Source organism: Ceratotherium simum, chromosome X (assembly GCF_057802395.1).
Source record: "Ceratotherium simum simum isolate JZ-2026a chromosome X, ASM5780239v1, whole genome shotgun sequence".
NCBI classification, from domain to species: Eukaryota; Metazoa; Chordata; class Mammalia; order Perissodactyla; family Rhinocerotidae; genus Ceratotherium; species Ceratotherium simum.
The window spans coordinates 71,060,828-71,132,916 of NC_141940.1; the positions used below are offsets into that span (position 1 = coordinate 71,060,828).

Genomic DNA, 72,089 nt, shown 5'->3' on the forward strand with positions numbered 1-72,089 from the left:
GTCAGTAACTGAAAAATTATTGTATTTCTTTGGTGGTGTCATGATTCCTTGATTTTTTGTGTTTCTTGTGGTCTTGCTTTGATGTCTGTGCATTTTATGAAGCAGTTACCTCTTCTAGACTTTACAGACTGGTTTTGTTGGGGAAAGACTTTCACCAGCTGGTGCATGTCAGGCTTGGTGGAGTGTCACAGATCTGGTTCCAGGAAAGGTCCAGAGCCATAGTCTCCATGCAACTTTGTCATCTGAGGCCAGTTTCAGCAAAAATTGCAGGTGTTCTCAATGGCCAAGTTTGCAGGTATCCACAGGTATGGTGAGCACTATTGGGTCCTTGGTATTGAAGTCTGCTGGGGACCTCCTAATCTCTTTTTCTCCCATGGGGAATGTCATGGCCTGGGGAATTCCTCTTGGTGCTGGGTCCAGCTCGTGGGTGCCCTTGTGGTAGTGGTACTGATGTCTGATGTGCAAGTGTCCATGGAGCAACCTTGGAGCAAGAGTCCGGAGTGCAGGCATTCATGGAGAGATAGTGGCTCTGGGGTCCAGGGTGCTGGCTTACTCGCAGCAGAGGTGGCGTCGGTGCCTGAGACATGGGCACATCCTAAATGGCCATGGATCTGGGGTCTGGAGCACAGATGCTTGCAGAGAAACAGAAGCTCTAAGGACACTGACTAGCCCACATTGGTGATACTCTGGTGCCTGAGACATGGGCACACATGGGGCAGCTGCATAGCTGGGGACTGGAGCATAAGTGTGTGTGTAGTAGCCATGGAACAAGGGTCTGAAGTGCAGGTGCAGACAGAGCAGCCATGGCTTGGAGTATGGAGAATGCATGGGGCTGGTGGGGGGTGGCAGACCTGGTCCCAGGACAGCATGACAGCAACTCTTTCTAGGAGGTGTGCAGCAGCATCTCCCTTTCTGGGGAGTCTATGGTGGTGATGGTTGTTGGTTACCTCAGTGGTGAAAGATGCTGGTGTCCTCTGCAGAGCAGGCTGCTAGAATCTGCACTGATGAACACCATAGGGTCCTCCACTGTGAAAGCTTCAGGGAGTCCACAGCTTTCACAGGGGCTGTTGAGGTCCTCAGAGGCCAAGGCTGCCAGGGTCCTCTGCAGAGCAGGCCACCGAAGATCGTGATGGCACTTGCCACGTGACTGATTCTGATAGCCCCCACTCTTTTTCTTTCTTTCTAGCTGTCTCCAGAGATCTCAGCTAAGTTGATTTCCCCAGCAATTCTTTCTGTATGGTTATTCTCCATTGTTTGCTCCTCTGTGTTGGTGTAGGTTCTTAATTGGACTTTTGAGTCCTCTCAGGGCTATTTTCCTTCATGGATGGCTGTCTAATTGTTGTTTATGGGACAACGAAGGCTTGTATCTCCTACTTCACCATCTTGCTGATGTTGCCTCTGCATCCCCTATTTTAAAACCTCTTCGAACCAAAGTTTGCTCTAGCTTACTTGGTGATTTGCAGTGGATATAGTTGATCTTCATTTTTTGACAACATGCTGTGTCACTGCTCATCTCTCTCTACCTTGCTATCTGTTCCCTGACAAAGACATAAAATAGCACTACACTATTTTTGCTGTAGGAGTTTGAGGTACAGGACCTGAAAGAATACCATTGCTTGAAATAAGGAAAACAACTGCCTAGGAACCTTTGCATTTTGCATTAGAAAAATCTTCATGGAGATAAAAGGAAACTATGCTGTTCTCACACTGAACTTACTTGGAAGATAACAGTACCTAGGAATTTTTGTGGGAGAGAGGAAGGCTTCACTGGGCAGGGAGGAAGCACTTTTCTTAGGAAAACCATTTTTGAAGCAACTTTATGTAACCCTTGTTTTCTTTTACACTAAGTTGGCATACGAGCATACAGTACGTTAAATCTCAAAGGGTTGGAGGGTTAAATTAGGATGGCTGTGTCACATGTTACAAAATTTATTAGAGTATGGGAAAATCAGAAATTAACTCTGGTTTGGGCCTCTACAAAAGCATTCTTAGACAAGGTAGGATAGAGTTAGGCTTTAAAAAGATGGATTTGGCAGCTCTGAATTTAAGCTCTTACTTTGCCTTTTTTTCTTCCTGATTTAACATCCACAATAGGGCCTCATATGACAGTTTGGTGTGGTTGACACCCATGAGATAGGATAAATTTTTTAGAGACAATGTAAAGTAGTGCTTATATCATGGACTCTGGCATTAAGACCAGATTCAAATGTCAGTGCTTCCCATTCCTAGCTTTTGGGACCCTGGGATGGTCACCTCACATTCCTGAGATTGAGTTCTGCATCTGTATGATGAAGATGACTTATAATGCCTTTTGTAAGGATCAAATTAAACAAGATATTTAAAGCTTTTGGCATGGAATAAGTGCTCAATATATGGTGGTAGTCATTATCATTGCAGAGAAAAGAAGGCAACACAATCAAACAACTTGAAGTGATTCTGATGCTGCTGGTTTGCTGGACCCATCACTCTTTGAGAACCACTGACCTAGGAAAGCTCATTAGATTGGTAGCTATCAACCAGAAAAATAACTCTATGTGAAACAGTCAAATATCCCAATTTGAATAGGATTAATCTGAGAGGTGATGAGAAAGAAATATGGCTCTGAGTGGCAAGTATGGCTATTTTTTTTTTTTTTTTTTTTTACCCTCAATTGCCTATGGTACTTAGAATTGGGACCAGGTCAATTTCTGGTGGATTATCTTATTCAAGGTTTAGCTTATTTGTTGAATTCCTTTCTAAGAGGTGAGCTGCAGTCTCTTCTTATCTCATCCTTTTTGAAAGACCAAACTTTGATGTACTGCAGAATCACCTGGGTCTATACTTAGGTTCCTATTTTTTGGCTTAAAACATCGATAATTTATTATTTCTCATGATTCTGTAGGTTGGATGAGCTCAACCGGGCAGTTTTGATTTATATGGCATTGTCTGAGTCTCTCATGTAGCTTCTTTCAACTGGGAGCTTGACTAGGGCTGGAAAATCCAAGATAGCTTTAGTCACTGGTTTGGTAACTTAGCTGGGGTAGCTGGAATGGCTGGAAGCTGCTGGGCCTCTCTCTCTATCAAGGTAGTTAGACTTTTTATATGGTGGCTCAGGGTTCCAATTCCTCCATGACCTTCCTTATTGTTTCTCCAAAATTTTCTTTTCAAAAATTGTGATAAAATACACATAATGTGAAATTTACTATTTTAACCATTTTAAAGTGTGCAATTCAGTGACAGTACATTCAAAAATGTTGTGCAATTATCTCCACTGTCTAGTTCCAGAACAGTTTCAAGAACCCAAAATAAAACCTCTCCCATTAAGCAGCCACTCCCCATTCCCCCCTCCCTCCAGCCCCTGGTAACCACTAATCTCCCTTTGGATTCTATGGATTTGCTTTGTCTGGATATTTCATATAAATAGAATCATGCACTATGTGGCCTTTTTGTTTGTGGCTTCTTTGAATTAGCATAATGTTTTTGAGGTTCATCTACCTTGTAGCATGTTTTAGTACTTCATGTTTTATTATCAAATAATATTTCATTGTATGGCTATATCTCATTTTGTTTATCCATTCATCAGTTGATGGACATTCAGGCTGTTTCCACCTTGTGGCTATTGTGAATAATATTCCCAATTTCCTTTTCAAATTGTTCATTGCTAGTGTATAGAAATACAACTAATTTTGTGTTCTGCACTATTGCTGAATTCATTTACTAGCACTAATAGCATTTTTCTGAATGCTTTAAGAAAGCTTTTATATATATAAGATAATGTCATCTATGAATAGAAATAGATTTATGTCTACTCTTCCAATTTGGGTACCTTTTATATCTTTTTCTTGCCTAATTCCTCTAGTTAGAACTTCCAGAACAATGTTGAATAACAGTGGTAAAAGCAGGCATCCTTGTCTTGTTCTTGATCTTAGGGGGAAAGCTTTCAGAATTTCACCATTCAGTGTAATAATAACTGTGGGTTTTTTTTTTTTAATAAATGCCCTTTATCATCTTGAGGAAGTTCCTTTCTATTCCTAGTTTGCTGACTGTTTTTATGATGCTAACTTGTTGGATTTTATCAAATGCTGTTTCTGCATCAATTAAGATGATCATGTTGTTTCTTTCAGTCTATCAATGTGGTGTATTACATTGATTGATATTTAATATTTTGAAACACTCTTGCATTCCTGGGATAAATTCCAATTGGTCATGGTGTATAACCCTTTTAATATGCTGCTGGATTAAGTTTGCTAGTATGTTGTTGAGAATTTTTGCATCTATGTACATAAGGAATATTGGTCTCTAGCTTTCTTTTTGTGTGTGGTGTCTTTGTCTGGCTTTGGTGTTAGGGAATAAGTTAGGAGGTGTTTCCTACTCTATTAGTTTTTGAAAGAGTTTGAGAATAATTGGTATTAATTCTTCTTCAAACTTTTGGTAGATTTCTCTAGCGAAGCTATCTGGTCCTGGATTTTTCTTTGTTTAGAAGTTTTACGTTACTGATTTAATTTCCTTACTTGGTATAATTTTGTTCAGGTTTTCTATTTCTTCTTGAGCCAGATTTGGTAGTTTACGTGTTTCTTGGAATTTGTCTATTTCATCTAAGTTATCTAAGTTTCTGGCCTTCAAATGTTCATAATAATAACTTATTACTATGTGATAATAGTAATCACATTACTATGTGATAATAGTAATCACTTACTACAACCTTACAAAAATAAAAAAGGTAAGGTCCTTTTACTTCTGTAGGGTTGTAGTGCAGGCTGCCATTCCCACTGCAGCTGCCCAGCCGGGAAACAGAGAGAAGTAGTTGGGTGTATAAAAATGCCACAATGCTCTCTCACTGTATTTTAGCAGTCTTTTTTTTTTTTTTTCATTAAGCACTCCTCTGGTTGCTCTAAGTTGTTTTATGTTAGACTCAAGCATTCTGAAAAAGTTGATTCTGACAGTTTTTCCCAGCTTAGTGGTTGCTTCAGTGGATGGATATATCCTTGGAGCTCCCTCCTCCTTCATTCTCAGTGATGTCACCCACCACCCATATTTCATTTTGAATGTGAAAATTTTCAATCACGCAGCAAAGATGAAAGAATAGTACAGTGAAGCCTCACCACATAGGTTCTACCATTAAAATGCTGTTATACTTGTTTTCAATCATATAACTATTTGTCTACCAATCCCTTTATCAATCCATTAACTCATCTTATGCTTTGATACATTTCAAAATAAATTGCAGACTTCCATATACCCTCTGTCACTTCCACATGTATATCACTAACAGAATTCAATATTCCTTTATAGTATTGTAAATTCTGATATAAAGAATATATACAACGAAATACACAATTATTAAGTATACACTGACTGAGCTTTGACATGTGTAACTCCATATTCTTTTTTGATAAACATAAAAACCTATCCCAACATCCTGATATACCCTTGAAAGACACCATAAATGGTGTGTGTGTGCGGTGGGGCAGGATGAGAGAAATGCCCCAAATAGTCTGATGAAGTTCACAGGATTTTGAGTTAGTTAGAAGATCCTTACAAGGCATGTGGCCCAACTTTTCTTTCTGATGATTCTCTCCATAGCATCCCCACGAAATCCAGCATTGGCTTGCATACCTTCAGGGATTGACGTTTCACTAGTTCTGGAGGTATTCTGTTCCATCTTTGGAGCTCAGATTATTCAGACATCCTTATTTATATAGAGCTACAGACAACAAGGCCAATCTTTTCTTTCTCGCACTGCAGACAGTCCTTATGAGTTGTAAACAGCCCTTCCCCAAGTATTCTCGTCCCATAATATGTCCTAGTTCCTTTAGCTGCTTTGCAGTGATGATGGAGTTGAGGGCCCTCACCAGCCTAATTCCATTCTGACTGCTTCATCAAAGTGGCAGTTTGTCCTTGGCTTCGATGGCACTGCATCGAAGCCAAGGACAAACTCCCACTAAGGAGGACTTTTCAAATTAGAAGAAGTTAAGTACTTTTCTTGCACTCTTTCTTCTGATACTGAGCCTGTATGAATAAGACATTTTCCCCTTCAACTCAGACCTTAGTTGGGCTTGGTATAAGACCTTGGCTTCTTTCCAGCAGTCTGGCTCAGTGTTTCTTTGATAATTTCATGCTGCCATCTGGTGGCTAAATCAGGTAATTCCTACCTTTTTCTGAGCTAGTCAAGTAGGGGAGAGGAAGTATGTAGGTCAACAGAGTGATTAGCCTAGAAGCAGAATAACGGGAATCTTAAAAAGAGGACTTGATTCCTTCCCTCCATATAATTCCTGTTGTATGCCATGCATTTGGGAGCCCAAAGTAGAAGATGTGGACACAACGAGGGTATAGCCACAGGCAATATGCCTGAAACATCCCCATTTTGGTCCAACTCTGACTAGCTAATTGACTTTGAGCAAGTCATTTTTCCTTCTAGTGTCTCAGTTTCCACACCTGTAACCCCAACAGGTTTATAAAATGAAGCCAAGCAGTAGTGAAGGCAAAGCCAGGCTGTGAGGGGAAGAAAGTGAAGTGGAGGACTGAGGGTTGCTGGGGGTGGGGGGGAGGGTGGTAGGGTAGGGATAAGTCAAGCCTGAAGATGATAAATGGCAGAAGAGAGCAGGAATGCTCCAGGGCATGCAGGGCCCTAGGCAAATATTTTTGGGGAGTCCATTTCTATATAAGTGATCTGAGTAAAATACATTATAAAGTTCATGGGCTCATGTGAGGAGTAGTAATTTAGCAATGAAGATTTAGAATAATGAGTAGAGAATATATATTTGTTTATTGAACACACATATATTTGTTTATTGAACAGTTCATGTGAAAATTCTTCATAATGTCCATGTACCATCTCTTCCTTTTCAGGTCCAGAAACCAGATCTTCATGATCTTTGTTGTCAAATGCACCATACCTGGCTGATTTCATATCTCTCATTACGAGAGAAAGGTAGCAGCACTCACACTACTTCCAATGCGATGGCTCTCTGGAACCTGTTTACATTGAAATAATATAGATTTCTTGCCTTTGCAGTTCTTTTAGCCAAAGTGTCAGCAGTGGGCCTTGGTAATCTAGAGCCTGAAAATGTCTTGCGTCTGACGTGAGTGAGAGTCACCCAAAATCAGCATGTTATCACCATTTTGGTGGCCTAATCTCACCCGATCCCATGAAAGAAATTACTATGACAGCCAATGGGAGTGATTTGCTAGCCTGGCCACCCTCTTGGAACCATGGCCTGACTGCAGATCCCCGGCACAATCAGTTTATAACTTATCTTTTTACCTTTTAAGGTGTTTTTGTGAAACAAAAGTTTTTAATTTCAAAAAGTTAAATTTATCGATCTTTTTTTTTTTTTTTTTAAAGATTTTATTTATTTATTTTTCCCCCAAAGCCCCAGTACATAGTTGTCTGTCATAGCTGCACATCCTTCTAGTTGCTGTATGTGGGATGCGGCCTCAGCATGGCTGGAGGAGTGGTGCCTCGGTGCGCACCCGGGATCCGAACCCGGGCCGCCGGCAGCGGAGAGCACACACTTAACCGCTAAGCCACGGGGCCGGCCCCAAATTTATCGATCTTTTGTAGTCAATGATCTTTGAGTTTTGTTTAAGAAAATTTTCCCTAACTCAAAGTTTAAAAAGTATAGAACATCTCTACAATTGTAGAAAATTCTATTGGACAGAGCTGCATTGGACAGGCCTAGGTACCCTAATAATTGGTAGCCTGTGCTAAAGACACAATAATAGGTTAAATTCTATAGTGGAATCAGATTCCTATTAGTTCATGGCCTATAGGGAAGGAGTTTAAGACTGGTCCAGGTAGCCTGACAGCGTTGCTGTTGGTGATAGTTGGCTTGCTTTTTAGGTCCTGCTGGCTAGTCCAGGCTGATTCCAGGGTTAACAGAATACTACTTATAATCATTTTTTTTCTGATGACTGTGTGATATCAAAGTGGTTGTAGCTACTGCCTTTTACAGGAATGGTTGTTATTTTTCAAATATACCATGATCATTACAGTGATTTTAAACTCCACACAAATTCCACAATTCTCACTAGAGAGATCTGACATGCAAGGCAGTCTTGTTAACAGAGTTATTTCACTAAAGTGCAACCAAAGTTATCTGAGTCCAAGGACCTCTACTCTGGGATCCTCATGCTGTCACTAGCTTTTAAACTAAAAGCAAAGGAATCAACATCCCTCAATCTCAATTTACCAATCTATACAATGAAAGACTCCTTTTCCCCTATTTGTTTCACTAGAAACTTGTGAAAGCTTAAATTAGCGTAAAAACTTAAAGACATTCAGAATTACATATACATATATACATATATAAAATCAATCCCATTTCCTGCCCCAAAACTGGAGAGCATAGCAGGTCTTGTTTATAGGCTTTTGCTCCATAGTTTAATTTTTGGGTGTTCAGGAAGGCTCCTGTGGCAAATTATCTTCCAGACTGAAGTTCTATTATTAGATTCTTTTTGCATTAAGCACCGTCTTCTCAAGGGTACCACTTTTACAACACAATGTCTCTCATTTGGAATGACAAGGCAGATTACTTTTTTGTGGGAACCAAGAGCACTTAGAAGATGGAGTATGTCCTTTAAGGAAGAAAATTTTGCATACTTTATTATTTATCTAGAGACTGGAGGGCATGCTTACCTGATAGTATTTGGGTTAATAGTTATACCTTCCAGTTCAGTCAGTGGGAGGGCAATGTGTCCTTTGACTTTCTAGTAGTCATTGTGTGATACGTAAGTTTCTATTGTCTCCCCGGGAGGGGTTGTCTATTGTCATTCTGATAAACAATATAGGACAGTTTACGAGTTTAATTGCTTCTCATTGAAATAGCCAGGTTTCTGGGGGCAGCTATGGCTTTTATATGAGCTTTTTCCTACCAGTTACTGCCAGTGGGTGAACTTCACTACTGTGCTCTTATGATTGGTTCAATGTTGGGGTCATCAGATTCATGGAGAAAGTAAGAAAATACTAAAGATTAAGGATTCACAGTTTAAAAATTACAAACGGGTCACAAACAGTACTCCTTCTTGATTACTTAGGGCCCAAGTCAGCATTCTGTGAAATGCCTTCCTTTCCTTCCTCTCTTGCTCACCAATTGACTCATAAGCACTTCCAGTCTCCTATGATCAGGGGCCATACAAAGACAGAATACTGGAGTAGAAAATATACCGACTCAGAATCATGGTGTGTGACCTCATGCCCTTCATGTAACCTTTATGGGCGTCTCTTTCACAATCTACAAAACAAAGGACTAAATCTTAACTACCACATTAGATAATGAAAGGGAAAGTCCCTTGAAGAGGGTTCTAACCTTAATGTATTGCTGCTTCCTAGCTTCTTTGGTTCAAAAGTTTGGTAGGGGGGTTATACATTCTGGCAGAATGAGGTACTTGCATACTTTATCAACATATCAAAGCTGTACCATCCCATTCTTTCTATTTCAAAACCAAACTAAACTAAAACCTTTTTATTTGGTATGCTGTTTATGCAGGATTTTAGTATTAGTTACCTAATTGGATTCACTCAACGTCCCTATTCCATAGATGAGAACCCATTGAAAACTCATTGAAGTTGTAGCTCCTGGACTAAAAATGAAGACTATTTCCAGTCTAGTGTTCTTTCTAACATGTTGTTTTCTTGAAATCTCCCTTTTTCTTATTACTGAGTAAATTTTGAGCTGGGTAAACCACAAAGATGTCTGGCTTTCAATCTTCTAGGCCACTCCTCTTCTACTTCTCCGCCCCCAGTCCCCTCCCCCTCACTTCTTAAAGCGCTGCAATTTGCTGCTGCCGCCATATTTCTTCTTTTCCTGGGGCGGAAGCTTGCAAACACTTGATCTCTTTGTCCGTGTGGTTCTTTCTGGAACATTTTCTAGCCCCCGACCACTCCTTATGGCATATTTCTTTAAAAAAAAATGCACCAAAATTCCATAACACGTTTTTAAAGTTCTGAACTTTCTCCTAGTATTTTCTTGACACCTCCTCCCTGTTTTTCAGGTATTTGGGATATTTTTAGGCAATTTTCCATTTTAAAGGAATTTTTCTTTGGAATGATTTTTGGTTGACACCTCTGTTTTTTGTGGTTTAGTGTTCTTTTTTCTCCCTTTTTCTGTATTTTGCCCATCGGGGCTGTGGATACCTGGTTTTATTATTAATTTTTTTGCCCAACGGGGCCGTGGATACCTGTCTTTTAATTCTTTTCTTTTTTTGCCCATCGGGCCTGCGGATACCTGCTTTTAATTTTTTTCCCCTTAGCCCATCGGGGCCTCGGATACCTGCTTTTTTTCTTAAATTTATTTTTTGGCCCATCGGGGCCTCGGATACCTGCTTTTATTTATTTTTTTTCCCTTGCCCATCGGGGCCTCGGATACCTGCTTTTATTTATTTTTTTTCCCTTGTCCATCGGGGCCACGGATACCTGCTTAGATTTTTGTTTTTAATTGCCCATCGGGGCTTTTTATGGATGGAAAAGTGTTGGTTTTTGTGGTTCCTTGTACTATCTGGAATGTCTACAAATTTTTGCTGCTAATCATTTGGTGGTGTGTGAGTGAACCTGCAGCTTTAGCTGGGAGATGACTTGGCAGTTAGGCTAGGAGGTTCGTTGGGCTGGGGAGGAAAGATGGCGGCCACTTGAGATTTGCCGCCCAGCTCCGCTGACTGTTAGTTGTTTGTTCTAAGAATAAACTAGGGAGACAAGATGGATAGCGGGACAGGCAGAGGCAATTATATGCGTTGTATGAGCTAAATGTTTTGAATGAGCTTATTTGGGGCTTGTTAGGAGCTTCGCATGAATTATGGCATCGTGAGGTGGAAAAACAGGATGGTCCTGTGTCATATTACAAGGGGCTAGTCGAAAATGGGAGGGAGAAAACTTAGGCACAGGGTTCAAAATGGCGGTTTTGACTTTGTGGCATTGCTTAGCATGACTGTCGGCTTTGTTAGCGTGTCCAAAATGGCGGATCCAATTTTGCCGCAGTGTTCAAGTGGCGGGAAGGCCACATCATGGTGGTGTTTGTTCTAGTGCGCAGCATGGTGGTGGAAATATTCTGTTACATAGCAAAATATGGCGGCTGAAGTACTTGCCGCAGTGTAACATATAGCGGGCTTTTGTCTTTGCCGTGTGCATTTCCTGACAGGTTTTGCCGCAGGGACAATATGGCAGACCTTGTCATGCGCATATCATGGCAGTTTGTCATGTGGACGTCATGGCTGGGGGTTTTTGCCCGGGACATTCTTGGCGGGCTTTGCACCAGGTGGGCCTGCCGCATTGTTAAAGATGGCGGGTTTTGCAGTGTTTGCCGCAAAAAGTGGCAGAAAGGTGGCAAGGGCAGTGTTGGATTGCCGCATGACCCACCCAATCAGAAAGGGTGGTAGAATTGGGAACAACTAATTAGTGGATGATGGAATTAGGCTGTGAGTTAGTGTAGCACCTCAGTGTGGTCTTTATTCAGCCAGCCAACAGGAAGTAGAGAAGCCACGTTTCTAAGTCTGCTCCCAGTGGGTGGTACCCAAGGTCTTTCCAAGGACATTTACCCTTTCCATCTCCCTCCCCTCTCACTTGCTCCCTCCCCTCCAGCATTGACTCTTGCAGTGCTGGATATTTGGCTGTGTGGGCTGAACCTCACCCCATACTTCCGCGTTGCTGCCTTGGCCTGAGGCTAGTCTACTCCCCCCTGGCCTCTGCTCTTCTGCACTGTGGCCAGGGGCAATGCTCCATGCCTGCCAAGTGTGAATATGGCGGTGAGTCGTGGCAAAGACCAGAATGGATCGCAGATGATCGTTGGCCAACAGGTGGCAGAAGAGGAATCCCTGACTTCCTCAAGAGGAACACCTACCCCGTGGCTAATGCTGGGGTCGGATTTTGATTTCTATTTCTTGGATGTCAGTCATATATAGTTTGATTATGTGGTTTGCTAGTGTTCAACTTAAGCCTTAAGTGACTATTATGGAAATATATTTACAGGCTTTGTTTATTTGTAGAATTTTTTTCAATTACATTTAGTGAGTTTTCATTTTGGGATTCCTTAAAATTCCTTAAAGTTTTCAATTTCTTTTTTATAAATTGCTTCAACATTTTTTTGGCTTTAGATATTCAAAGTAAAATAATTTGGCATTTAAAACATTTTTACTAATTTGTTCACTTTGAAATTGACTTAATAAACTCCTTTTCTTTGGATTTTTGAAGTCTTATAGCACAGAAATAGTTAATTGAAAATTCAACTTTATGACCCTATGTAAATAGGAATATTTGAAGGTCCACTCTAGTCCAGGCCTTGCTTTGTTCCCATCCTTAATGCTGCACTAATTGACTTAATGACTTTCGTATCAGGCAAGAAACCTGAATTGCTGTGGACTTGTTTCCTCTATTCAAACTCACTATATTGGAGTATTAATGCCCACAATTTCAATTTTCTATGGTGCCCTGCCTCCAAGGCCCCCAGCCCTTTCTCCACCCCTCCCCCAGCCCTGCCCTAGCCACAGCCTCCCAGCCCCTGCCCCTGCCCCTGCCCCAGTCCTGCCCCTGCCCCTGCCCCGCCCCGGCCCCAGCCCCAGCCCCAGCCCCAGCCCCTGCCCCAGCCCCAGCCCCAGCCCCAGCTCCCCCTAGCCTTGCTTCTTCCTAAAGCCGCTACAATTTGCATTGATTCAGTGCTAAAAATAAGTTGGCTATTGCTCATCCATGAGACTGGGATACCCTATCTGCCTCTAGCATTGCTGATCTTCAGTGCTGACTACCTGAGTCATCATTTTCAATGAATGTACACAATCCCCTTTGTCCATTGTCCCATGTTAGAACAAAGAATCCATACACCCTTTGTGTTAATGTTAGGAAGTGTTAATTAATCGAGTTTCATATCAAGCAATTATTGTCCATAATTCAAGTTCATCATCATCTCAATCCTCTGCCCTTAAGAAAGGAGAAACCATTCCTCTGTCATTGCTGCAGTAGTCACAGTCCCAATTTTCTGGGCAGTGCTCATATACTGTGCTGACCACCTAAACTCTGCACTGAGTGAAATTCTAATTGTCCATAATTCTGCCCATTGGATTAAATCTCAGTCCAAAACCCTTTTGCATTCAGCAAGGGGCATAGAAAACCCAAGTCTTGTTCAACAGTAAACGTGCTCAGTCCCAATTGTCATAACCTTGTCCATTAAACAAAGGCACCCTACTTTTTTGCCCTGCTTCTGGAGAGTCCTGCTGTTCTTGGACAATTAAAATATCAAATTGTTGTTGTACGTTGTCTCGCTCATTAATCAACGATCCTCCATCCCCTTTGCATTGCTGCTAGGTAGTGCTGACTACCTGAGACCATGTTCCTTGAATTATTAATGAGTATAATCCCAATTGTCTATATCCCTGTTCATTACACAAGTCCTTGACAACTTCTTTGCACAATAGCAGAAGTGCTCATTCTCAAAGCCCTTTACTTTGGAATGTTAATGGATACAATCATTATTGTTCATGGACCTGCCTAACAGATGAGACCCACCCATGCTCTTTTCATTGCTCCTAGGTAGTACCTACCAACTTGCATAGTATATAAAATCCTCCTTGCCCATGGTCCCACCCATTAGGATATTCCTTACCTCTATGCCATTGCTTCTAAGGAGTTCTGATTACCCAAGGTCCCTTCTCTTAAAGTTGATGTGCATAAATGCATATATTCATGGTCCTGTGCAATAAAAAATGGAATCTCACCCCATGCCACCCTCTGTGGGATATTGCTCGAAAGTGCAGATTATTCAAGAACTCAGCTCTTGGACAGTTAATTTGCAGTTGCAGTTGTCCAGAAAGAGCCACTGTATCCCATTTGCATGCTATAATGTGGGCCCATCACTCAAGGACCCTTCTCTTGAATTGAAAATGTCCATAATTGCATTTGTCCCTGTCCTGTGAAGTAGCCACACCCACTCCCTTTGTATTCCAGCCAGGGACCTTTACTACTCAAGAACTCTGTACTAGGACAGTTTACATGCACAATCCTAATTGGTTAAAACTGAACCTTTGGTATGAAGAACCCTGCACCATCTTTACTTTACATCTGAAAGGTGCTAATTACCTAAGGCCCTTCTTCTGAAATTGTTCATGCGCAAAATTGATATCCCCAATGTCTCTTTTGTTAAACTGGATCCCATCCCCACTTAACTCCCTTTGCATTACTACAGAGGGCACTTGGAACAGTTAACGTGCTCAATTACAGCTGTGGTCCCTTCTGTTAGTCTAGGAGCCCATCCCCTCCACTTGCTTTGCATTATTGAGAGGGTACCTGGGACTGTTAATGGGCTTAATTGCAGCTAAAGTCCCTTCCCTTAGTCTAGGATCCCATCCACTCCTAAGCACTTTACATTACAACAGAGGATACAAGGGACTGCTAATGTGCTTAAATGCAGCTACAGTACCTTATGTTAATCCAGGATCTCATTCCCACCTAACTCCATTTGCATTACTGCAGAGGGTACTTGGGACTGTTAATGTGCTTCATTTGCATCTACAGTCCCTTTTGTTAGTCTAGGATCCCATTCCCACCTACTACCCTCACATTACCACAGAGAGTACAAAGGGCTGTTAAGTGCTTAAATGCAGATACTGTCCCTTATGTTAGTGTAGTGTTCCATCCTTTCCAACTCTCTTTGCATTACTACAGAGAGTACATGAGACAGTTAACTACTTAAATGCAGATACTGTCCCTTATGTTAGTGTAGGGTTCATCCTCTCCAACTATTTGCATTACAAGAGAGGGTACTTAGGACCTTTAAGGTGCTTAATTGCAGATATGGTCCTTTCCGTTTGTCTAGGATCTCATCCCCTCCAACCCCCTTGCATTACTGCAGAGGACACTTGGGATTGTTAGGGGCTTAATTGCAGCTACCGTCCCTTCTGTTGTCTAGGATCGCATGCCCTCCAACTCCCTTTGTATTACACAGGAGATACTTGGGACTGTTAATGGGCTTAATTGCACCTACAGTCCTTTCTGTTACTAGGATCTCATGCCTTCCAACTCCCTTTGTATACACAGAGGGGACTTGGGACTGTTAATGTGCTTAACTGCAACTACAGTCCCTTCTGTTAGTCTAAGATCCCATGACCTCCAGTTGCCTTGCATTACTGGGTGGTATTTATGACAGAAAAGTACTTAATTGCCACTGCTCCCTTCTGTTGTCTAGAGTCCCCTGCCCTCCAACTCCCTTTACATTACACAGGGGGTATTTGGAACAGAAAGGTGCTTAATTGCAGCTGTGGTCCCTTCTGTGAGTCTGGGATCCCGTGCCCTCCAATGCTCTTTGCATTACACCCAGAGTACTTGGGACTGTTAATGGGCTTAATTGCACCTACAGTCCCTTTCCCTTCTGTGAGTCTGGGATCCCATGCCCTTCAATGCTCTTTGCATTACACACGGGGTACTTGGGACTGTTAATGGGCTTAATTACACGTACAGTCCCTTCTGTTAGTCTAATATCCCATGTCCTCCAACTCCCTTTGCGTACAGCAGAGGGTACTTGGGATTGTAATTGTGCTTAATTGCATCTGTGGTCCTTTCTGTTAGTCTGGGGTCCCATGCCCTCCAATTCTCTTTGTATTACACACGGTATACTTGGACTGTTAATGGGCTTAATTGGCAGCTACAGTCCCTTCTTTTTGTCTAGGATTCCATCCCCTCCAACTCTTTTTGCATTACACAGGGGGTATTTGGGACTGTTAAAGTTCTCAATTGCAGCTACAGTTCCTTCTGTGCTTCTAGTGTCCAATGCTCTCCAACTCCCTTTGCATTACATAGGGGGTATTTGGGACAGAAAGGTGCTTAATTGCATCTGTGGTCCCTTCTGTTAGTCTGGGACCCCATGGCCTCCAACTTCCTTTGCATCACACAGGGGGTACTTGGGACTGTTAATGGGCTTAATAGCAGCCACAGTTCCTTCTGTTAGTTTAGGATCCCATGCCTTGCAACTCCCTTTGCATAAGCGGAGGGTACCTGGGACTCTTAATGTGCTTAATGACAGCTGTGGTCCCTTCTGTTTGTCTGGGATCCCATGCCCTCCAATGCCCTTTGCATTACACAGGTGGTTCTTGGGACTGTTAAAGTGCTCAATTGCAGCTACAGTTCCTTTGTTTCTAGGGTCCCATGGCATCCAACTCTCTTTGCATTACACAGTGGGTACTTGGGACTGTTCATGGGCTTAATTGCAGCCACAGTCCCTTTTGTTAGTCTAGGATCCCCTGCCTTCCAACTAACTCCCTTTGCATACAGTGGAGGGTACCTGGGATGGTTAATGTACCTAATTGCAGCTGTGGTCCCGTCTGTTTGTCTGGGATCCCATGCCCTCCAGTTCCCTCTGGGTTAGGCACAGGGTACTTGGGACTGTTAATGGGCTTAATTGCAGCCACAGTCCCTTCTGTTAGTAAGATCCCATGCCCCCCAACTCCTTTTGCATACAGCAGAGGGTACCTGGGAGTCCTAATGTGCTTAATTACAGTGTGGTCCGTTCTGTTTGTCTAGGATCCCATACCTTCCAACTCCCTTTGCATTACACATGGGGTATGTGGGACTGTTAATGTTATGGGACAGTTGCTGCTACAGTGCCTTCTGTTTGTCTGGGATCCTATGCCCTCTAACTCCCTTAGCATACAGCAGAGGGTACCTGGGACTTTTAATGTGTTTAACTGCAGATACAGTCCCTTCTGTTAGTCTAAGATCCCATACCCTTCAACTGCCTTGCATTACCAGGTGGTATTTATGACAGAAAAGAGCTTAATTGGATCTGTGGTCCCTTTTCTTAGTTTAGGATCCCATGTCCTCCAACTCCCTTTACATTACACCGGGGGTTCTTGGGACTATTAAAGTGCTCCATTGCAGCTATAGTTTCTTCTGTGCTTCTGGGATCCCATGCCCTCCAACTCCCTTTGCTTTACACGTGGAGTACTTGCGACTTTTAATGTCCTTGATTGTGGCCACAGTCCCTTCTGTTAGTACATTCTCATGCCCTCCAATCCCCTTTGCATACAGCAGAGGTTACCTGGGAGTCTTAATGGGCTTAATTGGATCTGTGGTCCCTTCTGTTACTCTAGGATCCCAGGCCCTCCAACTCCCTTTGCATTACACACTGGGTACATTGGAGTGTCAGTGGGCTTATTTGCCACTCTGGTCCCTTTTGTTAGCCTGGGATCCCATGCCCTCCAACTACCTTTGCATAAGCGGAGTGTACCTGGGACAGTTAATGTGCTTAACTGCAGCTACAGTCCCTTCTGTTAGTCTACGATCCCATGCTCTCCAACTCGCTTGCATTACCAGGTGGTATTTATGACAGAAAAGAGCTTAGTTACATCTGTGGTCCCTTCTGTTGTTCCAGGATCCCATGCCCTCCAACTCCCTTTGCATTACACAGGGGCTTCTTGGGACTGTTAAGTGCTCAATTGCAGCTACAGTTCCTTCTGTGTTTCTAGGGTCCCACGCCCTCCAACTCCATTTGCATTACACGGTGGGTATTTGGGACAAAAAGGTGCTTAATTGCATCTGTGGTCCCTTCTGTTAGTCTAGGATCTCAGGTGCTCCGATTCCCTTTGCATTACACACAGTGTAATAGGGACTGTTAATGGGCTTAATTGCAGCCACAGTTCCTTCTCTTAGTCTAGGATCCCATACCTTCCAACTCCCTTTGCATACAGCAGAGGGTACCTGGGACTTTTAATGTGCTTAATTATAGCTATGGTCCCTTCTATTTTTCTGGGATCCCATGCCCTCCAGCTCCCTTTGCGTTAGGCACAGGGTACTTGGGACTGTTAATGGGCTTAATCGCAGCCACAGTCCCTTCTGTTAGTAGGATCCCATGCCCTCCAACTCCCTTTGCATAAGCGGAGGGTACCTGGGACTCTTAATGTGCTTAATGACAGCTGTGGTCCCTTCTGTTTGTCTGGGATCCCATGCCCTCCAGCTCCCTTTGCGTTAGGCACAGGGTACGTGGGACTGTTAATGGGCTTAATTGTGCCACAGTCCCTTCTGTTAGTAAGATCCCATGCCCTCCAACTCCCTTTGCATAAGCGGAGTGTACCTGGGACTCCTAATGTGCTTAATTACAACTGAGGTCTCTCTGTCTGGGATCCCATGCCCTCCAACTCCCTTTCTCTTACACACGGGGTACTTGCGACTTTTAATGTGCTTAATTGTGGCCACAGTCCCTTCTGTTAGTAGGATCCCATGCCCTCCAACCCCCTTTGCATACAGCAGAGGGTACCTGGGGCTCTTAAAGGGCTTAATTGCATCTGTGGTCCCTTCTGTTAGTCTAGGATCCCAGGCCCTCCAACTCCCTTTGCATTACACAGTGGGTACATTGGAGTGTCAGTGGGCTTATTTGCCACTCCGGTCCCTTTTGTTAGCCTGGGATCCCATGCCCTCCAACTACCTTTGCATTACATATGGGGTACTTGGGACTGTTAATGTGCTTAACTGCAGCTACAGTCCCTTCTGTTAGTCTACGATCCCATGCTCTCCAACTCGCTTGCATTACCAGGTGGTATTTATGACAGAAAAAGAGCTTAGTTACATCTGTGGTCCCTTCTGTTGTTCTAGAATCCTATGCCCTCCAACTCCCTTTGCGTTACACAAGGGCTTCTTGGGACTGTTAAGTGCTCAATTGCAGCTACAGTTCCTTCTGTGTTTCTAGGGTTCCACGCCCTCCAACTCCATTTGCATTACACAGTGGGTATTTGGGACAAAAAGGTGCTTAATTGCATCTGTGGTCCCTTCTGTTAGTCTAGGATCTCAGGTGCTCCGATTCCCTTTGCATTACACACAGTGTAATTGGGACTGTTAATGGGCTTAATTGCAGCCACAGTTCCTTCTCTTAGTCTAGGATCCCATACCTTCCAACTCCCTTCCCATACAGCAGAGGGTATCTGGGACTCTTAATGTGCTTAATTATAGCTATGGTCCCTTCTGTTTTTCTGGGATCCCATGCCCTCCAGCTCCCTTTGCGTTAGGCACAGGGTACTTGGGACTGTTAATGGGCTTAATTGTGCCACAGTCCCTGCTGTTAGTAAGATCGCATGCCCTCCACTCCCTTTGCATAAGCGGAGTGTACCTGGGACTCTTAATGTGCTTAATTACAACTGAGGTCTCTCTGTCTGGAATCCCATGCCCTCCAACTCCCTTTCTCTTACACACGGGGTACTTGGGACTTTTAATGTGCTTAATTGTGGCCACAGTCCCTTCTGTTAGTAGGATCCCATGCCCTCCAACCCCCTTTGCATACAGCAGAGGGTACCTGGGGCTCTTAAAGGGCTTAATTGCATCTGTGGTCCCTTCTGTTAGTCTAGGATCCCAGGCCCTCCAACTCCCTTTGCATTACACAGTGGGTACATTGGAGTGTCAGTGGGCTTATTTGCCACTCCGGTCCCTTTTGTTAGCCTGGGATCCCATGCCCTCCAACTACCTTTGCATTACATATGGGGTACTTGGGACTGTTAATGTGCTTAACTGCAGCTACAGTCCCTTCTGTTAGTCTACGATCCCATGCTCTCCAACTCGCTTGCATTACCAGGTGGTATTTATGACAGAAAAGAGCTTAGTTACATCTGTGGTCCCTTCTGTTGTTCTAGGATCCCATGCCCTCCAACTCCCTTTGCATTACACAAGGGCTTCTTGGGACTGTTAAAGTGCTCAATTGCAGCTACAGTTCCTTCTGTGTTTCTAGGGTCCCATGCCCTCCAATTCCATTTGCATTACACAGTGGGTATTTGGGACAAAAAGGTGCTTAATTGCATTTGTGGTCCCTTCTGTTAGTCTAGGATCTCAGGTGCTCCGATTCCCTTTGCATTACACACAGTGTAATTGGGACTGTTAATGGGCTTAATTGCAGCCACAGTTCCTTCTCTTAGTCTAGGATCCCATACCTTCCAACTCCCTTTGCATACAGCAGAGGGTACCTGGGACTCTTAATGTGCTTAATTATAGCTATGGTCCCTTCTGTTTTTCTGGGATCCCATGCCCTCCAGCTCCCTTTGCGTTAGGCACAGGATACTTGGCACTCTTAATGGGCTTAATCGCAGCCACAGTCCCTTCTGTTAGTAGGATCCCATGCCCTCCAACTCCCTTTGCATAAGCGGAGGGTACCTGGGACTCTTAATGTGCTTAATGACAGCTGTGGTCCCTTCTGTTTGTCTGGGATCCCATGCCCTCCAACTCCCTTTGCATTACACACGGGGTACTTGGGACTGTTAATGGTCTTAATTGCAGCTACAGTCCCTTCTGTTAGTCTAGGATCCCATGTGCTCCAACTCTGTTTGCGTTACTGGGTGGTATTTGGGACAGAGAGGTGCTTAATTGCATCTATTGTCCCCTCTGTTAGCCTAGGAGCCCATGGCCTCCAACTTCCTTTGCATTACACACAGCATACTTGGAACTGTTAATGGGCTTAATTGCAGCCGCAGTCCCTTCTGTTAGTCGGATCCCGTGCCCTCCAACTCCCTTTGCATACACCGAAGGGTACCTGGGACTCTTAATGTGCTTAATTACAGCTGTGGTCCCTTCTGTTTGTCTAGGATCCCATGCCCTCCAACTCCTTTGCATTACACAGTGGGTATTTGGGACAGGAAGGTGCTTAATTGCGTCTGTGGTCCCTTCTGTTAGTCTGGGATCCCGTGGCCTCCAACTCTCTTTGCATTACACAGGGCATATTTAGGACTGTTAATGGGCTTAATTGTGCCACAGTCCCTTCTGTTAACCTAGGATCCCATGCCCTCCAAGTCCCTTTGTATTACTTGAGACTGTTAACTTGCTGTATTGGAGCCACAGTCCCTTCTGGGTGTTTGGTTTCCCATGTCCTCCTACTCTCTTTGGATTACAGCAGAAGGTACCTGAGACTGTTAATGGGCTTAATTGCAGCTGTGGTCTTTTCCATTACTCTAGTTTCCCATCCTCTCTTATTCCTTTTGCATTACCTGGGAGCACTTTTGGGACAGAAAGGTGCTTAATTGCATCTGTGGTCCCTTCTGTTAGTCTAGGATTCTATACCCTCCAACTCCCTTTGCATTACACACGGGGTACTTGCCACTTTTAATGTGCTTAATTATGGCCACAGTCTCTTCTGTTTGTAGAATCCCATGCCCTCCAACTCCCTTTGCATACAGCAGAGGGTACCTGGGACTCTTAATGTGCTTAATTGCATCTGTAGTCCCTTCTGTTAGTCTAGGATCCCATGCTGTCCAACTCCTTTGCATTACACACGGGGTAGTTGGGACTGTTAAAGTGCAGCTACAGTGCCTTCTTTGTGTCATTTTCCATGCCCTCCTACTCTGTTTAGATTACAGCAGAGGGTATTTTGGACTGTTAACCTGCTTAATTGCAGGTATAGTCACTTTTGTTGGTTTAGGGTTCCCGTGACCTTTGCTCCTTTTACATTACCTGGGCAGGTACTTGGACTGTAAAGGTCCTTAATTGCAGCTGTGATCCCTTCTGTTACTCTAGGATCCTATTCACTCCCTCTACATTACTTGGGAGGGTTTTGGGGACTCTTAAAGAGCTCAATTGCAGCTCTGGTCCCTTGTGTTACTCTGGGATCCCATGTTCTCCAACTCTTTTCACATTACCACAGATGGTACTTGCGACTATTAATGGGCTTAATTGCAGCTGTGGTCCTTTCTGATGGTCTGGGATCCCACACTCTCTAACTCCCTTTGTATTACAGCAGGGGGTACCTAGGATTGTTATGGGCTAGATTGCAGCTGTTGTCCCTTTTTAGTTTAGGATTCTTCACCGTCCTACTCCCTTTGCATTACAGTAGAGGGTATTGGAACTGTTAAATGCTCAATTGCAGCTGTTGTCCCTTCTGTGTGTCTAGTTTCCTATGACCTCCTACTACCTTTACATTACCTGGGAGTGTATTTGGGACTGCTAAAGTGCTTAACTGCAGTATGGTCCCTTCTGTTAATCTAGTTTCCCATCCCCTCCTATTTGCGTTATAGCAGAGGATACTTGGGACTGTTAAGGTGCTTTATTGCACCTGTGGTCCCTTCTGTTGGTCCAGGATCCCATCCCCTCCTACTCTCTTTGCATTACTATAGGGGGTACTTGTGACTGTTAATGTGCATCTCATCCTGTCACACCCTGTTAGTGTTACAGCAGAGGGTGCTGAACCCCAAGGCTCTTCTTTTGCACTGTTAATGTGCGTAATTGCATTTGTCCCTCTTCCTCTGCAGTAAAGACCTCACTCATTTCCCTTGTATTCATCAGCGGATGCCCTTTCCTTAAGACCTTTGTACTAGGATAGTTAAAATGAACCATGATAATTGACTAAAACTATGTCTTTCATTTAAGTCCCCTGTACTCTCTGTTTTACAAGAAGGTGTATTAATTACCTCAGTTACTTTTTTCTGGGGCTATTTATGTGCAAAATTCCAATGTTCATGGGCCCTCCCTTTAAACTAATATCCCACCCTATTACATTACAGTGGGGGATGCTAGGGACCCAAAGTCCTTCTCTTGGGACTCTTAAGGTGCCTGTGCCCTCCTGGTAAGCTAATATCCTGACTTCTTAGTATTATAGCAGGGGTACCGACCACCTCAAGCCTTTCTTTTGGACAGTTAATGTGCAAAATTGCACTAGGATTCCATCCCTGTCAAACCTCCTTTGCATCAGGGGTGCTGACCAACTATGGCTGCTTCTCCTGTACAGTTAAAAATATGCATAATTACAGTAATCCCTGCTCCCTTATATTAGAATAGGATCCCATTTCCTTGCCCCATTTACATTACTGCAGGAGCTTCTGACTAGCCAAGATTCATTTTCTTGGACTGTTAATGTGCATACTTAATTTGCTTCTCTACTTGTACATCAGGTAAGGACCCTCCTCATTCTATTTATATTCCAGCAGGAGGTGCCTACTACTCAAGACCTTACACACTACTGCAGTTAATGTGAACAATCTTAGTTGTTTTGTACACAGTCTCAGTTGTCCACAACTGTGCCTTTTAGATCAGGACACCTGCACTTATCGAAGCAGAGGTTACTGACTACCTTAAAACCCTGCTCTTGGGAATGTGGATATGTGTGATTACAGTCATGCATGGTCCTTTGAGTTAACTGGGGTCCTTGACTCTTTTCACACCCTCTTTGCTTTACTGCATGAGGTACTGTCCACTTCAGGCCCCTTTCTCAAACTGTTAATGTGCATAATGACAATTACATTAGGATCCTTCCCCTTCACACTCCTTTGAAGTACCACAGGAATTCTGACCTAAGGTCCAATTTCTTCGCCTGTTAATATTCATGATTATATTTATCTGGGTTCCTGTGCACTAGACAAGGACACCTCCTCTCCCCACTTTCTTTTTCTTCCAGCAGGGAGTGCCCCCTCCACAAGACCATTACACTTGGACAGTCAAGGTGCACAATTGTAATTGACCACAACCATGCACCTTAGACATTAATGAGCGTAATTGCACATGGCTCATCCTATTTGAATAAGATCCTACCCTCTCAGACCCCTTTTGCAGTTTAGCAAGGGTGCTGACCCCTAAGGCCTTTTTTCTTGGCCTGTTAATGTATGTTTGATTATATTTGTCTGAATTCCTGTACACTAGACAAGTGCACCCCACTGCTATCTTCCTTTCCCTTCCAGCAGGGAATGCCTCCTCCTTAAGACCGTTACATTTCGACAGTCAAGGTGCACAATTGTAATTGACCACAACCATGCACCTTAGATGTTAATGTGCATAACTGCACATGGCTCATCCCATTTGAATAAGATCCTACCCTTTCAGACCCCTTTTGTAGTACAGCAGGGACACTGATCACTAAGGCCTCTTTTAATGGCTTGTTATTGTGCATAATTGCATTTGTACACATTCCTGTACGCTAGATAAGGACACCCCTCTCCCCATTCCCTTTGCCTTTTAGCAGGGAGTGCACAATACTTTAAGATCCTTATATTTGTACAAGGTACACGGTTTTAATTGATTACACCATGTCTCTTGGGCATTAATGTATATAATTGCAATTTAGTTCAACCTACTCTGTTGCCCTTCATTTGCATTATACCAGGGTTGTTGACCCCTAAATCCCCCTCTCTTGATCTGTTAATGCGCATAATTGCATTTGTCCAGGTTCTTGTGCACTGGACAAGGACACGTCCCCCCACTTCCTATGCCTTCCAGTAGGTGGTGCCCACTGCTAAGACCTTTACATTTGAACAGTTAATGTGCAGAATTGTGGTTTTCTACAACTCTATCACTTCCAGGACTATTGTACCTCCTTTGTACTACTGCAGGGGATACTGTTTTCCCCCAAGGCCCCTTCTAGTGGACAGCTTATATACATCATTGAAACTGTCTGTTGTCTTCATCAGTAGGCTAAGATCATACCCCATCAGCTTCCCTTTGCAGTACAGCAGAGTGTGCTGATTAACCAAGGCCCTCTTCTTTTGGACTGTTAATATGTACAATTGCATTTTCTCCTGTTCTTTGCACTAGGTAAGGACCCCACCTACTTCCTTAGCATTTTCAGCAGGCAGTGCCCACTACTTAATGACTCTTTCACTTGGAAAGTTCATGTGCACAAATGCAGTTTTCTAAGCATGTCTTATACCAGAATCCCTGTACCCTCTTTGCTTTAGAGCAAGGAGATGCTATTCACCTAAGGCCCTTTCTTTTGGACTTTAATGTGCATAATTGCAGTTATCTATCTCTTCTGTTGGACTAAGATTGCATCCTTTCATACCCCCTTTGCATCAGGGTCATGTTAACCATCAATGAGCTCTTCTCTTGAGGTTATTAATGTCCATAATTGTATTTGTCTGTGGACCTGTGCAGTAGGAAAGGATGCTCTATGCCCCTAGCACTGCCTTTGGACTGCTGCTGAGGAGTGCTGACTATCATGACCTCAGCTCTTGGATGCTTGATGCACCAATAACAATTATCAGAAGTACTGATCATTAGATATGACCCCTGTACCCTCTTTGTATACATCAAGGGTACTGACTAAGGCCCATTTCTTAGACTGTTAATGTGAACTTTTGCACTTATCTATACCCCCTTCTGTTAGAGTAGGAGACCATACCCTTACACCCCCTTTACATTAATGCAGGGGCTGCTGACCACACAAAACTTTTGGGACTGTTAATGGGCACGTGGCAATAAGCACTGGAATTTTCCTTCCTGGCCTTGTTAGACAAGCACTCCCAGCCCCAATTTCCCATGGCATAATAAAGTATAAACATTGCAGTATGCCATGAACTTGTCCATCAAACAGCGACCTATACTCCCACTCCTTTTGCATTGCACCAGTGTATAAAATTCCGAGTAATCATGGTCTTACCCTTATCTTCCCTTGCCCCACCCCTTGCCTGCCCTTGGACCCTTCTTATGAACTATTAATGCTCACAATTTCAGCTGTCCATGTATCCAGCCATTAGATAAGACTGTACTCCCTCGCCCCTTCCATCCCACCCTGCCCTTTTTGCATTGTTGCTGGGGAATGTTGACTGGGCTAGGCCCTTTCTCTTGAATTTAAAACGTTAACAACCCCAGATCTCATTGGTTTACCCACTTTGTATTGCTGTAATGCCTCAGTTGCACTTTCCTTGGTCCCGCCCATAAGACATGGACCCCTCTACTTCCTTCTTTGCATTGCTTCTGAGTAGTGCTGACTTCCCAAAGCCCCTTCTGTGTTATTAATGAACACAGTACTCATTGTCCCATTTTTTAGCCCATCAGCCCAAGATCTCCCTACCACTTTGATGTTGTGTGTTTGTGCAGTGTTGACTACCAAAAGCAGGCTTGAACTAGGTGGATGGGCCTTCACTCCTTTTCCTGCATTTGTTAATGATCCCAGTTCCAATTATTGTCACATTCTGGGGACAGGAGCCATCTCTGCCCAGCTCTGTTACTGCTTTACTGGGCAAAATGCTCAAGGCAAGTCAGGCCCAAGGAGCTGGATTGCCACCCCTTTATTTTGGATTTTCTATATATATAAGTATCAGTTGAAAATTGTCTCCCCAGGAAGGAAGGTTAACACTCTCTCTGCATTCTTCCTTCCAGAGCAGATTGCCTGGCTAAGAATCTCTCCTCTTGTATATTGCTATTGTACAGTGTCAATTGCCAGGATGCAGCCAAAAATTTGCTGTTAATTTTTTATTTTTTAAGAAAGACATCTGGCTTACAAGGTGGAATTGATAACCTGGTCATTAAATTTTTGACGTCTAAAAACCCATTTATACCATGTACCTGATGACCAGTGTCTCTCATTTTACTAAGGGTGGTGGGTGTGTGGATGGACCACTGTGACTCTTGCTATTTTGGTATTACCAAAGGAGTTTTAGAGTAGAGCTCTTAAGACCAGTATCTTTGGGCTCTACCACCATTTTAAAACCATTTCTTGTTCGGGCTTTACCACCACTCGCTTTTAGAAAAACTACCTAAACTTTCTAATCCTTAAATTTCTTCATCTGGAGCACCAACCATCCCCTACTTATTTCAAGAAGATTGCTGTAAAAGGATGAAATGAGAGAACATATGCTGAGGTGCTTTTGAAAACCATAGATCACCTTATTTGATTAATCTATTATATAAAATGCACCTTGCTTAATTCTGCTAATTTAAAGTAGCCTGAAGCACCACACTGAAGTGAGGACTTAGAATGATGGGACCAGTTTCCCTGTTTTATATTAAAAGAAAAATAAGACAAGATCTAATTATTCTTCTGGACACAAATTTCAACAGTGAGATAGCTGCCTGGTAAAACTGAATAATATCCCAGCTTCTAGTGTACAGGGTGTTTCGTGGCAGAGAACTATTTAATATGGAACTGCTGAAGCAAATAACTAGTCATCACAACAGCAGTTCTTTGTAATCACTGAAAAAGGATGCTATTCCTCTGAGAAGGATGTCAAAAGATCGGCCCAGCTCAGGGTACAGTTTGTACTTCTAGCTCCTTGGACAGCTGTAAGAAGAGTCTCTGGCTCTTTAGAATACTGTAAGTACTACTTTGTAGCTATTAAGTAATTTTTTCCCTGTTCTATTTTCTTTCTTTTAGATGCTACCCATAGAACAGTCAGAGGGTCCTGTAAGTCTCCTTTCCTGTTCCCACCTCATCTGCAATTTATATATATATATCATCATATGAGTTAACCAACAGAATTATAGAATTAATGTATACCTGGCTCCATGCTAGGTTATACTGAAGTGAGGGGTGGAAATGATATAGTCCTATATAATCTCATCCCTGAGATGGTTGTATTGTTGAGGAGCTACTATAAGCACACTTTAAATAACTAAATGATAATCAAGTGCTGTCTTGTGTGTATTATAAGTTATAGAGTTTTAAAAAGGGAGCCCACTTGGGTTTGAAGTTGATAGGATAAGCTTAAAGAAGGAGATGGGTTTACTTTTTCTCTTTGGTTCAGGATATGATTAATATTGCAGCCATCTGCAGTAGTCCAGTTGGTTTATTTTAAATGTCATTTGATTTTTACCTCTTTTGGAGGCATGGCAAGAGATAAGGCTTAGCCATTGTGTTTGGCTGTATGCCAAGGCTGGCAAATCGTCGATTGTTAAATCTCATTATAAACTTGAGCTTTTCAAAGTTCAAGTATGGGGGGTATAAAGATGATTCGGTTGTTCATTGTACCTTTTTATTCTGTCTCTGCCCAAGAACAGATGAGAGTAGTGATGCCTTTTTAGTTTGAGATATTTGTGGAACCTGTTTGGCAAGAGGGCAATGGAGAAGTATAAGTTTTATAAGAAAACCCATGACCTTGCCTACTTTATGATGAAGTTGAAATACTTTCTTCCCCTTTGTCTTTTTCAACAGGTACCTTGGTAAGCTAAAAAGCTTAGCCTCCCTGATGTAAAACAAACACAAAGGTCCAGCTTAAAAAATATTAACATCAAATTTGAAACATTTTTTGTGCACATCCATGTATCCTAGCAGGAGCAAGAAGAACCATATTAATGAGCTGGACTTTTCTCTTACTGCCCATTTTAATTAAATCCATATTTTCTCACAGCCTGTTCCCTCCCCACTGGCCCCCATGCCTAAAGACATTATTTGTCTGACTAACTGGGGGTAATATACAAATGGTCCTGAGCCTTCTTGGAAACGTGGTCTATGCCACTGTTTCTCAAACTGAAGTAATTTGTCAGGATGAAACACCTTTTAAAGGAACAAAATTTTTTGAGATCCTAAAGAATATGTGTTTTGAGGAACACTGACTTAAGAAAGTTATTTGAAATGTAAACATGATTTCTAATTCAAGATATCTTTGTCAAAGATATATAATGTTTTATATAATATATGTAGGACTTGGGGATCCATGAGAATATATCCACAAACCCCCAGGGTTCTTATCACCCCAATTTGAGAAACACTGGTCTACACTTATGAAATCTTTTATTGCTACTAATCAAATCATCATTCAATATTAACATACAACCATAACTATCTACTGGAATTTTTTTTAAAGGGATGAATTCTCAGCCGGTTCTATACTCCCACTCAAGAGGAAGGATGGATCAATTTTAGGTGGATTGAAGCCTGCACTAGACAGCATCCAAAGGTGAATCTTGGAGTTGTATTTCAATTCATTGCTTGAAATAAATTCTCTAGCAATTGTAAAAAGGGATGCTCTGGAAATGTGGGCCACTTCAAAATTGAGATAATCCTTGTGTTAATATATATTTATTGGACCAGGCACTGGAATAAATAGCAAAACCAAAGACATGATTTCTGTCAAGGAATTTGCTATGTGATGGAAGATGCAGAAATGAACAAGTCATTATGGTGTTGGGCAATTTGATGAGTATCATAAAAATGCTGAGAAGTTCTGTGGGGCATAGAGGAAGAAGAGTGGGGGGGTACATTCTTACTGAGCAAAGTGATGGCAAGGGGAAAATGCAAGGTGTGCCTAGGGAGTACCTTGGTCAGTTGGCTCAGGGGATGTATAAGCTGGGGGCTTACAGGCACTACTGCACTATTCCTTGCTTTTTGCAAGGGCATTTTAATGAAGCTCATGTTCTCTTAGATGGAGTGAATCACTGTTCTTTTTCATGGGTTTGGGGGCAGAAGGAGATGCTGGCAAAATTATGAAAAAGTTCTGAAATGGGAATAGGAACACCTAGCCTGGCTCTAACCTTGGATCAAATCACTATGCATCTAAACTTCACTGTCTAAGAACTGCTGATGAATTAAGACAAGGACTTGAATTAAATACCTCAATTCCTAAAAATGACATTTTGTCATTTGGAAAATTTTCAAGGGGTTGAAAAAGAAAGCACTTAAATTTTTTTGGCATTTCTCTAAATGGTTATTGTGATTTCTGACTTTCCTCCTTATAGAACCTTAATATATAGGTTGGAGGAAGTTTTCTGACCCCGGTTTTGTGTATCTTTTCCCATATCCCCCTTCAGCTTTTCTACCTATCTTTCTGTAACCCATCTACACATTTCTCTAGCCACCTCTCTAAATTATACAAGATCATAGGACTCATGGCTGCTATGATTAAGCATTCATAATTTCTTTTCAGGGTTTCTGGGCCCTGGATATCAAATGTATACCTGGATGGGAGTTTGTGACTTGAAGTAAAGAATTAAAAGTTGATCTGTGGTGGCTGCTAAATTATTCTTATTTGTGAAAGTGTCCTGGGAAAATTTTCACCAGCTTAAAGAGAAGGCAACTGATTATCTGAACTGAGCTGTTCCCCCAAACTTTATATCTTGGATGGCAAAGAGTACTGATGTGTATGGTTAAACAGAGCGAATACCTTCCTCTGCCTCAAGTCTTACAAACTGGATTGGAAAAAAACTTGATTTTCCCACTACCATATTTTTGCCTACAGACAAGTAGCATTTAATACTAGTCTCCTTCAAAATCCAACTCAAGTTGGCTCTTAAGTATTTGTTTGAGACTTAGCTGATCTGCTGAATTTAACAAGTTAAACTTCAATGGCCATGCACATTTATACATCGCTGTATTGGTGCCATTGTGTTGGCTATGTTTTTATTGATGATTTAGACTTTACTAGATTGCTCTTCCTTGACCTCTCCAAGTTAGAGCCCTGAGACATGTTATGTTAGGCTCCTTGTGTATCCTGTATAAATGAGTTTAATAAAGAACTCTTTCTTTACTGTTTGATGCCTACATTGGAAATGAGCTCTTGATTTCTTCATGTTAAGATGAGAGATTGAAACAAAATTTAAATTTGACTAGTGCTAGATTTCTTAGATGATAGATATTATTTTGTTTGACCAATTAGAATGCTCTTCTTCTAGTTTTCCTGGAAATAGTAGAGGCTATGCAACAGACCTAAGTATTACCCTCTTATTGCATAAAATATATAATCAAATGCTTGTAACAATTTCAAAATAGGGATATGTCTGGGAAATCAGTGTACCTGAGTCCTGTTATAAAATGTCTGAGTTACTTAATCCATAGCTTTGAAAACTTTTGGCATACTATATTTTATGCTATGTTTGTTGATGTGATGGCCATTGTGCAGTGTTGGTGTGCAATTACTCTACAATCTATATATCATTAAAGTTTTCCAGCCTTTCATACCTCCCTTGACTGAAAACTAGCTATTAATTCACTGCCTTCTCTTTATAATGGATTGACTAGGTCCTTCCAGGAAATCTGTTGATGAACAAGAACAAGAGTTTAATTGCTAATGTTTTTTTTTTAATGACTTTTTGATATTATGGATACTTGAATATTTGGGCCTTATATATTTCAGCTTTAAAACTGACTGCAATTAAAACCCTATAAACAGAAAACAGAGCAAGTCTTTGGGCCAGATTTGCAAACAATGATGGTAGCAAAATCCGGAACATATAATTACCAGTTCTCAGGTTCCATTTTGCTTGCTTTTTTAAAACTCTGCATTTTATAAGCCTTCAGCATCTGGTTGGGAGATTTTTAAAAAAATATTATTTTAGAACAGTTTTATAGATTTACAGAGTGATTCTAAAGATAGTACAGAGAGAGTTACTGTATACTCCACAACCAATTTTCCATATTATTAACATCTTATAGTACTATAGTACATTTGTTACAATTAGTGAACCAATATTGATACATTATTATTAACTAAAGACCATACTTTATTCACATTTCCTCAGTTTTTCCCTAATGTTCTTTTTATGTTCCAGGATCCCATCTAGGATACCACATTGCATCTAGTGGTCATGTCCTCCTTAGGATCCTCTTGGTTACGACAGTTTCTCAGACTTTCCTTGTTTTTGATTGCCTTAACAGTTTTGAGGACTAATGGTCAAGTATTCTGTAGAATGTCCCTCTATTGGGATTTGTCTGATGTTCTTCTCATGACTAGACTGGGTTTATAAATTTTGGGGAGGAAGACCACAGAAGTAGACTGCAATTCTTATTTCTCCAGAGTACGTACTATCAACCTGACATAACCACTGTTGATGTTGACAGTGATCACCTGGCTAAACGTACAGTTTGTCAGGCTTCTCCACTACTTGTAAAATTATTATTTTTTTCCCTTTTCATACTGTAGTCTTTGGAAGGAAGCCACTAAGTGCAGCCAACACTTAAGGAATGGCAAGTTATGCTCCATTTCTTAGATGGTTTACTATCTACATAAATTATTTGGAATTCTTCTACACAGGAAATGTCTTTTGTCCCCAATTTACATATTTATTCAGTCATTCATTTATATCAGTATGGACTCATGGATATTTATTTTACACTCTGGGTTATAGTCCAATACTGTATTTTGTTCAGATTGTTCCAGCTTTGGCCAATATGAGTTCTTTCAGTTGGCTCCTTTGACATAACCTCATCATTGTGAGTTCTTTCTTTTGTGTTTGAGCACTTTCTTACTTTTTGGCACTACAAGATGTTCCAGGCTCATTTGTATATCTCCTATCCCAGTCCTAGAATCTGCAGTTTCTCCAAGGAGCCCTGATTCTTTTTATTGGAGAAGAGTATTAGAAATCAAGATCTGGGTGCTATGTGTGCTCATTGCTACTGGGGTGTCATTGCTTCAAAACCCTCTCAGTTGATAAGAGCGAGGAGATATATGCATGCATATTAACTCGTATATGTACCTATCTATAAATATTTATATATATAACCATCTGTATCTATTTTAAGCTAAGCATGGGTTCATTCAGATGTCTCCAACACTAATCTGTTACCACATGAATCGTTATAGTCTTCTCTCCTTGCTTATCTGTTATCTCCGACTTGACTTGGTTGGGAGATTTTTTTTTATGTTCATATTAGGGTAGATGAGTGTTTGACAGTTGCCTCTATAGTTAAGTTTAGGAAGAGTTTAGCTGTAGGTTGATTAAAAGTTCTTGAAACTAAAAATGACTGTTCTTCCCTAAATGTTTCTGCTAGTTTTGAAACTTATAATAGGTTGCAGAAAAAAACTTGATCTTAAGAACCAGGATCTATCCCAGTTTCTGCATTTTGCCCCTCATTTTCAGATTCAGTTACTCTGGTGCAGCCAGGTCAGCTGTTCCTTGGGTATGCATTTCTTCTTCCAGTTTTTTTCTGAGAGCTAAAGTACCGTGAGACCACTGGAGGTGGGGAGGGAGGGGAAAGGCATGTTCATAAGTAGGGCAGGGAAGATCCATTTAGTGACCTCCTGCTAGTCTTTCAAAGTGCCTATTTAAGACCCAAGGAGTAGGTTCATTCCTTGGCAATATGTTACCGAAATGCCATTTTCAGTGTTTTAATTTTATTCAAGCTAATTGGTGTGCTTATTTTAAAACGTGCTCTGAGTAATATGATTGTCACATGTATTGCATCTGGATTAGTAACGACATAAGTTTGTATTGGGCATAATTTTAATATTTTATGTTAGATGTTGAGACACTGTTTCTGAAATCTGTGTAACAAAGTTTGACAGTAGAGAGCTCTTATCTCAAATTTTTCCTTTATTTCTTCCAACATTTTATTATGAACATTTTCAGAAAAGTTGAAAGGTTTATATAGTGAACACTGGCATACTCACCATTTAGATTCTATAATTAATATTTTGCTATATTAGATTAAACTTTTCCTTTAAAAATAAAAAAAAAATTCTTATGCACCCTTTAAGTTCATGGAAATAACTTTTAAGCTAAAGGGTATGAACAAAATAGGAATAAAATCATTTTGCTTAGATCTATAGTACAACCATAAAACACAGCGAGTGTACAAAAATAGTAGTAAATAAATGGCTACTAAAATGTGAAAATGGTACTATTATGGTATTGCTTCTTTGCAGTGTAACATGTATCTGCTGTCACGTGCTGTGACACTGGTTGGTTAATGCACTTAACCAAATTGCTCTTTTCAAATTGCTGCAAAATCTTGTTATTATAGCACATAGCAGTGCTATTTGTCTTTCATTTGGCACAAGACACATTTATATATTGTTTTCCTCAGTTCTTAAGCTCCAGGCAACAAAACTATTACCATTTACCACCAATCTGGGAATGCAATCCTCCATTATGAGGTAGTCATCTAGCTGATCCAGACTATTTTTATGGTAAAATATAAATATGGTAAAAATTTTATGGAAAGCTCCTGTACCCCCTGAGAATCCTTGCGCAGACCCCAGAGTTAGAAGACATCTGAATTGAGAGAAGACCTGGGTTTAAGTACCACTCGGCCACCTACTAGTAGTGTAACATTGAGGGAGTCTCATCTTCTGGGCTCCCGGTTTCTTTATCTAGAGCATGAAAATGTTGGATAACATGATCATTGATATCCTTTCTAGCTGTGATGGTTCTCCAGCTGGAGTATTTGAACCAGCTGGCTGGCTATGCTACTTGGTTTTTATGTCTAAAGTACCTTGACATTTTGTTGGGCTACAAGATGACAGATAAAGAGTCTCAAAATTCTTCTCAATGAATATTGAACCCTAATGAAATGTATGGTTCTGTACCAGTTCCAAAATGTAATGACTTTCTCTAGCCTTAGATTCCCTTTAAGGGAAAGGGAATGCTCCTTGAATATGTCAGCACTATAATGACAAAACTAGAGGGCTTTGATGCTAAAGCAGCCATACTCAGTAAATATGGTTCAGAGTGGCTCAGAAGATCTAGTTCTTTCCTTTTAAATACCTTAACAAGGAGTGTGTAAATGAATTTGAGCTTTGATCCATCAATTTAAGAATTCGAGTAAATTTACTTGCACATGGAGTGTACATTTATCATCATTAATGGGGTTTCAGGAAGGAGCGGAGTAAATACGTATAAATATGTATGAACTGCCATGTTTAACTGGAAGCCTATATTTGGGGATGAAGTATCTAATCTTAGGTTAAACAAGGATGGGGAAGGATGTTGCCAAGGGATTTTGAAGCCTGTTCTGCTCATATTGAGAACATCATAGAATATCACTTTGGCTTTACTGGACATCTTATCTGGAGAATAGAGTTGAATAAGTGATCTTCCACATACTACTGTTAGAATTTGTTTGATACTGGCATAAAGGTCCTTATGGTAATTCCTGATCAGGAATCTGGAAACCATACCTGGTGCTTTCTACACCATACTATAACATATAAAGTGTTTTCAAGATTGCAAACTTGGCTTAGACCTGCTTCAGTGAGCTCCTATCCTACAGTAAAGGCAGCTAGCCAATTATTAAAAATGGTCAAGGCAATTGTACCTCCTTGCCAGTAGTAGCAGTTGCTCTGCTACCCTGTATCTTGCAGTATTTTCAGCAAGATGATGACCTTTAGGCCACAAATTTAGTCAGCCTTTAATAAGGTGGGTATTGGTTTGACCCATATTTCCATTTAGTTCTTTTTCTACACTTGCCTAATCCTTCTTTTATACTGCCAGTGCTCGCCATTACAGGACCTTAGGGAGACCAAACAGGCTAGAGAGGAGAGACAGGAGACATCTATATCTAATGTTTCAGGTTAATGCTTCCTAGTGTTTTTTGTTGAGGTTTTCTCAACAGTTTTGTATCCTCCTGAGCCCTGTCTTTCTTCTTAAGGACATTTGAGCACGTGAGACCTGAGGACTGCAGGCAGCTCTAAGAAGCTCTACATTGATCAGATCTTTCCTTTTGAGAATCTGGATAAGCTCCAACTAGTCAAAGAGGATGGCTTGCAGGCCACCTGGAGAAAAAGGTAGTTTGGGGAGCTCATGCTTGTGGGAACTCTGTCTTTGGCTTTAAGGGCTTTTAACTTCCTGCCACTCTCCTTTTTAAAACAGAATATGAGCTAGTTCTTATCAATTCCTACAATTTTTTTTTGGCTTATACACATACATTTTAACTTTCCAGAATGAGTTTCATCTATTATTTCATTTATCCTTCAGAGCTAGGCTCCTTTGAAGTCTGTAAGGACAAGCATCTTGATCTCCATTTCATAAATGAAGATTGAGAGATGCAAAACAATAAATTACTTCCTTTCACATCTCGTAGCTACTTAGCAGGAGAGAGAGAGAATGAGCCTATGCCTTATGTTTAGTAGGCCTTGAAATTATTTCCACCTTCCTTTGGCAGACTAGTGGTAAGTGCTGAGGGTTTGTTGATGACTAGTACCAACTTGATCTGTGTCATAGCCGTTTTGGCAGGCCTAATTCCATTGTCACTGTCATTCTCTTGTTTTAAGAAGTTGAGGGTTTGTTAAATTTGAAAAACCATGAAATTGCTAAAAGGTAGAATAACAGACCCAAGGGCCTGTGTAAGCTACTTACTGGATCCCTAGCCTTCTGTACCTTTTTTTCCTTTTGTGTAGATTTGCTTAGCTATTGTGATACCTGGGGTTTTATATGCCTATAACAATTCTTGATTTCTCTGAATATCCTGGGACTCTGGTGGTGCCATATTTATATAAAGCTGTTCAAGAAATGTACCATGTGGATTGAGTAGAAAACAATTCTGTTTACCTTGGCAATGCTCCAGCATCTTGCTACTTAACTTACAAATTAAAAGAGGGGAATGATGCAAAACTAGGTGAGAGAGAGGCACTTTGAAGTACATTGCTCAGTTCTTAAAATAGTGCTTTATAAAAGAAGCCCGAGGCACTGTGAAGAATTCTTACAGAACTCAGAGAGTCAGACCACATTGTAGCTTTTCTAAGTGGCTTGATGGCTCTCTTGGTTGAGAAAGCTTTAGCTTCTTCTGTTATTTTCAACTGCTTGATTTCTTGACCTTCACTATATTTTATGATGAGAACACCAGGACATTAATAATCCACAGTCTAGAGGATTGCTCATCAGTGGACACTGGAGAATAAAGCACAGTATGGGAATTTTGGTAATTATTCAGCTCTTAATTGCTCTTGGAAATGAGGGAAAATATAAGGAAAGGAGCTGGAATGAATAGAAGAATTTGCATGTTGCTAGGCTGGTAGCTAGAATATAGAGTTCTACACAGTTCTAACTCTCCATCCCTCAATCCATCTGAAGAAAAGGGTAGACAAAGTTTAATTTAACCACTAGTTGCTCATTGGGACAGACTTTCCTAGTGTATTGCATTTCAATAATTTATTTTTCTTTTGTCTCTTCTCCAGATCTTCCTCAGAAGAATAGGCTTGTTGCTTTACGGTGTTAGTGACCCATTCCCCTTGACGATCCCTAGGTGGAGATGGGGCGTGAGGATCCTCCAGGGGAAAAGCTCACTACCACTGGGCAACAACCCTAGGCCAGGAGGTTCCATCAAGATTCTTTCCTGGGCCCAGGTAGGAAGATGAAGTCTCAAGACAACTACCACACATCAGAGGTGGGTAACGTGTCCCTAAAAACATAATAAGTAGTCTTTAATTTTGATCTTGTTTTGCAGTATACATTGCACTTAGCTTTCCACTGAGATTGTTTTCATCATTATCAACTGTGTTTGCTTTGGTAAAAACAGCTCCCTAACTAACCTGGGAAACAACTGGGTGTGAGATGGGTGAGAGTGATGATGTGAAGAGAGTAGCAGGCTGCATGAGTTAGGGTTTTAGGGTGGGACTATAGTATTTGGGAGAGGCTTACAGCTAAATTGTTCTTTCTTTTAGGAGAATGTGGACAACAACTGCCACATCTGTGACTTTGATCATGGGCAAATCATCATTCTGGACCTTCTCATCCCCAAAATCTCCCTTGAGGCCCTGTTGGAGAACTTTGCTAGTCATTTACGTACTTCAAGATGCCTTGAGATATCTGTGGGATGAAATACAAAACAAGCTCTTTGATAAGATAAATAATTATATCTTTTTATGCCATGCTTGCTGATTGATGGAAGGCTCACAACTACAAATGGGAACCTGACCAGAAATGGCACAAAATTATCTATTGTCAGGGAGGATCTAAAGAACCACAACCCTGCATACTCTAGGTCAGTGATGAGAGAAGCTGATTAAGGGGAGGTAGATTGGGAGATAGAGGTAACTATTCCGTGTAGTAAGTCCTGATTGTACAGGCTTTGTACAGATTAGTATTCCTGTAAAGGAATAAGGCTATGATTGATGGTGATGTTTCCAATGGCTCACCAAGTGTTATTAGGCAGGACATTTTCCTATTTATGCCGTAGTTTCCTATTCTGTTGAATCAGGAAGTTATATTTTATCTCTAAGGACCTAAAGCTTCAATTTATATCTATAGCTCATGAATTTGAATCTTCCCATAACTCTAGTGCAATACTCAGTTAGTACTTCTTTATGGCATTTATATGGTTTCCCTCTTGTTTTTTGTAGCTCCTGATTGTTCCCTTCATATCTGCCAAATCATTGTCCTTCCCAAAAGCAGTACAGGGAACAAGAAATCTGAACACACCAAAAGAAGATCAACATGCCTGGCACCCTAGCATTTAAAAATAGCAGAATGAAGTAAGTTGTTGGTGTTGTAATCCCGTGAGGATCACTTTAGAACTAATAGCTGTTTGTTGGGGGTTCGTGTGGGATGGGGTATGGTGGCCTAATGTGTAATGTGGGGCAAATGTGAGATGGGAGAATGATCAAATCTGTATCACCAGCTGGGTGCACTGAAGCAACTCAAAAGACATGACAGTCTGCGTACCAGTTTTGTCACAGAGTAATTTAGTTTCACCTAGTCTGTTCTTTATCTTTTCTGCATAGATCCCTTGCCAGTCTTAGAGGCCTAAACATATAGAAACCTAAGACAAAGACTTTTTGTTTTTTGCTGAGAGGATGGCCCTTTCTCACCTTCTATCGTGAGAGAATCTATCTGCAATTAGATTTGGTGTTAAAGGAAACCCAGTCCCTGAAGCTGCCATTGTAATTGTGAAGGGTGTGCAAATCAAGTCAGTTTTCTAAAGAGATGGGGAAAGGTGAAGCTATAAAATGAGGAGATTGACTAGGTGCTCTCTAAGGGCCCTTTATTATGATATTCACTCATCTGTGGCATCTTGTTTGGCTCTCTGGAAATCCTTCTAAACAGTTGTAGCAGAATGTTAAGAGGCACACATTCTGTGTTTAAATCCTCTGCCACTCATTAGGTGATGGCCTTTGGTAATTTAGAATCTCTGATTAGACTTGTCTGTGAAGGTTAAATGAAATCATGTATGTAAAGTGGTTAGTATACTGTCTGGCACATGGTAAGTATAAAGGCAACCCAAGAACTTTCATAAGTTCATTTGACACAATACAAGTGACCACTAAGACTGTCTATTTTAGTGGCGGGCAGAATTAGCATGTTTTGGCTCTATGTAAGAAATTCCTAAGGTAAAAGTTTGTAAGTAGAAGAGCGTCTATGTTGGTGGTGGTGGTTGTTAATTATTATTATTGGTAGTAATATAAGTGGTATTGGTATAATGATAGTTTATTGTAATTATTAATGCACTTTTGGTTTTCTTGTCTTCTCTTTGTGATGTTTCTTGTGCCTGTTGTGCCCCTCACTGTATCTTGTTTCTTCTACTTCTTACCCTCTTCCTCTGAATGTCTGCCTTTGCTTATGTCTTTCATTCATAAGTGTGTATTTCTTTGCTTGTCTATTTCTTCCTTGAATGTCTTTGCTCTTTCTTCTCTATCTAAAGGGTGTCTTACCTATTTCCATGATTCTCTTGCTAGTTTCTTCTCTGTGTATCTTTGTCTCAGTGTCTTTTTTCTTCCTAAGAGTGGTCTGTGCCTTGTCTTAGATGTGTCTCTCTTTTCATTTTGTTACTGATTCTCTTTGCTCTCCTAGATCTGGCTCTTTTTTCACTGTTCTTCCCTTTGTGTCTCTGAGTCACATACTGTGTGCTTTTTGCTCACATCTTATTCTGTCTCTCTCTCTTCTTTTTCTCTTTGTGAATTCTGATTGTTTGTCACCTCCTCCCTTTCTTGTTGGTTTGACATTTTATGTTTGTCTGATTCTGGCCTTCCTTCTGCTGTTTCTACTCCTTATCTCACATTTCTCTTCTCTACATATCCTTTCTGCCTCTCTTGGGCCGTTTTCTCTTTTTTTCCTGCTTTGTGTGCCTCAGTGTCTCTTTGCTCTTTGTGATTTTCCATTTGAGCATTCATCTCTCCGTTTTTCGTTTCTTCTCTGCTTTTTCCCTTCTACTCACCTTTGAGTATTTCAGCCTCCTCATGAGTCTGTGTCTGCCCCTCTTTGATTTCATGCAGTCCTCTCTCCTTGCATATTTATTGTGCATGTGTATGTTTGTGCTCATGTGTGTGTGTTTGTTTGTGCTTGTGACAAAGGGGCTTCCTAACCCCTTCCCAGTAGATGCAGAGTGTCAGCTATCAAAATAAACATTGCAGAGCTGTTCCTTATGCCAGGCTTCCCTGTGAGATGATCCAAGACCAGTAGAAGGCCAAGAGTCAAAACTGAAGTAAAACCCAAGACCTAAGATGGACAGAAGGTGGAAGGTCCATAATGGATAGAAGGCCCAAAGTAGAAGACAGATGGTTTGAGACTTGAGTCCTGAAGACTAAAATGGAATACCCATGTCCCAGGATAGATGGAATCCTCAGGCCTGAGACCATCAGAAGCCGTGAGAGCCACAATGTACAGAAGGTGGCCCTTATTGTATAGAAGACCTGACTCAGTTGGATGGGAGGCTCAAGTCTTGTATTAGACAGAAGGCCGAAGACCCAGGATATGGGAGACTGAAGGCCGAAGAGCAGAGATCCATGGAAGGCCTGAGACCTAAGACACAAGGCCTAAGACCTAAGATAAAAAGCCTTAGCTTAGACACCTAAGACCCAGGGTTGGAAGGCCTCAGACACATGTAAAGACCTAGGACTCAAGCCTCTCTAGATGGACAGAAGGCCCAAGAGAGACATATATATCTGAAGACTAAATTAGGCAGGAAGCTGGAGGCCCATGACCTAAAATCCAGGAAGAATAGAAGCCCCAAGACCAGAGGAAATTCAAAGAGGAGAACCCTAAACCTCAGCTCTTTTCTATTGCTATTCTCCCTACTCTTGGACATTTTCAGTTCTCCCTTTCCAGTTCTCATATCTCCATTTAATCGCACTTCTTTTGAGATATCTTTTTTGATGTTGCTATTACTTTAAGGAAACATATCTTTAGATCAGCAGTATTATGCCTGGGCCGGTCTTAAGCCAGTTTTTATCAGTTTTGAGCTATATAGCAAGTTTTTGGTATTTTTTTTAAACTTACATTTCTCTTCATCTCCACTCTACATGAAAAGAGACATATATAGATGACATTGTATTTCAGTCCTCCCTTTTCCTCAGAAGCTCTAGGCTGATGAGAAGAGGAAAGCATCAGGCTGTTGGGGAAAATATAGTGCCAGGCTATCTAGAGAAAATGTGAAGAGATGCTCCTGGCCAATGAGAAGAATTAGACAAGAAATATGAGAAATGCCAGCCTGCTAAGAAGCACCAACCAGCAGCACCTTACTTCTTTGAGCTTGGGTGAGCAGGATTCCTGGGGTTTTGGATTCCTAGTGATGGTTACAAAAAAGATGATTGGGCCTGGGACAGAGTGAGGCCCCAAGGAGACAGCCTGAACTCCCTGCTCATAGTAGTGGCCTAGTAATTTGGTAGACTTTGCCAACCTGCCCCTGGGTTTAATACCCACCTCTAGGCTTAAAGGTGAGAGAACTTGGGAATATTTAGCAGATTTAATCCTTTCCTTTTTTTCCCCCTTACCATGAGGGAAAATAATTTAAATGATTGAGAATATATATGAAAGCACTGTAAGACACACAAGAAAACAAGGTGTTCTCATTAATAGTATATTGGCAGCCATGCACAGCTAACATTTGAAAGTGTACTGTCACTTGTGAAGCATTATGTAAATCAGGGGTCATCATACCCTTTCTGTAAAGCGTAAATGTCAGATGGTAAACATTTTAGTTCTTTGTGGGCCATATAGTCTCTTGCATTTTTTTACAACCCTTTAAAAAGGAAAAACTATTTTTAGCTTGTGAACGAAGTGGATTTGGTCTGTGGGCCATAGTTTATCACTGCTGATGTAAATGCCAGAGATTAATAATATTAATTTTCTTCTGTGCACCTGTTCCTGTGATCACATCCAGGTTACCTGAAGAAAAATATGTGGATGTGCTTTGTAAACTATAAAGCACATAAAAACTTACAAGTTTCAGAGTTGATGAATGAATATTGATTACTAGTATATACATTCTACTGTGCTATGCACTGTGGATACAAAGATTTAAAAAAGCATGAATAAAGTGCTTTATCAAAAGTATGTAATACCATGCAGATATTAGGAATTAAGTGCTTGATAAATGATTAATTTGTATATATGTGGCCATTGTGTTTCTGCTGCTATGGTGATTTTGAGTAAAAATACAGTATTTCAGGAAGCAGAAAAGAAAACACATAGAAACTGCTTTTAAACTATAAAATATACTGCAGACACAGAATTAAGCTATTTTGATCACTTATAATGTGCCAGATACCATGCTAGGCACTACAGATGTCCAAAGGAAAAAAAGTCTTCTCATTATCGAATTAAAAATTTCAGATAAGAAGTGCATGTTAAAGTGCTTTGTAAACTAAAGCACTATATAAATACCAATGGGCTACATGTTTATGAATGAATGAATAAATATTAATTGCCTTTTATGTGCCAGTTATTGTTTTGGGTACTGTGAAATCCAGGATAATGCTCCCAAGTAAGAAGAAGGAGGTTTATGCCCTATATTATTTAGATGTAAGGAATTAGATATTGCTTATTTTAATTAATCAAGACTTTACTGGTGATGTCAAATTAAATCATTATATTATTATAATAAATATATTATTATATATTTTCCTATGTTACAGGAAAATGTAATTGAGATTATGCTTTCTAAACTATAAAGAGCTATATAAATATAAGACATTAGTTTTCTGTGTGAATAAAACTTTCTGTGAGATAGACATTATCTCTACAAAATTCTCATTGTGTGGTTGACCCATTATGAGAAAGGTAACATAAATAGTTATACAAACTGAAGGTTTAAGTACCTGTTAAATGAATGAATTGATATCAGTTGCCTACTATGTGTACTCACTATTACAGGCACTAAAGAGATACACAAATTTATTATTTCATTGGGCCTACAGCTGAGAATAAAGCAGTATATATGTTAGCATTTTGTGAACTTAAAAGCACCATATAAATGTAACTATTGACTTTCTCATGTGGTGTGGAGTACTAGGCTTATAAAATTTTATCACAGATATCATTATACTATGAAAAAAAGTTCTAAAAAACTTGAGGAAGGATTGTTAACTGTTGAACACTCTGATTATATGTGTAAAGGATTAAATGGCTGAAGAATGCAAGACTGGATAATTATTGTCTACTATGTGCCAGTCTCCTTGCTAGGCATCAAGGTACAAAGATAAACCATCATTATTGTGTCCTGGGTAGCAGACAATAATGTATAAAATTAATTTATAAGTCTGAAACTACCATACATATATAAGCAATATGTGCTGAATGAACATTGATTATTTACTCTCTCATCCCTAGAGATAGCAACTGGGGATACAAAAATTGATTATCATTATTATAGAACTTACAACAGAGATCTGTGTGTAAATTTACAAAATCTACTATTCTATATAGATATAAGGAGTTAACTGTTCGCTTAATGAATGATTACTGATTACTTTCTATAGGAGGCTCAGAACTGCACATGCCCTAGGATATAAAAATGATTTTATCCTTATGGGGTGCTCACAGGAGGAAATGAGGTTATTAGCTGTGAGATCCAAACTAAAAGTAAAAGTGACTTAACCACTGCTAAGCTTATTCAGTGATGAAAACATGGGAAAAATGGAATTGTGCAAGGCAGTATGCTAAATGCTGAGCTAGGCTGAAAGATAAAATCCAGACCAGAAGGCTACTTGCTCCTTGGCCTGACTGAATAGATGGGAATTTTTTTTTTAAAAGCAAGACGTTGTGGTTCTCCATCAGTTTTTTAAATGCTGAATGCTGAAGATGGAGGTGAATTAGATCCACCTTGGCCTGGTTTAGAGACATTAAAGGCATAAAAATAAATGGCTCAGGTTTGCTTTTAGACTCATTAATAAACAGAGCATCTTTTATATAGAATACATCATTCTAGGTCCTGAGCATAAGAGAAGTGAACTGGGTGCAGTCTAAAGAGCATTAGATCACAGACCACTGCTGAAGATATGAAAACATCTTTGATTTTTTGAGTAAATATTTGAATGCCTGTTCTCTGGAAGGTACTATGCTAGATGAATTAGTTGAACAGGTCCAGAAAACCCATTGATTTGCCTTGGAGATTAAAAAAGAGAAAAAAAAAGGCATAGTTCATTCATTATAAAATGAAGGCGTTTTTCGTAGTTCTAGAAAGTCCTTAACATCATTTGCTCATTGACCTAGTTTGAAGCTAGAAGACTGATAAAAGGGCTGAAGGTTTGTCCTTTAATTCATTAATTTAACATTCTGCTTTTATTATAGTTAAATGGTTTAAGATGAGAATTAAGATGAAACAACTGGTTTTAAAAGTATTTGCTCATTGGTTTGGTTTAGAGTCAAGAGGCCCCTTGAGCAATAAAAAAGATTCTTTTTAGATTTTCCATATTTTGTAAAAATTTATTCACTCTGAATAAAGTACTGTTCTTATGTGCTGAGGAGAATGAAGAGATTTAAAAGACCTAGACCAAAATGCACTTTAATCTCACTAGCTTATGGTGGAAACAGAAGAACGAATTTAATAAGAGACGGCTGTTCTTTCATTAGTTGAAAAAACTTCCTTGAGTAGCTGTGATATTAAGACACTGAAAAGGAATGATTAAATAGATCATCTTCTCTTTGGCATGTTTTGTAGAGTGGGAATAACAGAACTTTTTATTTATTCATTCATACAAACATTGAAGAAAGTGATGCTAAATGAAATAGATCTAGTACAAAAGGCACTTTGTCTTGGAGATGCAATAAAAAAATAAGAAATGGGAAATGGAATGAAACTCTTCATTAAGCAGAAGTGTCTATTTCAAGGCATTGTGTTAATTCCCAGATAGAAAACAAAAAAGATCTTGACTGAAAGACACTTGCTTTTTAATTGGCTTGGAGACTAAAATATAAGAGAGATGTTATTGTCCATTCATTTTTTCATTTAGTCATTCACTCTACAAGTGTATTTGAGTGCCTATTGTGTATAAAGTCCTTTGCTAGGTTTTCACTTGGCCCCAGAGACATGAAAAAATGAATGCCTTCTCAGAGAACTTTTAAAACTTTCCTTTTGGTCTGTTTTCTGGTTAGGGGCATGGCTTAGTCCCTGAATTACATTGTGTTGCTTGATTCCTACTCCATATTTCTGCTACCACTCTGGCCACTACAATAAGCAGGGTTTTCTACTGAACTTCCTCCTTAAGTTGCAGGAACCCTCCTTATAATAGATACTTCATTTTTCCTAGCCCATCCCTCATGAAAAATGGCTGTGACCACTGCTGGGCAGAAGGAGGGATGGCAAACAACTAATTCCCAAACCCCAGTTTCTTTGGTACCAGCCTTGGGGAACCACTCAAACTCGAGCCACAATTGGTTTTGAAACACATTTACCAGTTTTGTCTGTTTTCAATTCTTTACCTTTTACATTCTGACAAATATACACTGCCTAAATAGATCTCTTTGAAGAACAAACCTCGGATAGTACATAGCAAGATTGGAGATGGAGACATGATTTCTCTTTTGTAACAGCTGCCCAATTTACATCTTAGAAATCTCCTTCTCACCATCAAACCTGCTCAAGAAAGGACTTATTATAGTAGAATAATCTCAGTGGATGAAAATAGCTTAACAATTTTATCATGCTTACTTTTTAAGAATAATAAAAATTGGAAGTAATTGGCAAAAATTGGAGGGAAAAAATACAAAAAAACACACCTAAATCCAGGCCTAACTGGGCTTTGACTTTTTCTATTTTTAAATCACTCACAGAGGGTGGGATAGGAGGAAGAGTGAAAGAAAAGGTCAAACCTGTTTCCAAGAGCAGCCTGCCTTTGTTCTGAATTGGTCTTAAGAGGCTTACTACCTCCAGGTCTAACTTGGGGATTGCTTTTTCTAGTTGAATGCAATTCCAGTAACTGGTCATTGTTGAGGTGAGGACAAACTCCTTTGTCCTAACTCATTTCTAAAGTTTTTGAGAAACAATTTTTGGCTGAATAGTTATCAACTAAGCCTTGGGTTAGATAATTATGGGGTTTATTTATTAAATCAATGTGACCTGTCCATCATAAGGTTGTCTTAAAGCTAAAGTCAAAATTCACTGCAAAGGAAGAAGACCTTATTGTTCACTGTAATTCATACATACTTTCAAAGCATCTAAACTTTAGTTTATGTGGCAAGCCAACAATAACATCCATAAATGGAGAAGGAAATAGATGAATGGCAAAGGATAATTGGCAGAGAGATCAAAGTTGAAGAGGATTTGGGTGTAATGTTTCTAGTTTTCACTTTGTACATTTTTATTTATGCATCACATACATCCGAAATATTAATAGTGTTTGGCTTTTAATACGTGGTATCAGCTGGACTCAGTAATACCCCTTTCTTGAGATGGGGATGGGGGCTGCATTACTGGGAAATGGAAAGGAGAAAGTAACTAAAAGCCTTCCTTTCACAGTTTCTGGCATCGTTAAGACTACCACTACTGGTAAAACAAGAATAAGAGAACATTCCATCATCATCTGATTTTTGTGGCATAAATGAAGTTGTGAACCAATCCGTTTTTAAAGGAAATGGCTTTGTCTCTACCCTTCAACCTCAAAGGGAACCTATTCCAAAATGCTCCGATAAATAGAAGACACACTTTGACTTGTGAACTGATGTGAAATGCAGAATCTTTGCGCCTTGAATGTTTTGAAGATTGAAAAATCTTGCTCAGCATGAGTGAACACCCAAAAGCAGCTGAGATGAATTGGGGAGTATGTTGTCTGATGTCAAATAAAATGTACTGTTTTGAAAACTTTGTATTTTGATGTGATAAGTTCATTTGTTTTTTTTTACTACCTTAATCACCTAGCTTGGGTAAATGATTTGAGGTCTCATTTCTTTCTAGCTTCATTTGCTTTGGTTAGGGATTACCAATAAGCACAAACCCAATAAATAAATGTGAGAAGCAAAAAAAGTATTGAGCAACAGGGGTGGGATAGAAGTAGGGCATAAGAAAACTATAAAGTTGTGAGAAGTAGGATGTATTCAGGAAGGAAATCACTGTAATAAAAGAAGTTAACAAGCCCAATCCCTGAGTAGGTGAAGGGATCTTTGGTGTTCCTAGAATTTTGCATGATTAAATAACCAAATGTTAGATTGGTGACTTCATAGGCATTTGACCTAGTGCGGTGTGTATAGGCAAGAGTTTCTATTCCTTTGTGAGCAATTAAGGTGGCAAGTACTGTCTTTGGAAGAAAGCCTTAAGCTATTATGTGCTAAGTGACTATTCAGTACATGTGCTTTTAATATCGATGCCTAAAGAACTCCTGCTTTACCTGTTACAGTCAAATCTTGTTATTATTAATGAGTAGGGTGTGAGGTGATAAAATTGACCTATATCCTGGTGTGTTGCTTCTGAAAAGGAATGAGCCTAGGTAGCCTTTGCTGCTTATTTCTATTTCCCTGCAAGGCTAGGTGTGTGGGACAGGGGCAAAGTCAGTGAGAAAACCCAGTGGAGAGTTTAGCACAGTTCCTTGTGAAATTATTCTTGGGTGTAATCTGTGGCTCTGACCCCTTTGGCAGCTCTGATTCCCAGGGGCTGGCTTCACCACTCCCCTTGTCATGTTTGCTGTGCTTACTCTTAGGTTTGTGGCACCTTTGGTCCTCAAAATTCTCATTCTGTGTTGTAATCTTCTACTGGAGAGGAAATGAAAAGCACCATGTCTTCTGGTTAATGGAGAAAGGTCAGACATGGCAGTTTTAAAGGAGCAGCAGGAATATTTAGAAAATGTCAAAGCATTTGATAGTTCTTTTCAGCTTTTGTTCTTTTTATGGGGTAAAGATGGGGTGACCACTATGTGCCCCTAGTTACATTTGTTTTGTTCTAGGCCAAGCCACACCCACAGATTAATTTATGTCTCTTGTCAGGTTACTCTCTACCCTTGGTCATGAGAAGTTTCCCTCCCTTGTGTTCCTTTGGAAAAGGTAGTGTTACTGGGACTAGTAGACTTAGGCAAGCTTCTACTATTTCCATTTGAAAGTTGTATAATTTAAGTTGGGTCTAAAATTGAGCCAGCCATTCTTTTTACTGTGAATGAATGGGCAGGAAAACTGCTAGTTATAGGTGCAACTTCTAAAAAAAGATGGAGGGGGCCAGGACAACCAATAGAAGGACCTTGAGACAGTTCCTAGGAATTCTACCAAATGATGGATCACCAAGACAGTTACATGGTGGCCAGGCAACCATATGAATAGGTCTCATACATTTAACCTCTCAGCTGTATTGCTTCCCTGGGCTTAGTAAAGGTGACGTTTTGAGGGGTTCTTTACTGCCAGTAGTTCCTGCGTTTGCCAGAGCCTTTCTCCCAGTACCAGCATTCCTAATGGTGATCTTCCATTTACGCACTCTGGTTTATTTTCCATGTTTACTCTGGAGCAAAATCATAGCTCTTCTTTAGAGTGCTAGAGTGAAAGCCCTCATCACTTGAATGCATAAAGAAAGATCAAAGGAATAAGGGAATGTAAAGTAGGATGGGAAAAAGTTGGATTTGAGCAGCCTTGCAGATAGCTAACTAAGGTACAACCTGTCACTTTTTGGGAACTCAGTGGTGAGGAAGCAGAATTTGCAGGTAGGATGAAAAATCTTTGTTTCTCTGGAAGAAAAATATGTAGAAGAAGAATATTAAAGGTAGGATGGGTTGTTAGGACCTCACTCTTATAATCTATAAGAAACAATTAGATGTATCCTCCAAACCTAGGATAAACCCCCACCCCTTTTCTTTTCAGAATTGTTTTAACAGTCAATCATTTCTGAAAATATCCCAGGAAGGCCAACTGCATTATAGTGAGAATAGAGGAAGAGATGTGGGATCTATCTATGGCAGTGAGCTATTGTGCCCTCCTCCCACTCCCAGGGGACATTTGGCAATAGTGCTGGAGATTAAGAAACTGCTCTTCTATTACTATGCAGATAGTCTCATCTGCATAATGTGGTAGTTTTACTCCCTCACTCCAATTAAATTCCATTGGATTTTATTTTGTTTTGGTGCACAAGGGAGTTAGCCATGTAATTCTCATTAGAGTAATTAGAATTGCATATATAAATGCACACAGTAAAGATGAAGCATCTGAAGTCCAGAGAACATGACTTGCTCAATGTCACAACGCAAACATAGCTGAGATGACTCTAGATCTAAGGTCACTTGATTTCTAAACTAGTGCTTTTCTCACTGTATATTCTGTATAACCACTTTTATGAGAAGGAGTACATTCTTACCAGGAAAGAGTTTGGGTTATGAGTAGTTTATAGTTGGGAATAATTCTCTCTAATCATAGCTAACCTCCAGCAGACTACTTCATGTCAGTATGCTTATGGGGAGATAAAGTCTTGGGGAATATCCAAAGTCATGGTTATAGTAACTGAGAGCAGGCTTGGGAATCATATTGCCTGAATTTATATGTTGCTGTTGCCACTTACTAATATGAAGTCATTAAATCTCTTAGCTTTTGTTTCCTCATCAGTAAAATGTGGATGATGGTAGTACCTGTCTCATAGAGTTGTAGTGGGTTTTAAATTAGAAAATGCATTTAAGCACAACAGTGTTTGTCACATAGCAAATGAATGCTAGATATTATAATAATTTTAGCAATATGGTTGAAGTGGGTATGACCACTTTTGGTGATTCACCCTGGCTCATTGTAAATTACTTCCTACTGGCAATGGGAGTTGGAAGACATGTGAGCATTTTCCTAAAGAATGGGCCAGAAAGCCTTGGAGAAGCCACAGTTTGCCCATGATCTTAAGGCTATTTTTATGTGTGTGCTCATCTTGGACCTGTAGGGAAGAACTTGCCATTTTTCCTGTTTGTAACTACATGGTTCCAAGGGCACAGATTCTATGCAAGTGAGAGAAGTGTGAAAAATATGTGAACCTTCCTATTGGAGGAAGGGAATTCCGTTACCTACTCTAGATCCTTCCCGCTGGGCTACAAATTAAATTGACATGAGACAGAATAACAGGAGAAAATCAAACAAAGCTTTACAACATGTATACATGGGAGGAACCCAGGAAAACCAGGTAACTCGCCAGAATGGCTGAGCTGCCAGGTTAAGTAGCATCTTCAGCTAAAGACAAAGGAGGACGTTTGGGTAGTGGTTTGGGACTTCAAAGGGGAGGAAGGCAATTCACATGGAAATGGAAAAGCAAATGTTTGGTAGATAAGAATGGGCTTAGCAAGGACCCTCACCGTCTACCTATACCCAGAGTTATCTACGGTGATGGCCTGTCCTGGAGACAAGCCTTTTATCTTAAATTCTTTTAGGCAGTTATGGGGGAGGTCAAAGTCTCTTTCAGAGTCTTTTGTTCTATCAAAGCAAAGAGACACATTTTGGGGTGGCCAATTTTGATCCCCCACACTATCAAGGAGAGGATTTGAAGCTTGGAGTTTTTTTATACCTCTTCTCCATGTGTGAATCACATTTTCTCTCAAAGCAGATGCAGGGAACTACCTAGCAAATCTTGTTATAGATGAACTGGAAAACAAATGCAGTGCTCTTCAAATCATTATGAGAATGAAGCACCTCTAGTTAAGATGAATCTTTCAATCTTAGAATGGGATTGAACCTAGAGTTGAAAGTGAAGGAGTTGTGAGGGATTTCCTTTTGGCACTGATAATAAATTTCTAGCCCTGAAGACATGAACAAAAATGGATAGTTAAGGATCCGCTTACAGAGAGTCATAATCTTTGCTCCTCCAGACACTAGAGGATCTTGCAAATGATGCCTCCCGCCCCACTGAGTGGGGGTGGTTGTGGCTCAAATCTGGTTCCAAAAACAGCAATCTGAACAGCTTGAAGGAAGATAGGAAAATATTTCATCCATCTCCCTTCTCCCCACCCTGGCCCCATGCCTCCTCTAGCTCAGAGAGGTAGGGTCTGAAGCAAGCAAAAATTAATTTTTCTTCTAATACTACTAGCCTGCTGAAACTACCAAAGTACTCTTTGCCCCCTCCACTTTCTCATTGTTACGTCTCTTTTTATATCCATTTTTTGACTGTTACTGTATCACTACAAAATGACAAGAAGTGGCTGGGGGTAGGCAAGGATTGAAATGTGGAGCTGACAATCTGAGGTCAACCCTTACTTGTACCTGCTCATGGCTGGAATCTAGTCATTGTGCTGCTCCAATCATGACCTAGAGTACTCCCAGGTGCTACTGCCTGAAGAACTGGAGGCCTTGTCTGGCATAGTAACATGGTATTTGGCGTGTGGACATAGGAGGATAGTTGAAACCTGAGTCTGCAGGGAGACAGTAAGACCATGAGGGAGAGGCAGTTGTCAGAGCACCTTAGAAGATACCATTTTATAATCCCAAATCTATCTTCTCACTGTCACCCCTTTCTTGCTTGAATAATCATTGGAAAGAATGGATCTTAGCCGGGGAGTAAGTTACTCTTGAGCTACAAGAAGTGGTGAAAAGATAACAGAAGTGGATTCTAGCTCTCCTCCCAATACTAAACTCTTGCCTCCAAAGGGAAGGGAATGAAGAAGAATATAGCTGGCACTGACTAATTTTGCTTCACTCACACTCCAACAAAAGAGACTTTCTGTAAAAGCTATTACCTGTTTTTTGATAGAGCAACTAGACATATATTTTTGGGTTCTAGGACAAGGGCTCTGGCCATGGGTAGCTAAGGGTTGAGAAGCAGGACATGAGATATGGGACTTAACTGAACTATAGCCAAATAGAAAAGACCACTGATTACTACAGATGGCAGGTTGGCTTTGGAGAGAACCCAGAATAAATAGTAAATCCCACCATTTTCAGCAGAAGAGAGTCTTCTGGAATTCAACAAGGTTCACAAAGAATAGCTCTAGTAGCAATAGCCACATTAGGCACTAGATTGGTTACCAATTGGTTAGATTGGTTACCAGTTTCCAAAAGTAAAACAGTCATACCATTAGCTCTTCTGAAAAGGTTAAGCCAAAACCAAAGGGGGAAAAAAAGCCCCAACCAACTATGACTTCCAAATCTAGTCTGGAATCAGAAGTACCTTTATTTCTTCCCTTCTATCTCTTGCCCTTTCCCTACACTGCTAAGAGAGTGCAGTGGCCAGAAGAAAGTCTGAATATCTATAAACAGCCCCTAGATTACGTAGTGAGCAAATACACCGTATGGAAAACAAAAAAAATAGAATAGCCCCTTCTAGTCAATATCACGATTATGCTAAGTCAGGCGTTTTTCCCATTTTATGCCATTCGTAATTGAGCAAGAGACAGGGCTCAATCCCCTCTTTCCAATGCCAATCTTTGCACACTTTTTCCTCTATCAAAGTTTTTTTTTACCTGTCCACCTTTGGAATAAGACATGCTGGAGGAATGACCAGTGTTAGAGGAAATAAGCCTGTAAGGGAAGGCATGGAAGAGGCAGCAGGACTTAGGATAGCAAGGAAAAGAAGGACCCCGTTATCAAGCAAGGGTTCCCATGTCCTGGAGGCCCAAAACAGATGTTAATTTGGTGAGGAGGAGAGTTTGCACATTACCTGATAGGCTGACTAACCAGATACCAATGCCATTTAGTTGCCTCTAGAACCCTTGCCCATATTCTGATCCTTTCTCACCTTAGTGTTTGTAGCTTTTACCCTGCCAAGTGCTGTCTCTGTCCATTTCCTGATAATATCTCTGAAACCCCACAATCTCACTTTTATAGAGCTAGAATTATATATAGGTAGAGCTGTATAGTGCCTGTGTGATGTGATTTCCAAGGTACAAGAAGGCCTTATTTCTCAAGCTTGTATCGCCCCTTCTTGGTAGCTAATGTCTGAAATTCGACTATCTAGAAATCAGTCTTTGATTCTTTAATATGTGATAAAGCAGGGACTATGTTTATTTTATTTTTGTACTTGCACAGAACCTAACAGCAGTGCCTTGCCCATAGGAGATGCTCAACAAATATCTGTTGAATTAGACCTAAAACTTCAGAACCCTCTAGGAGAAAACACGACTTTCACTCCACACATAAGGCAAGACCAGCTCATACATCACAGTTTTTCTCCCAAACCATGGCAGATACTATTAAACAATCCTGGCACATATTCCTGCTAAGCCTAGTCCCTAGAGACTGCTAGTTGCCCACCAAACTATGATCTCTCCTTTTTGCTTAACATGTGGCTGCCCAGCTAGAATACATTTCGCAGCCTCCTCCTTTGCAGTTATGTGTATTCAGATGATTGTTATAACCAATGAAATGTGAGTGGAAGTGATGTGTGCCACATCTGGGCCTGGGTCTTAAGACTTAGGGTATGATTGCCTCTCCACTCTCTTACCCCTTCCCACCAGCTGCAACCTAGACATAATGGCTATCCACCTTCAACCACACAGATGACGATCATTCCCTATGAGATGGAAATACAATGACTTGGAAAGAAACCAAGTCCCTGAATGACTCTGAGAAACAGAGTTGTCCTTCTGACCTGAACTTTTTACATTGGGACTGTCATGTAAGAAAGAAATAATATTTCTCTAAGCCATTGATTTGTTGATTCTCATTCTTATAGTAGCCCATTCTTCTTCTCATAACTAAAAACAACTGGATGCAGCTCCACAATCTTTCTTTACATAGCATTTCAGGTAGCTGCTACTAATAATTTAGAGTTGGCATGCAAGATAAAATTTATTTACCATCCTAGCACTACGGAATAAATTATCAAGAGCAGATCCTATTTTGAAAGCAGACTGTGAAGAAGCTGGAGAACAAAAGGCCCTCAGTCTCTGAGAAGAAGGGAAAAGAGATTAAAAGAGATTGGGATGATACAGACCAACCTTACCTTCTTTATAACCTTCCCTTAGGCCTGCTCTATGGTTCACAGTATAAGTGGGAAAGACAGCTCAGAGATTTAGGACTTTCAGTTCCAGGCTAGTGGCCAGAGGGGAAAGAGAATATCTTACCTGAAATAGGTCCCTTTGATGGCAATGCTAGGGAGAAAGAACACAGCAAGTGAAAAAACAAAAGTATCATGTAGCACCAGCTCAGGAAGAGATAGGCAGGTCTTGCAAAAAGGTCAAGGTGAGTTCTAAGAGTTTGTCCTGTTAATCTTTTAAAAACTTTGGAAAATAAGAATTGGCACTAGTTCATGCACTACAGTACCAAATCTACAGAAAACCTGTGAGTGAACCACATGGAAACAAGATAATGGGTTTAAAAGAAATGGAACATACTCTGTTTATCTTGTTTAGTCCCTTTGTGTTTGGTTTTCACAGTGCTCCAGAGTGGATATTACCCAAGGTGAGGATAATTTGAGGACCACTTTGTTATGTAGTAGGGTTTAGCTAGAAAATATATGGGTTGAAGGCATGTCATCGTGTACCCCATATTTGTGAAAATGAAAAGTAGGAAGTGGTAAACATTGTTAGGGCCAGGGCTCCACCAGGATTGTGGATAAAGAGGAATGCAAATTTTATACTTTCTGCCCAAAGATTGTTTCACCATTGGCAGTGATATTTATTACTAAAAACAGCAATCACAGTCACAGATAATCGTGGGATCAAAGTCAACATGAGGATATGTTATAATTTTGCCAGACTTAACACTCACTCTTCCCAGTCTGTCCGCTCCTCGGCGGTAGCTGTCCTTTCGGCCCTTTTACGCATTAATTTCCAGGACTCGAATTCACTGCCATGTCCTCTGAAGAGGGGAAGCTCTTCATGGGAGGGCTCAACTTCAACACCGATGAGCAGGCTCTGGAAGACCACTTCAGCAGCTTTGGGCCTATTTCTGAGGTGGTCGTTGTCAAGGACCGGGAGACTCAGCGATCCCGGGGTTTTGGCTTCATCACCTTCACCAATCCAGAGCATGCCTCAGATGCCATGAGAGCCATGAATGGAGAGTCCCTGGATGGTCGCCAGATCCGTGTGGACCATGCAGGCAAGTCGGCCCGCGGAACCAGAGGGGGTGCCTTTGGGGCCCATGGGCGTGGTCGCGGCTACTCCAGAGGTGGTGGGGACCAGGGCTATGGGAGTGGCAGATATGACAGTCGACCTGGAGGATATGGCTATGGCTATGGAAGGTCCAGAGACTATGGTGGCAGAAACCAGGGTGGTTATGACCGCTACTCAGGAGGAAATTACAGAGACAATTACGACAACTGAGATGAGGCATGCACACCTAATTGTAGATACACAAGGAATAAAACTTCTGATCCAGGATCGTCCTTCCAAATGGCTGTATTTATAAAAATTTTTGGAGCTGCACTGAAACAGCTGTTATAGTACATCAACTTCTGTTTTTGAATTGAGCTCCCAAGGTGGCTTGTTAAAGACCTTTTAGAAAGCTCCATGTGTTTTTTACAATTTTTCTCCCATTTAAAGACAAATTCTGGAATATTTGTAGAATCTGGATGTTTTTCCTTTTACCGGTTTTTTAGTTTTGGGCTCTCAGGATTATTGTTCTGGCAAAAAATGTTTGGCCAGACTGATTTTTTAAAAAAAAATAATGTGCGTTTAGGGACATTTTAAAAACCTGTACACAATGTATATCATGGTTAGGAAGCAATTTCTGAGTGTAACTATAAGAGATGAACATGATACTTAGATGTGTTTTTTACTCAAGATCACTGCCCTGATTATATAGAAGTTTCTTAAAAAAAAAACAAAAAAAAAACCACTCACTCTTTTGGTGTGCTGACAGTCCCTAATGAAGACACAAGCCATCAATCTAAAACAAGGGTTGGTCATCACAACCAGATTCCATATTTACATGATGTCTGGCTTCATATATATATAAAACCTGTCCAACCAGTGGCAGTGTTGGCATTCCGACAGTCAGGTATTTCTTCTATAACTCCATTTACCTTTGATTTGAATTTCACTTCCAGCATTATCACTTTTAGTTTCTTTCTTGAACTTTCATCTTAATTGGCCAATTCCCTCTTTCATTAAACATTTTTGTTAAATGTCACGTGGGTTTATCACTGAGAAACAGGCAACACAAACACATGCTTTGCTCTCTGCACATGTATTGAATGGATGCTCAGTGACCAAGCACCAAAAGACTAAAAAAAATGATGTCATTGATCATTGATCATGATGTACATCTGTTATTACATAGATATTTATGTACTGAATAGCTAACAGTGAAGTTTATACTTTATTCAATTACAGACAGTCAATATACCATGGTAAATGAAATGTGAACTGTATTGTTGGGAGACTGGTATTTAACTAAACCATGGTATCTGAAATCCATGCATTCTGGAACTGTGTAAAGTGAGAACTACCTGTGTTTTTACTACTTGCCTTGAATATTGACCATTTTATTATGCATGTGGATATATACGCGAAATTGTGTCTGTTTTTTAATAGTGAGATGTCAATTATAAGCTCTCATATGTTTACTATTTTAAAGTAGATCTTTTGTAGAGTATAATTACATGTAGATTTTAATAGATGGCTCTATTTACATTGCACTAACTGACACATACTGGATATCTGATAAGTGAAAGAAAAAAGGCTATCTGGCTAGTTTAGGCATGCCAAGGCCAATGTCTGAAAGGCAGAAGTCTGAGCTTTGTAGATCCAGAAACTCAGTTAACACTAAAACATTGTTTACCAGACCTTCTGGGATTGATTCATTTTATTCAAAATAGCAAGAAGGAAATGGAAAAGCCAAATAAACATTTTGAATTGCTTGTCAGAAATTTAATCATAAATTGGGGGAAAATTGTCATGGTGGGTTTCTAGTACATTCTTTCCCAGATAGGAAACTCAACCTTACTTTTAGTTGATCATTTGGTGGGCTTGAACCAATAACAGGAGTTACAGGGTTTTACCTTCAAAGAGAAAGTGACCTCATGTTCCCATTGACTAGGGCCTCTTAAAAGGCAGTATGTCTAATATTTAGAATCAAATATTCTAGGGCATCAGAGCCCAATATGGTAGCCACTAGCGATGTATGGCTATCGAGTACTTAAAATGCAGTTAATCTAAATTGAGATGTGTTGTAAGTGTAAAATACACATTGGATTTATTTAAAAAATAATGTAAAAATATAAATAATCTTTATAGTGATCACGTGTTGAAATGATATTATTTGGATGTATTGGTTTAAATAAAATATATTCTTAAAATAAAAAAACAAAACAAAACTGCGGTTGGAAAACTATGGCTCACCACCTCTTTTTGTGTGGCCCACAAGCTAAGAATGGTTTTTACATTTATTAGTTCTTGAAAAAAATAAAAAAGGATAATATTTCATTGCATGTGAAAATTACATGAAATTCAAATTTCAGTTTCCATAAATAAAATTTATTGGTAAGCAGCCATGCACATTTGTTTATGTATTGTCTATGGCAGCTTTTGTGCTACAATGTCACTACTAACTAGTTGTGACAGAGGGTATATGGACTGCAAAGCCTATTCTAGTCATTCTCAAGCAGGAGCGTTTTTGCCCCGTAGGGGATATTTGGCAATATTTGGAAAATTTTTTGTTTGTCATAACTGAGGCTTTGTGCTACTGGCACTTAGTGGGTGGAAGCTAGGGATGCTGCTAAATATCCTACAGCGCACAGGAAAGCCCACCACAACAAAGAATTATCTGGCCCCAAATTTCAATACTGCTGAAGTTGAGAAACCCTGGCCTAATCTTTTTACTCCTTGGCTGTTTACAGAAAAAGTTGTCCAATCCTTGGTCTACAAACAAATCATTAAGTTTATAGATATGGAAGCAGAGGCATGGTACTGATTTGCTGACTAATGGGTATATGTTACTTTAGAGAATTTAGCTGTGTTATAGTCATATACCCAATATTATATCTAATGAAAATGAGAAAAAGGAGCTCAGATAAATGGTCAGTTTGTCTGCAAGGTACCCAGTTTAAAACGGGCCACATATTTTCTTATTTTATCCAATTATATTTGAATAATCATATCCTCTTGAAAGGGTAAAAAATTGCCAAGAAGCAACATCTTTGGGGAGTATGAGTAGGCTTTACTTCTGTTGACCCTTCTAATAAAGTTGAGGCTGACTTACCTTGGGGATGGAGCATAAGTGGCACTGATGAAACTGAAAAGAAAGAGTGGAGAAAATATGATATTAAATGCCCAGTGATTGGGAAAGGTGGAGGGCCTGATGAAGGTGCAAATTGTAGCTGTTGCTGAAAAGCCTTCTGTGCTGGAGAGTGAAGCTGCTTGGGTGGTGGTGGAGGTGGTGATGGTGTGGCAGTAGTAGCTGCTGAGGAGGTTGTTGCTAGTTTTCATGATCCCCAAGACCCTTTAAAAAGAGGAGGTGGGTGGAATATGAGAAGAAAGATGGTCCAAAGGAAGCATGCAACTGTCCATAAGTTTATGATTCTTATACTCAAAAGATCATCACAGAATCTTTTTGTACTTTTTTGGGGTTGGGGAGTGTCCTGATGACCTGCTAAGGTGTTAGCCACTAGAGACACTATTCAAAAAAGGTAATCTTTGTATTTACATAGTTTGGCTGAGGAGAGAGCTTAAAACACATTAGTTTAGCTGAGAAAAGAGACAGTTGAAAAAATGCTAACTTTATAAATTATCTAGTTGAAGCTCCTTATTTTAAAGGGGGAGACCTTGAGGTCTGAGAGTTTAAATTAGTTACTTGAAATTGGAGATAATTTGTACAAAGCCAGAAGTAGGACTCAGACCTATTAAATACCTGTCTGGTCACCATGTTGCCATCCTTCTTTACCTTCCCTCTGACTTCTGTATATAATTCCTAGGAATAAAATAAATAGCCTGGGAAATCCACACTCTGGGTTCTCAGTTCTGGAGTCATAAATGATTATAACTGTAAATATTTAAAAAGGAGGGTTTGGGATCTATAAAGGAGTTCTCTGCTCTGTAAAAGCTATGGAATAAAAATGGTATAGGAAATGAACCTTGAAAATGAACAAAAAGAAAAGAACAAAGATATAGAGGAACTTGAGGATTGCTTTGGGGAGGATAAGAACAAAAGTAGAGTTAAGTGGTATCAAACATATGTAAAGACAGGCCTGAGGTAGTTACCTGGCTGGGGTTCTTCACAGCATGTTTGGAGTCTTCCATTCTCCTAATAAATTCTGTTTCTCCACCGATCACATAAGTTGTTCTACTTAATTTCCTTATACCAAACTAGATATGTTTCTCACTGTGTAATTGCACATTCATTTGTGGGATCATTTGATTAATGTGTGTCCTCCTCCCTCTCCAGACTGGAAGCTTCCTGAAGACAGGGGCCAACGTCTATTTTTAACCACCTTTGTATCTCCATTATCTGGCACATTCAGTCTCTCAATACATATTTTTTGCCTGAATGAATGAATAACCCATCAATTCAGCCCAAGGTGATATCTAGGTTCCTGGTTTGATTAGAATTGCAATTCATAATCTACATGTTCTCCCTCCATACCTTTCCATTCCTAGCCTAAAAACCCCTTTTCTTACCTTCATCCCCGCAGAAGAGATGCCTCACAGGGAAGTTCTTCAGAGACTTCACATCTTCACTTCTTTACTACTTCATTCCTCAATCTACTATAATTAGCCTACCACCCCCAAAACTCCACTGCAAGAGCTTTGGCAAAAGTCACCAATAATCCCCCTATCTAGTAGACTCTATGCTCATATGAATTTATGTAGACATGCAAAAGACCTGGAATATCCATAACAAACTTCAAATAGAATAACAAATGTGGAACACTTTACCTGACTTTAAAACTAACTATAAACCTAAGTAATCAATCACTTTGATACTCATGGTCAGACAAACAAACATCAATTGAACTCAATGGAACAGAATGGTAAGTTCAGGAATAGACCAATACAATTTGTCAATGGTACCAAAGAAATTAAACAGGAAAAAGAAAGTCTTCATCAAATGGTGCTGGAACAATTGGATATGCAAATACAAAAAGTACCTTGATCCCCACATTACATCGCACACAACAATTAATTTGAGATTGCTTATTATCTAAACATAAAAGCTAAAAATAAAAGCTAAAATAAAAGCCCCTGGTAGAAAATATAGGAGACTATATTCCTAATCTTAGAGGAACAAGGACTTCACAGGACTCAAAAAGCACTAATCATAAAAGAAAATATTGGTGAATTGGACTTCACCAGAATTAAAATCTTATTCATCAAAATATATCATTAAGAATGTAAACAGGTAAACTACAGGCTGAGGGGAAACATTTGGAATATGTATATCTGAGAAAGGACGGTTTCAAAAATATATAAAGAACACATACAAATCAATAATAAAAGGATAAGTCAATACAGAAAAACTGGCAGAGTAGGGAACGCTAAAAGTATGTCCTTCTACAAAATCAAAAATTAAGCTGGCACAAACTGTCAGAATTAACTTTTTAAGAACTCTGGAATCTAACCAAACGCTTACAGGAGAGAGACATCAGAAAGATGGCAGACTAGGAAGTTCCAGGCCCTCATTCCCCCACAGAAACATTAAATAAACATTTATAAGACTGACTAAAATAACTTTATAGGAGCTCTGGAAATCAGTCGAACATCTACAGCAATCATGCAAATACTTAATCAAGAAAAAGCCATGTTTAAAATGTCAGGAAATTTAGTGGAAACTTTACTTGCCCTTCCTCCATCCCTGCCCAGTATGGCACAGTGCAGTTGAGAGAAGCAGTGGTTTGATCCTCAGTTACTTTTTGTGAAGTAGAGAGAGCTGGGTGGACTGAATTTGCTATCTTCTAACCTGTCTGTGCACTGTATGAAGGAATGATATCTGTGATGCTTAACTCAGAGTTCAAAGTGCCCAAAGCAGCTTGGATCTCAGGCTAAGGGAAGGAATAGGAAGCTGAGGGCATGGCTAGTGAAAACCCACCAGATGCCTGGATGCAAGAGATTACTGATTGAAGATTACAGTATAACAGCTAAGGCCCAGCGTAGAAACAGCGGTGAGCCTCTTAGGGAAATGAAGACATTTAAAAGCAACCATGTATACACCTCCTGATTTCAAAACATACTACAAAACTACAGTAATCAAGAGTGTGGTACCAGCATAAAGATAGACACATAGACCAAGGGAATGGGATAGAGAGCCCAGAAACATAAAGCCTTCCATCTAGGAGCAAATGATTTTCCAAAAGGGTGCCAAAACCATTCAATGGGGAAAGGACATTTTTCCAACAAATGGTGTTGGGAAAACTGGATATCCACATGCAAAAGAATGAAACTGGACTCAACACCATACATGAAAGCTAATTTAAAATGGATCAAAGACCTAAACATAAGAGCTAAAATTATAAAACTTTCAGAAGAAAATATAGGGGGAAACCTTCATGACATTGGATTTGGAAATGACTTCTTGAATATGATATCAAAAGCATAGACAACAGAAGAAAAAAATGGATAAATTGACTACATTACATGAAATAAAGAGCGTTTGTGCATCAAAGGACACCAACAACAGAGTAAAGAGGCAACCCATCGAGTGGGAGAAAATATATGCAGAGCATATAGCTTAGAAGGGGCTAGTATTGAGAATATATAAAGAACTCCTACAACTCAAAAGCAAAGCCAAAAAACAAACCAATGAAACAATGAGGGCACCTCAGCGGTGAAGGCAGCACACAACGCTGCGCCGTCTTGGCCGCCCCGCCCCGCCCCGCCCCTCCCCTTCTGCCCTTTCCACCTTCCTGCCACCGCCTCTCCTCGACTGAGTCCTCGTCTTACCTCGCCAGCTCGGCTCTGGCCCTTGAACCCCGCAGCTAGGCATCCCGCATTAGGTGGGCTCCACTCAAGCCTCCTGGGCCAATGGCAAGCGGCGCGCTGCCCAGCCGCTGACCTTACACATGTTTTAGAAGAGGCTCCTGTTCTGCTGCTTTCCCGAGGAGCCACGGCCGCCTCTGCTACCGCTCTGGATCCTGCCTCTGAGGGGCCCTGCATCTCGGGCAGCCCCTCGGCGTCCCGGAGCTGCCCCCAAAGCGCAAAATTGATGTGGGGGTTATGACTGAGTCTTGGGCTTCCCTCAGCAAGCGCTGCGACGGTGGAGACATGTGCGCTCCAGGTGGCACAGAGCGTGAGGGCCGTGTCCTCCAGATGGGCGAGCCGCTGCTCCTGCAGCCACCCATGCGGCCCTGCCTCGTAGGGGAGCAGCCGCGTAGGTGCTCGGATCTCAACGGGTGGTGGCGACAACAGAATGGGTTGCTCAGAGCCCCCACGGGGAGATGGGGGGCCTGCACCGTGACAGCTCAATGAATTTTCGCAGTATAATACCTTTCGGTACTGGAGGAATCTTTTACCACTTATTGATCTGGCAGACATTGAAGATGTAAATAAAGACAACCTGACAGAAGCAACGCTTCAGGGCAATAATGAAGTGGTTGAGATTGACATGGAGTCCTGATAGAAGGAGCTGAAGAAATGGGTTTTTCTGAATTTGAGGAGACATCTCTAAATGAATTTTTGTATTCTTAAGGAAAAAAGTTATTTTCTATAGTTCATGTGATAGCATTCCCAAACCTGTAAAATGAGGAAAAGTTGCTTTGAAGACAAATCCTTGCAGTCACTACTGAACGGTCCAGCAGAGATTCGTCAAGGATATAGTGTAGTTACAGGGGAAGTATTTTATGTATACATTCTTAAACAAATGATGAAAGAGATTGAATAGGCAATTCTTCTATAAAGTTATACAAATTTCCAATAAGCCAATGAAAAGGTGCTCAACATCAGTAATCATTAGGGAAATGCAAATCAAAACCTCAGTGAGATACCACTTCACACCCATTGTGATGACTGGCTTTTTTTTTGTTTTTTAAGTAAATAAGTATTGAGAAGCATCTGGAGAAATAGGAACCCTTGTGCATTAATGAATGGAATGTAAAATTATGCAGCAGCTATGGAAAATGGTATGTCAGTTCCTCAAAAATATCAAAAATAGAATTACTGTATGATCCAGCCATTCCACTTCTGGATACATACCTAAAAGAATTGAAACCAGGAACTTGAAAAGATGCTTGTAAAACCTATCTTCAAAGCAGCATTATTCACAATAGCTAAAAGGTGTAAGGAAAAAGTCGACAGAGTTAAAGCAACCCATGGAATGGGAGAAAATATTTGCAAACCATATATCTGATAATGGGTTAATACCCAAAATATATAGGGAGCTCCTCCAACTCAATAGCTTAAAAACAACCTGATTAAAACATGGGCAGAAGGCTTGAAACTTGTCCAAGGAAGACATTTGAATGGCCAACAGCTATATGAAAAGGTGCTTGACATTACTAATTATCAGGGAAGTTCAAATCAAGACCACAATGAGACATCACAACACATCTTATTAAGATGGCTATGATTTAAAAAAACAAAAGAAAATAAAAGAAAATGGGTGTTGGTGGGGACGTATAGAAATCAAAACCCTAGGACATGGTTGGTTGGAATGTAAAATGGTGCAGCCATTATGAAAAATAGTATGAAGGTTTTTCAAAAAATTGAAAAATAGAACTATCCTATGATCCAGCAATACCACTTTTGGGTACTTATCCAAGAAAATTGCAACCAGAATCTCTAAGAGATTTGCACTCCCATATTCATTGCAGCATTATTCACAATAGTCAAGATGTTGAAACAACCTAAATGTTTATTTACAAATGAATAGATAAAGGAAATGTGGTATATATTTACATTGGAATATTTTTCAGCCTTAAAAATGATGGAAATCCTACCATATGCAACAATACATGGATGGATAGTGAGGACATCATGCTAAGTGAAATACTCCAGTCACAGAAGGACAACTACTGCATGATTCTGCTTATATATGGTATGTAAAATAGTCAAACTTATAGAAGCAAAAAATTAAATGGTTGAATGCCAGGGCCCGAGGGAGGCAGAAGTGCAGAGTTGCTATTCAGCAGGTATAAAATTTCACTTATGCAAGATGAATAAACTCTAGAGGTGTGCTGTATAGCACTGTGCCTATAGTTGACAATATGCAAGTGTACACTTAAAAATTTGTTAAGAAGTTGGATCTCATGATAAATGATCTTAACACAATAATAAAAATATACAGATGGGTAATATAATTAGAGACATGGAAACTCTAAGCAAGAATGAAAAGGAAATGCTAGAAATTGAAAACATAACAGAAACAAAGAATGCTTTTGATGAGCTCATGAATGGATTGGATTCAAATAAGGAAAGAATCAGTAAGCTTGATGATATGCCAATAGAAACATCTAGAACTGATATGCAAAGAGAAAAATGAAACAAATGCAGCAGAATATCAAAGAACTATGGGATAATTGAAAAGTCATTATTGGTCATTTAATGGGAATATTTGAAGGAGAGAAAAAGAGGGAATAGAAGAAATAGTTGAAGAAATTATACTGAGAAATACCCAAAATTAAGGATAGGCACCAAACCACAGATCCAGGAAGCTCAGAGAACAACAAGAATACCAAAATTTCTACACCTTGGAGTCTCATATTCAAACTGGAAAAAATAAAAGACAGAGGAAAAATCTTGAAAAAATTCAGGGGAGCAAAACACGTTATAGAGGAGCAAGGATATGAATTACATTGGACTTCTATTCATAAACCTTGCAAGCAGGAATAAAGTGCAGTGAAGCATTTAAAGCATTGAAAAAAACTCCCCACCAAATTATGTATCCAGCAAAATTATCCTTCAAAGGCGAAGGAGAAATAAATCTTTTCTTAGACAAACAAAAATTGAAGAAATTTCAGACAGTGTCAAGATTGCAGCATAGGTGGACTCTGAAGTCACTTCCTCCCATGGACACAACAAATTTACAACTACTCTTGGAAAAATTACCCCTGAGAGAGAACTGAAAACTGGATAAAAAGAGCCCCCACAATAAGGGACAGTCCTGACTGAGGTGGAAGAGGCAGAAATTCCTTTCTGGAGAGAAAAAAAGCCACCTTTGTGAGCTGTAGCACTTCACTGCTGGCCAGGAGCAATCCTAAGGTATGAAGCTTTCCCTGGAGGAGTGGGGGTCTGAGCAGGGGAGCATTACCTCTATAAACAGCTTTTGGACTCAGAACAACCAAGACGAGTGTCATAATATCTGGCTTTGGTGGCTACTAACAACAATGGGGAATACCTCCAGAAAAGCTATCAGACATAAGGGGAAAAAACCCTGTTTTTAAAGGGCCCATGCACAAATTAGCTCATTTCGGAAAGCAACCTAAAAGCACCAGAAAGAAAGGTGCACAGTCCTTTGGTGAAAAGAAACTCACCTGATAGTCTCTGGGTGCATCTTGGTGAGAGATGAGACCTCTCCAGGGACTGAGACATTGGTGGCAGCCATTACTGTGACCTGGTATAAGTGTGTTGACACAGACCCTGGCAGACACCATTGGAGTTCTTCCCCTGACCTGTTAGCCCAGGGTCTGCCCCACCCACTAGAGGACTGATTTAATCCAGCTCACCCAGGGTAGGCAGCCCACCCTAGGGACTGGCCCCACCCAACAGCAAGCCCTCAGGCAACTTGTGGGCCCACATAGACTGGGTGGCTGAAACTTCTGCAGTCAGGTCAGTGGGTCCGCCTCTACAGTACAGGGCATGTGTGAGGAGTAGGTGGAAACTGTGGGGCCTCTTCAGTGGGGTGACTGGGTCCACTTCAGTGGGTTGGGGTGCATGCACGGGGCAGGACTATGTTGATGGGATGTGTGGCCCTGTGGGTGGTGGGGCTGGTCAGCTGCAGCAGACTCGTGCTTCTCAAACAGCTACATAGGGGATCAGTACCACCTTGCAAAGCCTGAAACAATTGGGTGCTCTCACGCTTGGGGCCAGCCCCACTCAGTTGCAACCCTGAGAGAGCTAACAACAGCCTTGCAGGCCAGAGGCCTACAGCAGTGGTAAGCCCCTGAGCCTAGCAACCAGTCAAGCTGTGAGCCTACTCATTTAACAGAAAAAGTGCAAAAGGAAGGTGTTATTAGACCCTGCAACCAACTGTGCTGGGGAACCTCACACCCAATAAAGTGACTGAAGGGTCCATAGCAGCCACACACAGCTGAGACTTACAACCAGACAGCCAGGGGGCCTGCCTAGCCTCCCTGGGCAACTGCAGCAAGAGCAACCCTGCCACAACAAAGGACACATGTAGCCCACACAGGGGACACTCCTGGAACATTTGGAACTGGTGATGAGAGGGAAACACACTGCTGGGCCTCATAAGACATCTCTTACATAAGGCCACCTCTCCAAGATCAGGAAATGTAGCTGACTTACCTAATACATAGTTATAAGAACAGAGAAAGAGGAAAAAATAGGAGACAAAGGAATATGTTCCAAGTAAGGGAACAGAAAAAACTCCAGAAAAAGAACTAAATGAAACAAAAATAAACAATCTACCTGACAAAGAGTTCAGACAAAAAGTCATAAGGATGATCACTGATCTTGGGAGAAGAATGGATGAACTCAGTAAGAACTTCAACAAAGAATTGGAAAATATAAAAAAGAACCAATCAGAAATGAAGAATACAATACTGGAAATGAAAAATTCACTAGAGGACCTCAATACCAGAGTAGATGATACAGAAGAATGGATCAGTGTGCTGGACAAAAGACTAGAAGAAATCACTGAAGCTGACCAGATAAAATAAAAAGAACTGAAAAGAGTGAGGACAGTCTAAGGGACCTATGGGACAACATCAAGCACACTAACATCTGTATTATAGGTGTCCCAGAAGGAGAAGAGAGAGACAAAGGGGCAGAGAATCTATTTGAAGAAATAATAGCTGAAAATTTTCCTAACCTAAGGAAGGAAACAGACATCTAGGTAGAGGAAGTGCAGAAAGCACAAACAAGATAAACCCAAAGAGGCCCACACCAAGTCACATCATAATTAAAATGTCAAGAATTGAAGATAAAGAGAGAATCCTAAAAGCTTCAAGAGAAAGGCAACAAGTTACATACAAAGGAAACTCCATTAGGCTATCATCTGACTTCTCAGCAGAAACCTTACAGGCTAGAAGGGAGTGGCATGATATATTTAAAGTGCTGAAAGGAAAAAACCCTCAGCCAAGAATACTCTACCTGGCAAGGTTATCATTCAGAATGGAAGGAGAGATAAAGAGTTTCCCAGATAAGCAAAAATTAAAGGAGTTTATCACCAAGAAACCAGCCTTACAAGAAATGCTTAAGGGACTTATTGAAGTGGGAAAGAGAAGACCACAAATAAGAGTAAGAAAATTATCAAAAAAAAAAAAAAAGCAATAAAATCACTGGTAAAGGCAAATATACAGTAAAGATAGCAGATCAACCACCTATGAAGATAATATGAAGGTCAAATGACAAAAGTACTAAAATTATTTATTTCCATGATAAAAGGGTAATGGATACACATGCACAAAAAGAGGTTAGATGTGATATCAAAAACATAAATGTGGGAGGAGGGGAATAAAAGAGTAGAGCTTTTAGCAAGAGGTCAAAGAGACCATCAACTTAATATAGATTGCTATATATGTAGGTTATTTTATGTGAACCTCATGGTAATCACAAACTGGAAACCTATAACAAATACACAAAAAACTGAGAGAAAGGATTCCAAACATAATACTAAAGAAAGCCGTCAACCACAAGGGAAAAGAGCAAGAGAAGAAGAAAGGAACAGAGAAGAACTACTAAAACACCCAGAAAAAAAGTAACAAAATTGCAATAAGTGTATACTTATCAATAGCTACTTTAAATCTCAATAGATTAAATGCCCCAATTAAAAGGGATAGGGTGGCTGATTGGATAAAAAAACAAGACCCATATATATGCTGCATACAAGAGACAACTTCAGATGTGGACACAAATGAAAGTGAAGGGATGGAAAAAGATACTCCATGCAAATGGCAATGAAAAGAAAGCTGAGGTAGCAATAATTATATCAGACAAAATAGACTTTAAAACAAAAAGTGTAACAAGAGGCAAAGAAGGGCACTACATAGTGTAGTGATCAAGGGAACAATCCAACAAGAGGGTATAACACTTGTAAATATCTATGCACCCAACATACGAGCACCTAAATATGTAAAGCAATTATTAACAGATATAAAAGGAGAAAGAGATAGTGACACAATAATAGTAGGGGACTCGAACACTCCACTCATGCCAATGGATAGATCATCTAAACAGAAGTTCAATAAGGAAACATTGGCCTTAAACGACGCATTAGACCACATGGACTTAGTAGATATATACAGAACATTCCATCCAAAAACCACAGAACACACATAATTGTCAAATGCACATGGAACATTCTCTAGGATTGATCACATTTCAGGTCACAAAACAAGTCTCAATAAATTTAAGAAGATTGAAATAATACCAAGCATCTTTTCTGACCACAACGGTATGAAAATAGAAATCAACTACAGGAAGAAAATCAGAAAAGCAACAAATATGTGGAGATTAAACAAAATGCTCCTGAGTAATGATTAGATCAATGAAGAAATCAAAGGAGAAATAAAAAAATACCTGGAGACAAATGAAAATGAAAATACAACATGTCAAAATTTATGAGATATGGCAAAAGCAGTTCTAAGAGGGACGTTTATAGAAATACAGGCCTACCTCAACAAACAAGAAAAATCTCAAATAAACAATCTAACAGTGTACCTGAAGGAACTGTAAAAGGAAGAACAAATAAAGCCCCAAATCAGTAGAAGGAGGGAAACAATAAAAATTGGGAAAGTACCTCAACATAATAAAGGCCATATATGACAAACCCACAGCTAATATCATTCACAGTGGTGAAAAACTGAAAGCTATCCCTCTAAGAACAGGAAGCAGATGGATGCCAGAAAGGATGCCCACATTCACCACTCCTATTTAACATAGTATTGGAAGTCCTAGCCTGAGCAATCAGGCAAGAAAAAGAAATAAAAGTGATCCAAATTGGAAAGGAAGAAGTGAAACTCACTATTTGCAGATGACGTGATTTTATATATGGAAAATTCTAAAGAATCCACCAAAAATCTTTTAGAATAATAAATTAATACAGTAAAGTTGCAGGATAAAAAATCAACATACAAAAATCAGTTGTATTTCTATACACTAATAACGAAGTAGCAGAAAGAGAAACTAAGAAAACAATCCCACTTACAACTGCAAAAAAAGAATAAAATACCTAGGAATAAACCAAAGAGGTAAAAGATCTGTAGAGTGAAAACTGTAAAACATTGTTGAAAGAAATTGAAGAAGACACAAAGAAATGGAAAGATAGTCCGTGCTCTTGGATTGGAAGAATTAACATAGTTAAGATGTCCATACTTCCTAAAGCCATCTATAGATTCAATGCAATCCCTATCAAAGTTCCCACAACATTTTTCACAGAAATAGAACAAAGAATCCTAAAATTTATATGGAACAACAAAAGACCCTGAATAGCTAAAGGAATCCTGAGAAAAAAGAACAAAGCTGGAGGTATCACACTCCCTGATTTCAAAATATACTAGAAAGATATAGTACCCAAAAGAGCATAGTACTGGGACAAAAACAGACACACAGATCAATGGAATAGAATCGAAAGCCCAGAAACAAACCCACACATCTATGGACAGCTAATCTTTGACAAAGGAGCCAAGAACATACAATGGAGAAAAGAAAGTCTCTTCAACAAATGGTGTTGGGAAAACTGGACAGCCACATGCAAAAAAATGAAAGTAGACTCTTACCTTACACCATACACAAAAATTAACTCCAAATGGATTAAAGACTTGAATGTAACACCTGAAAATATGAAACTTCTCTAAGAAAACATAGGCAGTACACTCTTTGACATCAGTCTTAACAACATATTTTCAAGTACCACGTCTGACTGGGCAAGAGAAACAATAGAAAAAATAAACAAATGGGACTACATAAAACTAAAAACAATTGGGAGAATATATTTGCAAAGCATACATCTGATAAGGGCTTAATCTCCAAAATATATAATGAACTCATGCATCTCAACAACAAAAAACTAACAATCCAATTAAAAAAGGGGCAAAAGTCCTGAACAGACATTTCTCCAAAGAAGATATACAGATGGCCAACAGACACATGAAAAGATGTTCAACATCATTAACTATCAGGGAAATGCAAATCAAAACTATAATGAGATATCACATCACGCCCGTCAGGATGGATATAATTAACAAGACAGGAAACAACAAGTGTTGGAGAGGGTGTGGAGAGAAGTGAACTCTCATACACTGCTGGTGGGAGTACACACTGGTACAGCCACTATGGAAGGCGGTATGGAGATTCCTCAAAATATTAAGGATAGAACTACCATGTGATCCAGCTATTCCACTGCTGGGTATTTTTCCAAAGAACTTGAAAACACCAATGTGTGAAGATACATGCATCCCTGTGTTCATTGCAGCATTATCCACAATAGCCAAGACTTGGAAGCAACCTAAGTGCCCATCAAGGGACAAATGGATAAAGAAGATGTGATATGTATACAGAATGGAATACTACTCAGCCATAAGAAACAATGAAATCCAGCCATTTGTGACAACATGGGTGGACATTGAGGGTATTATACAAAGTGAAATAAGTCCTAGGGAGAAGGCCAAATACCATATGATCTCACTCATTAAGTAGTAGATAATAACAACAACAAACAAACACATAGAGACAGAGATTGGATTGGTGGTTACCAGAGGTGAAGGGGGGAGGGAGGAGGGTGAAAGGGATAATTTGGCACATGTGTGTGGTGATGGATTGTAATTAGTATTTGGGTGTGAACATGATGTAATCTATGCAGAAATAGAAGTATAATGATGTACACCTGAAATTTGTACAATGTTATAAGCCAATGTTACTGCAATAAACAAAAAATTAAAAAAAACAACCTAAAACTACAGATTATGATTCACCCCCCCCAACAAAAATTTGTGGGATGCAGCAGAAGTGCTGAAGAGCAAAAATTATAGAATTGAATGCATATATTAGAAATGAAGAAAGATCTAAACTCAATAATCTAAGCTTCCACTTTAGGAAACTAGAAAAAGAAGAGTAAATTAAATCCATTATACGCGGAATAAAAGAAATAATACATATTAGAGCTGTGAGGATGTCTACTCTTATCACTCCTCAACATCATGCTGGAATTCTTAGCTAATGCAATGAGAGCAGAAAAGGAAATAAAATATACAGTTGGGAAAGAAGAAATAAAAGTTTTTTCCTCATATTATATGATTATCTATGTAGAAAACTTCAGAGAATCAACAAAATATCTTCTACAACTAATAAGAGATCCTAGGAAGGCTTCAAATGCAAGGTTAATATACAAATATCGATTGATTTCTTATAGACCAACTTAGAACAACTGGAATTTTAAAATAGAAATACAGTGACATTAACATTAGCAACAACAAACGAAATACTTAGGTATAAGTCTAATAAAATATGTGAAAGATCTATGTAAGGAAAACTATAAAACTGTGATGTAAGTAAACAAAAAAGTCCTAAATCAATATCGGCTCATCAGTTGTTTAATAATTATCCTCAATCTTTCTGAAACACTTTCAAAAAACAGAAGTGATTGGGAAAAGAGTGACTTCAGCATCCTGGTGGAGTGAGCTGTTCCTTTAGTCTCTTCCCCCTAAGATACAAAAAGGACATTCATTAACCAACAGAGGACATCCACACAGCACAACAGGGCATCTGAAGACCCACACACTCATATGTCTGAAAGTGGGGTTACTGGATACCCAGGACGCAGTGGAAGGAGGTAAGCAAATCTCTTCCCCCTCCCCAGTGGCAGTGATCTAGGGCCCAGGACCACATGCAGCGGCTGGTGCATGACTCTGAGAGGAGATGGGGGAACAGGCAGCCCTCTGTGGGAATGCTTTCACTCTCACACTTGCCTCCCAGCCTGTGTGAATGCTCCACATCAAGGTGGCTCAGACATCACATGGGCACCCCCACCAAACCAAGCAGCTCAGTTGGACCACCAGTAAGTGCAGAGTGGGAGTGTGTGTGGGAAAGAAAGTGCCTCTCCACCCACCACCTGGCACACCAGCTTTGCGGGACTGGAAGAACAGCGATCTACAACAGAGTGCCAGTGCCTGCATGTGTGAAGCAGCAGTGGCCAGCAGGCAAATACAGAAAGCCCTATCCACACAATTTCCAACAGAGGAGCACAACTGCCAGCAGACATGGCAGGCTCAGAAAACACTCCTCCTGCCCCTCTCAGTGGTGGCAGGTGGAATCTGTAAGCAGATACTACCACTACACATCGGCAAAGGTCCACCCCATCAAACACAATGAAGAAGTACATTAACACTCCAGAGCAGAAGGAAAAAGACAAGTCTCAAGAAACTAATACTGAAGTCACAGAAATTTACAATCTAAATGACAGAGAATTCAAAATAGTTTCACAAGGAACCCAAAAAGTTATAAGAAAACTCAGAAAAATGGTTCAATGAACTCAGGAATAAAATTAATGAGCAGAAGGAATTCTTCACAAAGGATATCGTAACTCTAAAATAAAACAAAACAGAAATGTTGGAGATGAAGAACACAATGAATGAGATAAAAAACAATCTAGAATCCTTAAAAAACAGAGCTGACATTATGGAGGACAGAATTAGTAATTTAGAGGACAGAAATATAGAAATTCTTTGGGTAGAGGAGGAGAGAGAACTAAG

General features: G+C 40.2%; 1 long non-coding RNA gene and 2 pseudogenes across 5 annotated transcripts; all 3 read left to right on the forward strand.

Moving 5' to 3' along the window:
* Positions 1 to 9,773: 9,773 nt before the first annotated feature.
* LOC106803817 (uncharacterized) lies at positions 9,774 to 46,286 on the forward strand. 5 transcript variants are annotated; one of them, XR_015550726.1, is made up of 8 exons: positions 9,774 to 26,936; positions 28,426 to 28,518; positions 34,923 to 35,058; positions 36,448 to 36,656; positions 36,934 to 37,253; positions 37,612 to 37,743; positions 38,846 to 40,740; positions 45,942 to 46,286. It is a non-coding gene; the product is annotated as an uncharacterized LOC106803817 (long non-coding RNA). The 5 variants fall into 5 exon arrangements; XR_015550727.1 differs by adding an exon at positions 26,997 to 27,026 and having other exon boundaries at positions 9,774 to 11,828; positions 38,846 to 46,286; XR_015550725.1 differs by having other exon boundaries at positions 38,846 to 46,286.
* A 7,809-nt stretch (positions 46,287 to 54,095) lies between these two features.
* LOC101396074 (RNA-binding protein 3 pseudogene) lies at positions 54,096 to 54,849 on the forward strand (annotated as a pseudogene).
* Positions 54,850 to 57,592: 2,743 nt separating this feature from the next.
* LOC147911885 (uncharacterized protein C9orf40 pseudogene) lies at positions 57,593 to 61,840 on the forward strand (annotated as a pseudogene).
* The last annotated feature ends 10,249 nt before the right edge of the window (positions 61,841 to 72,089 follow it).